The 65,972-nt window shown below is 41.9% G+C and overlaps 2 protein-coding genes across 2 annotated transcripts; one reads left to right on the top strand and one right to left on the bottom strand.

Annotated features, from left to right (window-relative positions):
- Nucleotides 1-19,116: 19,116 nt before the first annotated feature.
- igfbp5a (insulin-like growth factor binding protein 5a) lies at nt 19,117-26,564 on the top strand (the record flags this gene model as incomplete). Its single annotated transcript, XM_080525314.1, has 4 exons — nt 19,117-19,450; nt 25,724-25,938; nt 26,116-26,235; nt 26,387-26,564. 4 exons carry the CDS (start codon nt 19,117-19,119, stop codon nt 26,522-26,524), a joined length of 807 nt encoding a protein of 268 aa, XP_080381440.1. The 3' UTR covers nt 26,525-26,564.
- Nucleotides 26,565-27,849: 1,285 nt separating this feature from the next.
- igfbp2a (insulin-like growth factor binding protein 2a) lies at nt 27,850-57,941 on the bottom strand. The gene is made up of 4 exons (XM_080525310.1): nt 57,501-57,941; nt 51,274-51,452; nt 29,936-30,076; nt 27,850-29,683 (listed from the first exon to the last, which is right to left on the bottom strand). The coding sequence occupies exons 1-4, from the start codon at nt 57,886-57,888 to the stop codon at nt 29,522-29,524; spliced, it is 870 nt and encodes a 289-aa protein (XP_080381436.1). The 5' UTR covers nt 57,889-57,941; the 3' UTR covers nt 27,850-29,521.
- Nucleotides 57,942-65,972: the final 8,031 nt, after the last annotated feature.

Raw genomic sequence — 65,972 nt, 5'->3', positions numbered from 1 at the left:
GCTTAGTGACAGAACTGGCCTGCTTGCTGTCACTGATGGAGGAACTGTAAGTGTACAGTAGGCATTACATATCTGAGATCGTTGTCTAGAATAAGGAGCACTAGTGTGTTTACTTTCAGGGATTAATTTAGGAAGGCCTTAGAGAGAAGTAAGAATTCTCTTTTTTGATAGATCATGGCAATGATCAAATTGGCTAGCAAACTACTGCTACTTAGCTTGTCATCTTTGGAGACTGAGGGCAGTTATCACCAGCAAGAGCTGCAGCTGTAGCTTATTAATACAAGTCAATGATGCTTATTATTTCGCTGGCAGTGGCAAACTTGGTTTGTCTTGAGCTAAAACACAACATATTTACCACTCGTTAGCCAACATTTCTACTCATGTGGTGGCAATTGTAACTTTTGCTGACTGTCTCCAAAAATGATGAGGATTGTGACAAAACGTTCAGTAATGTTTTTCCTAAGGTAGCTGTTCTCCATTTGCTAGGCTATCACATGACTATAGAAGAGAAGGCTACAGCACATAGGACTAGGCTAGTGTCTAGTTGTCCTGGATGATTAACAGACAGTTTATTAAGCAAACTGCCTGCTCAAGTAATTGCCTGCAAGCAATTACCTTTCAATCGTTTGTTTTAAGTCGAAAGTAGGGAACTCCTCCCTGATCTGCACCAGGTGCACAATAAGCTGTCATCAAAGTCCAGGGTGGTCGGTCGGTTGACAGCTAAGTATCAAGTATCCCTGGATTTGGTGATGGCTGCATAAGAAGTCTGAAAAATGGGATAAGCACACGTACCCTTAGCCATCATATACTGTATGTCGGTCATGCAATTAACTCGATTGAAGTTTTTTATATTTTGGCAGGCCTAAATGTAAGGAATCCTTGTGCTATCATATAAGTATGTCACACTTTTGAACATACCATCAGGGAGCCAACTAGGGACCTACAGTAGGTTAGTGTACTAAACTTGAACATAAAATGCCGTTCTTCGTTCTCACTTTATATAGTAGGAAGGCTAGGCCTACTACACTTTAGGATCCAAGGTGTGTTTATAGAGTGTTTGGGTTGTTGCTAGGCTACCACTTTTTTATTCTCTAAACAAACAGTCATTCATGGAGGGGGTCCCAGAAACTGTTATCAGCTCTCCATATTCACCCACTTAAGCCCCATTCTGCCTGACCCCATCACTCACCATCTCCCTGTGAGTTCTACTTTGCTCCTTGCTTCTGCTTTCTAAAATACAGACAGACAGACCCCCCCCCCCCCCCTCTCTGTCTCAGCAGCACTCAGATCACTAGTGAAAACACAGGGTGACAGTTACTCTCAAATTCATGGCAGAAGAGGTGTGCTTTGTTATGGTGTCCTATGCACACAACACAACACAACACGTGGTGACTCAACACTAGTTGCAGAGGGCCTCTTTCTGACATCTTCTCTGATCCTTTCCTCTGTAACAGAGAGAGAGAGAGAGAGAGAGAGAGAGAGAGAGAGAGAGAGAGAGAGAGAGAGAGAGAGAGAGAGAGAGAGAGAGAGAGAGAGAGAGAGAGAGAGGGAGGGAGAGGGAGGGAGAGGGGGGGGGGAAAGCTGAATTTCCATGCTGGATCTAGATACAATCTACCTCCTGGTCTCCAAACTAGCATAATCACTGATGTAAGCATGTCTGATAAAGATCTGCAATGTCAGTGGAAATTTCTTTTCTTATCCTCCACATTTATCATCTTTGTTTGTTTGTTTTTCAGCCAACACTTTCCCACCACCAAGAAATAAAACACTTAAGGTTGCTGGCCAAGGAGGAGCTCTTGAACATTGTTTATACAGTTTGGAACTTGATCAATCTCTTCACTTTAGGGAGCTGTAGAGGTACTGTACAACTTCTATTGAGCTTCAAAACAGCCACTTTGAAGTGCTCAGTATTTAGTGTCTATCCTAATCATCAACTTGGCATAACTTCAAAGCTTCAAAGCACAATGTCAATCAATGTCACCAGTAGAGGTCACTGCAATGATGTGAGCGCAGTGTGTGTGCGTGTGTGTGTGTGTGTGTGTGTGTGTGTGTGTGTGTGTGTGTGTGTGTAAGTGTGTAAGTGTGTGTGTGTAAGTGTGTGTGTGTAAGTGTGTGTGTGTAAGTGTGTGTAAGTGTGTTAAAAAGACAGAGAGAAAAACAAAGAGGGAGAGCAGGTCTCTGAAAAAACTATGGTCTTTGCATGCACAAATCAATGGCATGAGTGTCAATGAAACGGTGAACACAGTACTGGCCCTCCATAGTAGAGGTTTTCACGTGTCTAAAAAGTTGGATCCGTTCAGTTTTCTGCACTAACCCAATAAGCATCAATTCATTTCTAAAAGTAGCCCCGCCCAGTGCTGAATGCTTAAAAGCAATCGCAAATGCAATCACAAACGCAAGACTAATCAGCTAATCATTCCACAACAAAACACGGTAAAGCAGCATTCAGTCACTCTGCTGCATGCTTCTGGAACAAACTCCCTGAAGAAATCAAACAGGCCCAAACCCTACAAATTAAAAACTAAGCTAAAAACCTTTATGTTCTGCAGAAGTTATTGTTAAACACTATATCTATGCCTTTTATCCATTAACTATTATCCTTTATTTTTTTCGTTTTATCTTTTTACTTCTTATACCTGCAGCAATTATGAGTTTTATGATCCATAATTCAAGCGCTATAAATTCGCTGCATATATAGGCTAAGGTCATGTTCTCACATGAAAGTCCGAATCATGACCCGGAGCAAGTGGATGAGATTGCAACATTGTTGCATAAATTATTTCTCTGATTTGCGTTCTCACAGCCCTTTATGTAAAAGAAGTAACACGCATGCGCTGTTGTTTTCCTATGGACAGCCACGATGCGTCGTTTCTAACCGGAGCGAAACCACCCTTTTCAAGCGGAGCATGCGTTGGTTGTTGGCTCCGGGAGCGACTTCGAATGCGCGTTCTCACAGCTCCAAACGACGCAGAGCAAAGCGAATTTTATCCTAAACTCCGATTCCAAGTGAATACAATTTTCTAGTGAGAACACACCCTAAATGTGTTTGCAAATGTGTCATTTTACACTGTGATCTCACACACCGTATTGGCCAGGATAGCGGTTGAGTACAGATGCAGTATCAAACACTGCCGTCATTACACTGCGATCTCACACATCGTATCGTGCAAGATAGCAGCTAAACACAAACGCAGTACCTGCAATCTCACATGCCATATCAGGAAGAGCAGTGCTTGAATACAGTTGCAGTAATAACACTTTTTATCTCTCTATATATATTTTTTTGCTTTTTGCTTTCTTTTCTTTTTTTCTTACTATCCTTCTTTTTCTTAATTTTCTTAATGCTATATGTAAAGCACTTTGAATTGACCCTGTTGTATGAAATGTACTACACAAATAAACTTGCCTTGCCTTGCCTTTGCAATACCCATGTATTGCCCATGTGTGTGTGGAAGTGTGGCATGGAAGTGAGGGTTCATCTCATGATGGGTAGAGGCTCTCCCAAGACCTTTGCAACAAGATTGTTGAGCAGCATAAGGCACTGGTTACCATCTGATTTCTTAACTCCTAAATGTTCCTCTAAGCACCATTGGGGCCATTATCCACAAGTGGAAGGAACATCACTCGAACATCAACCGGCCACGCACAGGAGCTCCTCTCATGATTTCAGAAATGTCTTTGAAACTTTTTGAAAAGTCTGAAAGTTAGTCAGAAAAGTAGGCCAAGAGCCATGGACCACTCAAGCAGAGCTCAAGAAAGACCTGTGGTACAGTTGTCACATTGAAAACAATAGGCGATGCACTCCACCGCCATTCTCCATTCGCGATCACTCCAGAAGACTCCAATACTGAAGAAAAGGCATGTTGAAGCTTGTTTGAAGTTTGCTACAGAACATTTGGAAAAGCCTGTAGATTACTGGGAGAATGTAGTCTGGTCAGACAAGACAAGGAGGAGAAGTGCCTCTGCATATCCTGAAAATACCATACATACAGTGAAGTTCAGAGGTGGAAGCATCATGGTATCGAGCTGTTTCTCTTCATATGGTACTGGTGGAATCCAAATGATCAAAGAGAATAATAATAATAATAATAATAATAATAACCAAGTTCGCTTTACAGAGAAACAGAAAAGAACAAAAACAGTCAGACAAACAGACAGGCAGACAAAACAACAATAGAACTAGTAGAGGCTGAAGACCTTGGAAAATTTGAGGACTGTTTTAAAGGCCCAAATTTTGTGATTTGAGGACTGTTTTAAAGGCTTCCAGGGTGGGGATGTTTCGGATCGCTGCAGGGAGAGTTCCAGAGTTCCGGGGAGGGGCATGTGGGCGGAGGAGGTCGGATAAGTACTGGGGGGCACGGGCATGGAGCGATTTGTAGGTGAGGAGGAGAATTTTGTAGGAGATGCGGGACTTAACCAGAAGCCAGTGGAGGTGGATGGGGGTGATGTGCTGCCACAGCTTTGTGTGAGTGAGAACCCTGGCAGCAGAGTTTTGGACATACTGGAGCCTGTCCAGGGTTTTGTTGGGAACTTGATGTGCGATTGGAAGGAGAGGGTGGAGTCAAGGAAGACACCCAGGTTGCAGACTTCGGGTGTATGTGTGGTGTATGTATGTCTCTCGGTCGAAGTGGGGCTAAGGTGGCTTCTGCACACTTCATGAATGTTCTTGGTGCCAAAGACAGACAGAAGGGCATGACCCTCCAATTTGCTAGAGAACCACAAAATAGTGCATTCCTTTCAAACAAATGAACCATTGCTGCTGGACTGAGCGTCCTGTGTCCCTAACTCCTGTTTGTGGTGGTGGGGGGAGATCCTTGAAATGTGGCTGGAGAGGCCTCATGGACATGACCTGGATGAAACTAGTCTTCGCTGCATTCGCTGCGTCTTGAGGAGGACCACTGTGGTGTATCCCTCAGTGTCCTTCGTCCTCTTCCTGACTCTTGAGTGAAGTTCACCCAGAGACTTCCCAAACAAAAATTTTTAACTACGCGGCATACCTACGCAGACCGTAAGAACTGTGATTGGTCCGCTTGGTAGCACATGATTCCGACATGATTCCGACTCTCTCGTAGGCCTAAATGCGGAAGCCATGACAGAAATGTCATTTACTTTTTCTGTAATTACTTATTAATAAAGATTTGAAAAATGATGATAACCATCTTATTATCTTAGTTTAATGTCATTTCAATGCATTATAGACATTTTCTTTACAACAAGCATAACAAAAACAATCGCTATTATGCCGCTATGAGTACACCGACCAACGCGACGCAGACTGACCAACGCAGAACTATAAATTGGGAGAGCCCTTGCGCAGGCTACGGCGTAGCCGCGCGTACATTCGACGCAGAAGTATAAATTGGGCTTTAGTTGCTAGTTTTTGATGAAGAACTCTTATAAGCGTTCAGCACTGTGCAGTGAGGCTGCTGTGCAGCAAACGCATCCCGGGCCTGTACCAGGCGTGATTGAATATGTTTCAGCAAATCAGGAATGTGCAAGAATGCAGTCCCTTAGTGATGGGTCGAACAATGGTTCTGAATGGCAAATCAATTTTAATTATGCATTGGCCTACTCGATAACCGTCACACACCTGACCCAGATCCGAGTCACAAATGAAAATTTTGGACCAGCTCAGGACCAGCAAGGTCAGGTTTTGGATATTCAGGTACAGGTGGATCCGTGAAGACCTCTACTACATAGTTCAATAGATTATATCAGGACATGTTGCTTCTGTACACATCAAACCCCTAATCATGTATTTAGGTTACAGGCGCATTCTTTCTAATGACACAGTCCAAATTTACTCTTACAACGTGATTTACCATCAACATAATCCAAGCTACGCAGACTAAATTAGAGGTGTTGCTTTATGAGATTTCACCACTGACATGTTTATCATTTTGATTAAAGGGTGCGATCAAGTATATGAGGTTGCCCGTTCAACAAATGTTGAATAATATGTGAGTCAATCTGTTTCAGTAAACAACTAAGTAATATGTGGGTTTATTATGAAAAGGTCAAACTTATCCTGACATACATTTTATATCATCTTTGCCTATCAAAGATGAACATACATTCTTGGTAAAATGCACAGCCCCTGGCAATACCTAGTTGAAACCACGGAGAGAGAAACAAAGATATACGACGGGAAGGGCGGGATACATGGCATGAGAAGATTACAACTCAGCATAATTCAACACACACACACACACCCACACACACACACACACACACACACACACACACACACACACACACACACACACACACACACACACACACACACACACGCATGCACGCACACACACACAGGTGGCCACACAGAATATCTGCAGGTTGAGTCTGCAGGAATAAGGGCATATCTGGCTCCAGAGCTATTTCATGGCCATTTAAACCAAGTCACCCATGTTCAACCAAGTCACTCATGCACTACCTTGAGGATTTTTATCTGCAGAAAGTTTCCATGGCTTTCTGGGAGGCAGAAATTAGGAGAGGAATGTTGTGTGGGACATTGGATTGTTGGTATCAAAAACGTTTGCTCAAAGTGTGGGGTCATGACGCTTCCTCTGCGATGTGTCTGAAATAGTGTTTGTCCTGTAAAAGGCTCAATCAGACTAGAACTGATAGTACATAGAAAAAAGCCAATGTTTGTTTGGCCTTTCCAAGATAAAACCCCAAACCACAAAGAGATATTCATTCTGGGAAAACCCTTCACACACGAGGCCATCAGTCATCGCATCATGCTCTGATGCCAATGAGAAAACAGGGGAGTCGAGGACAGCTTGACCACAAGTTCAGATGGCTCTGTAGAATGAGGGATGAATCAGCGAACCAATGAATTATCGGTTCCCTCAAGGACCACTGCTTTCCAGTATTGTCCATAATTTCTTGGGAAATGTCCATGCCCAACCACAAATTCTGAGAAAGCAGATTTTCAATTGAAAGATTATGGAAACGACTGTGCTAACTAATGTATTGAATTCCAAATCATTTCCACCTGAAGTTTTGGTAAATACTGTTCCAATTTTATATTGACTTTATTCCTTTGTTAGATATTCAGAGAATCATGGGTCAGTGAGTTGAAATGGCTAATGTCCAATTTTCAGCACACTGAAGCATTAAGGCCCAAGAAAAACAATCGATCCTCTGGAGGAACTTAACTTGTCATTTTCATGTGACAGAGGTAGATCGTTGAACCAGGCTCATGTTACACTATGAGTGACCTTGCATAGAACCTGAAGACTTGTGTTTTAGCTCTCCAAGACATATGCCCAGGTGTTAGCTCAGTGAGGCAGTGCTGTGTTGTGGCAGGCACTTGGGTTCTATATCAGTTGGTCACACATGCGACTAATTAGGCCATGTCTATTTCCACAGTGAAGGAAAATTGGGATAATTTATCAATACATTAATTCTACTTCTTAACTTTACTCTCAATTTCCTCAAATTATCTTACCTTCATCTCTCTTTTTTATCACTTTTCCCTACATTTGTGACCTGTCTTTGTCAAGATGTGTGATTGTGTGATGTATTCAGTACATTTAGTATTTCATTATGTGGCCTTGGTCATGAGGCTCTGCTGGTTTCCAATCTTCTCTCATGGTTTGGTGCCATCAGCACCACACAAACGTGCTGTCATAGTTCTAGTGAGTCAGCCATCTCACTGGAGCACCTTAATCTGTTCCATGACCAGACATGGGACATGCTGAATTCCTTTGTTCAGATCTCATTTCAGGTTCCCTGCTCTGCTGTCCAACCTTTGGCTCTCGTTGGGTTAGTGTGCAGATGGCGTTCCCCCTGCTGATTTTAAGGTTTAGAGTTACTGGACTGTAACTACCCAAAGGCTGATTCAGTAGTGTCTTCCAATGATCTGGGGGTTTGGCAAAAACTGTGTCAGGGAAAAAAAAGTGCACCGTCATCCTAATGAGTTTGAGTCAGAAAAAATCAGAAAAAAAACTCTAAAATTGTTTCCAGGCAGTGAAAAACAAATACAGTACAATACAAGACATGATCTGGTAATACTTTGTATGGAGGTTTTTATATCAATGGGTTACATATTGTTTAATCGTTTTTTAACCATACACAATAACATTATGTAAAACAGATTGCATATGCTGTAGTTTCTGCCACTCAGCAACGACCCAGATTTGATCCATATCAAGGCATGGCTTGAATATAGAAATATATTGTTATGACAGAATCACACTGACACCTACCTGACTCCAGTTAGTGGCAATCGAAATGAATGATAAATCATTATCTTAAGTTGCCTGCACTATTGAAGTTGGAACTTGGAACCCTCAAGGAACCAACTGCCGTAAAATAAAAAGCCCCTGGTTCTACCCCTGCATCATCACTTTTTAGTGGTTAGTCTAGCTTTGTCATTTACAGTAAGGGTGTGTCAGACAGGATGAGACAGTCATATCATTCCGAATGGGTAGTCATACAGCAAACCATATGGGCTTTAAACAGTATAAAGGGAATGACCAACAGAGTGCAGCACACTAACTACTGTAGCACTAACCACTGAAGTGATACAATGTGTAACATTACGCATCACAGGGCAGAAAGGTACTACACAAACATGCAAGTGCTAATGGGGTGGACAAAAAGCTAGGAAGAGTGAGAGGAGGTTACAGGCAGAGGAGAAGGAAAGGGGAGGGAGAGACAGGGAGGGGGAGAAAAAAGAAAGAAAAAGAAAAAAGAAAAAAAGAAAGGTAGAAATAAAAAAGAAAGTCAGAAAGAAAGAACAATAGATAGAAAAAGGAGAGAAGCAAAGCAAAAGGCCGAAGGAGCCAAGAGAGGGAGTGAGGGTGGTTTCAGCAGTGTGAATGGTGGAGGAGGGTGGAGAAGGGAGTAAATGTTGATTAGACACACTCTGCCCGGGGCTAAGAGAGGCCCAGAGAACCAGGCAGCGGTGGGGGCAGTTTGTCTACAAATCCTCTAACGCACACACGCACACACACACACACACACACACACACACCACACCACAAATCAGAATTGGCCAGTGGCCAGTGCTGCAGGGTGGAGAGTGTCAAAAACATCATGACATCACTCATCACTTAGCAGAATAGAACCTTCATACCCCCCTCAGTCAATGGCTAAGTTCCAATACATCTCCACACCCCCTCAGACCAAGGCTACGTTCCAATACACCTTCATAGCCCCTTCATTCCAAGGCTATGTTCCAATACACCTTCATAGACCCCTCAATCCAAGGCTATGTTCCAATGCACCTTGGTAAAGGCACCAGATACACCCAATATGGTATGAATTGCTTGTAAATAATTGTGAATCATCTATGTATATTTAGAAACTTCCATTATATGTTACAATTAATCAAAAGTGGGACAGATAGAGACATAAGCTGTTTCCATCTAATGTTGTGTGTATGGCTGGTGTTAGAAAGATTGAGAATAATGCTGTTCTCCATCCAAAGGTCTTCTCAAAGTGTTGATAAAACGGCAGAACTGCACAGCAATGAGTGATTCCTACACTACCACTTTCAAACCAAGTGCCTTGCCAAAGTCCAAATGCTTAATCAAAAGTGGTGACATTCTGGTTACAGGCATGAACATGTTGGCCATCAACATTATAGTCTCAGAGGGACTAGCCTGGTTAAATAATGGATAAATAAACCAGATAAGAAAAAACCACTCATTTTACAAAACACCCTTTGGCTGGATGTTCAGGAAACGATAAACCACACACCACTCAGTAGGAGTCCAAAGAGGCTCTAGAAAAAACAACAATATTGCAGAGATTGCAAAAATAGAAGTGATTTATTAATGTGTTTTAAAATGTGCATAGTGATACAAACATATGTGACAGGAGCGAGAACAAGTTGGCAAATGTTCAGACTTTTATTCAGAAAAATGTAAATAAATGTCAACGTTGTTGAAAATCAATGACACACTTGTTAGTCAAGCCAAAATATTGCAAGGCAATGGATTTGGTGAGTAATCCCCACTACTACCTAGTTAGTGTAGAGTAGTGGGGATTACTCACCAAATCCATTGCATTGCAATGTTTTGGCTTGACTAGCGAGTGTGTCATTGATTTTCAACAACGTTGATATTTATGTACTTTTTTCGGAATAAAAGTCTGAACATTTTGATTGGTTTCCGACTTATTCCCACTTTCACCAGCTGCTGTCACATATGCAATATACAGACGTGTTTCAGTGATGTGACCATCTTCAGTCCTTTCACATTGAGGATGGTCGCATGACTGAAACGCTATATACGTTTGTATCACTATACACCTTTGTGTTTGAGCACATTCATCAAATCACTTCTATTTTTGCAATCTTAACTAACATGGAAAATGCTCTTTGGCTGGACACATGTTTTGCAGTTTAAAAGAGGTTGAATGACCTTCTTTCTTCTCTCCCAGACTGAACGATGGAGCAGCGAAGAGAAAGGGGGGAGGACAGACATGCCAGGTGACATTGACCTTGTAAACAAGCATGTCATAGTGTGACGTGTGGGTGCAAAGGTCAGGGGCGCTGACGAACTAGGGTTCAGTATTGTGACGGGGAATCCCAATGTATTTACAGTGCTGTCGTATGGAGAGATAAAGAAAGAGACCCTCTTAGGAAACAGAATGTAGAGCATAATGTATACTTAAGCTACATACAGATCACCACATGCCAATAAGCAGGGGTCAAAATTGCTAGGGGCCGAAAGGAATAAAGATTACTATTGAAAAACCCACTGTTACATTGGCCTATTTCACAGTGATTCATTTCTACTCTTTTCTGATGAGTATATCAGGCAAGAGTGAAATACACTCACACACACGCACACGTGTACACACACCAAGGCTGGATTATGGACCGGGCCAGTGCTCCGGTGACTCGGACCCCCAGGGGTGGACAATTAGAAAAACTGGCCAAAAGCAATTTTTTTCATACACTAATACATAGAGAAGTAAATAATGCTAACGTTGACATGAAAATTGTCAACAGCTCTTATAAGGTATTTTTTTCCCCTCCCCATCGATGGGGTGTGGCCTATGTGAATAGTCTCCACTAAGTAATTTCAGTGAATTATCAGAAACCTTTGTTGGTTGTTCAGTCAAGTCATCTTTTGAATTTCAAGCAACATAATTCTCTCTGTGTCAGGCAGGTATATAAGACATTTCTTGGTACGAAAAGCCACTGCTATGATAGTTCTGAAATATAGACCACAAACTTTGGAATAGTGGTGCTTCCAAAAGTAAAGCCAAAAAAGAAAAGGAGGCAGATTTGCTTCAAAACGTTCCATTTATTGCCAACTTCTTTGAAAACCCCTCTGATAGTAATAATGATGACAACAGCACTATTGTCAGCTGTGAGGAAGGAACTAGTTTCAAGTTTATTTTGAACAGCAGACCAAGTACATTGGGATACAAATGATTTCAAAAATAAAAAATCCACATGGTTAAGCTGTCCGAAAGGGAATAGGAGGAAGCAAAGCTAATTTGTCCTCTCCCCATTCACACACTACAGTTGCAGTAGCGTAGGTTTACAACAGTTCAGCTTCCAGTAATGTTGTCACTCCCCCTGAGCCATCCTTTGAAGGTGAACCTTCAACAGCTAATGGTATACAAGAACTATCATTTCCACCTCAATAGCAGTTGGGCAGTTCACAAGAATCAAATCAGCAACCAAGGCTTTCCTGGTGCTATGAGGTCACTGACCCTGCATTATGGCAAAGCACTTCCAGTGACATTATTAAGTCAGTGCCTATTGAAAGAGAAGCAATCCTCTTCCAAAACCGCAGTGGAAAAATACCCAGCTTCAGTCCGAGATAGAGCACTTGGTGGAAAGACTAGAAGTTTCAACAGTGAACTTCTAAACTGTATATTGCCAAATGGGCAGAAGGTTTCTAGACAGTGGTTGTGTTCGGAATGGCATACTAGCATACTATTCATACTAGATATGACATAGATTTTGAGTATGCAGTGCGTTCACACTATGTGAAATTTGAGTATGCAAGAAATCTAGTATGTATACTAGATTCGCCCATATTTCTAAGTACGGATCGAGACCATATTTCCACTCAACTTCCCCAAAATGCATTGCACGTTTCTTCAGTCTCGTCAAACTGTGTCATACAAACTCGTCATACAGCTGTTGTTTACATGGTCCGAGAGCCTGGAGACCGAAAACTTGCAATAAACAAAATAATTTGTACAGATCTGAATGTGCGGATGCTGCTTTTTTGTACTCTATTTGATACTCTTCAGCTGCAGCACCTCAGCTAAGTCTGATCATGGATGAGTGGTGGTATTTTCACTATATTGGGAGTTTACATGGTGAAATGCATTCTTTGATGTCTACATCATCATGATTACAAAGATGCCACTTGAAATGCATAAAATCCCAGTTTATTCATGTCTTACACACACACACACACACACACACACACACACACACACACACACACACACACACACACACACACACACACACACATACATTCACGAATGGTCCCAGTATTGTAGCTTCAGAAGGAACAAGTTGTTTTTTATTGTGCTTGCTGTAGCAAGCCCCACTATATGTTATTGCTCATATATTTTAATCCTGTTCTTTTACCAACTGTTAAGACAACAATATAGTAAGCTAGTTACTTTAGCTAGCTAAAGATATTGGCCCCCAAATCATTTTACAACTTGTTTAGCTATTATGTTCTGACATTTCTGTCGAAGTAGTAAAGGTATCTACAGTAACTAAGGTAACGTAGCTAGTTAAGTAGTTAACTTAATAAAATGACATGTTAACACTTGTAGAGCCAAAGTTACAACAGCTTTTAGCCCATGGAGGTAAAAAGTGAAAATTTAAAATCCCCGCTGCCGGCCGGTGTGAAAGGCATTCTGGAATACTGAGGTGCAGTATACTACAGTGTGAATGGTCGGCTGGTATTGGCATACTTATTATGAATTTAGTATGCAGTATGCAGTATATACTCATTGAGTATGCTAGTATGCAGTATGCTAGTATGGCATTTCGAACACAGCCAGTGACTACTCACCCTCAACAGGTTGTGTGTACTATTTTGCATGCAAACTGTTCTCCAGCTAGATTGGTGGCTTCAGGCCTAGGCTACACGGCGCTGGATTTGGCTGAAACGGCGATGATCTGATATCATTTTCACCTCACAGCTACATGACTGCTGGGAGAGTGTTTTCGTATCGTTTTTGGAGTCGTGTGGTCGGCGATTGGTTGTCTTTTTCGATAACGATGACGCAGACACCCACACATGTATTGTGGTTTACTTAATACTGTTCAGCCCTTGAGGTTACACTCAATGCATGACTTGTGCTATATAGGCTAAATAAACGTATGAAAGCGGCAAGTAACAAGTGTGCGCATCAAAGTTCTAGGCATTAGGCAGGTAACATCCATATGCTGTATAAATAACGTTTGATTGATTGATGTATGTGCACAGTGCGTGCGACCCAACCATTCAGCGCAAGTCTTGTGCTATAAATAGCCTACACTTGATAAACCAGTGCTGTGATATTATTTATCGTCTTAGAAACATTTTAGCAAGAGGCACTTCAACAATTATCATAAAGTTTATTATGCATCAGCTCTATTTATACAACCTAAATTTACACAGATGAATAACATATACATGCCATATCTTGGATGCAGACGTAATGTAAGTGGAGAGAAGATTGATCGGAAGTTGACAATACTACGGAATGAATTAAAATGTATTAATTTCTATTTTTTTACAGTACTTCAATTATATTTGAATAATGTTCTGGGTCTACCAGTATGTGAATACGCAGTTCCATGTGGCCAGAGATTCTTTTGCACGACAATGAGAAAACGCTTGTGTGGCCAGAGATAGAAATTGCGTTTTTGTCGTTGTGTAGCCTAGGCCAATATGGGAACACGAAAAGAGTGCAGAACACAGATCATGCATACTTGTCTTGCACCAGTAGACAAAAGGCAGTGCTATAGATGCAGATCTCATGCAGAAACTTGATTGGGAACATAAATACTGGAGGGACATTTTGAAAAGAGTTATAGCAGTGATCAAGTTTTTAGGTGAAACATGACATGCACTAATGGGAGTTGATGAATGGTTTGGGTCAACCCATAACGGTAATTTCCTTGGTCCAAAAGACATGTGCCCAGGGGCCTCACAGGAACATGATCCGGCTCTGACACACACACACACACACACACACACACACACACACACACACACACAAGCACATATATAACGGTAACTTTCCAAATAAGTAACGCATTTTAGGAATCTCCCAATACCCACACTTGATGGAGCTGCAATGGATGCAAAATGTCAGCATAGTATTGCATATGGCAATATTGACCACCACATTCTTTCTGACCACATGGTCATTGCTCACACTGAGGACAGTTTAACCCGACCACATATTCTGTCATCTTGTAGAGTCTGTCTACTAAATATTGGTGTGGTGAGAATAACATCATTGACCAAATATTTATTTTACTTTAGTTTGTCAGGTTCTATCTCCTCAAAGAATTGCAGATGTTGTTTTTGAGCATGCAGATTGCATACTTTTCATGTAGACAGCAGCTTTACTGGACCATCCATAATTGGATAATAATAATATTAATAATAATAATAATAATAATTAGTTATAATTGGATAATAAGAATATTTCTGTGTTCTGTGTTCTGTGCAAAAATAAAGTCAGAACATTTTGATTGGTTGCCCACATGCGGACCAAAACACTAGACCGTGTCACATATAGCAGTGATAAAGTTCTTGGGTGAGTTTCTCTGGTTTTACTATTTATAGGTATGTGTTTGAGTACAATTTACATTTTTGTTTTATTATATAAACTACTGACAAGATTTCTCAAAAATTCCAAATAAAAATATTGTTATTTAGAGCATTTATTTTCAGACAAATAACAAAAAGAGATGCAGTGTTTTCAGACCTTGAATAATGCAAAGAAAATATTAAGTAGTTAATATTCATTTTAACAGTACAATACTAATGTTTTAACTTAGGAAGAGTTCAGACATCAATATTTGGTGGAATAACCCTGATTTTCAATCACAACTTTCATGGGTCTTGGCATGCTCTCCACCAGTCTTTCACATTGCTGTATGCCACACCTGGTCAAGTAGCTTGACTTTGTTTGATGGCTTGTGTCCATCCATCTTCAGAGCTTTTCAATAGGGTTCATGTCTGGAGATTGGGCTAGCCATGACAGGGTCTTGATCTGGTGGTCCTCCATCCACACCTTGATTGACCTGAACAAAACAATCCTCAGAGTTGGGGAACATTGTCAGAGCAAAAGGAAGCAAGTTTTCTTCCAGGACAACCTTGATTCATTCATCCTTCACAAAGACAAATCTGCCCGATTCCAGCCTTGCCGAAGCACCCCCAGATTATCACCGATCCTCCACCAAATTTCACAGTGGGTGTGAGACACTGTTGCTTGTAGGCCTCTCCAGGTCTAACCATTAGACTACCAGGTGTTGGGCAAAGCTGAAAATTGGACTCATCAGAGAAGATTACCTTAGTCCAGTCCTCTACGTTCCTTATGGTCTTTTGCAAACCTCAGCCTGGCACTTCTTTGCTTATCATTGATGGAGGGCCTTTTTCTAGCTTTGCCCAACTTCAGCCCTGCCCCTAGGAGCCTGTTTCGTCCTCGCTGTGCACTTCACCCAAGCTGTCGTTTGCCATTCTTTTTGTCGGTCACTTAGCGGGTTTTTATACGTTATACTTAACCTTGTTAAGAAAAATGTTTATATATATATATTATATATATATATATATATATATATATATATATATATATGAACACCCCCGAGATGTTCCACGAAAAACAAACAAAAATATAAATGCAATATGAAAGTCAGTATTTCTAGGAAGACTTTTATTGAGTTACATAACAAATGGGTTTATTAAGCTAGCCTCCAATATTCTTATGTACCCACTTGCTGATTTATTTAACCTCTCACTAGCTACCTGTGAGTTACCCGTTATCTGGAAAAGTGCTCGTATTACACCACTTCACAAGGGTGGAGATGTACTTGATTGCAACAATTACAGACCTATATCCATTATCTGCTCTACTGCCAAAGTTTTCGAAAAATGAATGTATAATCAGCTTGCATACTATCTTAGTAATAATAATATTTGATCACCATTTCAATCTGGCTTCAGGCCTAATCACTCCACAACTACAGCCCTACTTAAATTCACTAATGATGTCTTCTCTGCTGCAAATAACGGGGAACTCACAGGGGCTATCTTCATTGATCTAACAAAAGCTTTCGATCTTGTTGACCGCTATCTGCTCTTAGATAAACGTTATGCTATTGGCCTGTCTGAAAATGTACTCCTGTGGTTTAATTCATACTTTCATAACAGAACGCAGTGTGTGTTATTGAATGGAAATGTCTCTGATTTGCAATTCAACAAAGAGGTGTGCCTCAGGGCTCTACATTGGGACCACGTCTTTTCTCTATATATGTTAATCATTTACCATCAATTTTCAAAAACTGCTGTGCTCAACTTTATGCTGACGACACTGTCATATACACATCTAAACCGGACATACTACAAATTCAAACTTCTCTTCAGTCTGACTTCAACATCCTACAAGATTGGCTCTTACAGAACAAATTACTGCTCAATAAATCTAAATCTTACACTGATCTTTGGAACTAGACAGAAACTCAAATCTACACCCGGTTCATGTGTAATATCCTGTAATGATGGCACTACTTTACATAAAGTTGACAATATTAAATATCTTGGTGTATGGCTTGATTCCAATCTTTCATTCAAATCACACATTGATACCTTGCGTAAAGTACATATTGGAATCAATACCCTATATCGATCACGTAACTGTTTCACCCAATGTTGGTAAAAAAAACTTGTCATACTTGATTATTGTGATGTTGTCTATCAAACCGCAGCAAAAAACGGATCTTGTCCCGCTTAACACTGCCTATGAATCTGCAGATTTGTCCTTGGTTGTCCTTTTCTCACTCACCATTGTAACATGTAGGCCTATCAGGCACTCAAATGTCCATCTCCTTATGTAAGAAGACACATGCACTGGCTTCAATTTATATTTAAATGCATTAATCTAAACTATCCCCCTTATTTACAACAGTATCTTGTTCCTTTTACAGCTAACCATCGTTCTAGGCAGGGCTGGACTGGGACAAAAATTAGGCCCTGCCATGTGGCTCAGACCGGCCCAACACAATCGGTCCGACACCGCCGATCAACATGCTGGCAGTCTGTTGAATATACCATTTGTAAAAAAAAAAAAATATATATATATATAGAGCGGAGTAAGTGACATGGACAGGAAGTATACCAATGCAAGTGTGAACCAGTGTACTCACTCACTGTTGACGTAGTCCACGGTGATGAGACATGGCTGCTGTATCTGTAGTAGGCCTAGCCCCCAGCATGTGATTGGGCCAGCCCATGTGTTAGTATAAACGGGGGCCGCCGCTTGATTCAGCGCTAGTTGATGCCGTGCTATTTTGGGCCGCGCTAGTTTGGGGTCGGCCGCGCTAGTTATATATATATATATATATATATATATATATATATATATATATATATATATATATATATACGATCTACCTGCCCGCTGGCAGGTGGGCCGCGCTAGTTTTGGGCCGGTCGGGCTGCCCCCCCCAAAAAAAAAAATCAATAAAATGTTTTAATATATATATATATTAAAACATTTTATTGAATTTTTTTGGGGGGGGGGGCAGCCCGACCGGCCCAAAACTAGCGCGGCCCACCTGCCAGCGGGCAGGTAGATCGTATGGCCAGTCCAGCGGTGGTTCTAGCTCATCTCAGTTTAATTTCACCACACTGTACGTTACAAAATCAGTTGGTAAAAGAGCATTTAACTTCAGAGCCCCAGCTGATTGGAATAATTCACATTAAATCCATCACATCTTTTGTTAGTTTTAAGCATGCACTGTCTTCTTACCTTTTGACTGATTGTTCGTGTTTCCTTTGAAGTTGTCACCACTTACATGTACACCTATTAAGTTTACTGTAAAATGTAGCATGTTGTATGTAGATAGCCTTCCCTTGTTCTGTTATCCATTTTGGTCGTGTTATGGTTGTGATGTTCTCAATGTTTTCAACTGGCAATGTGTGTTGTTGTTTGTCTCCTGTTTGTCTGTGTTTTGTCATGTGTGTCTTTTATTGTTTATCCTGTTCTTATGTAATATGTAATGTTTATGTATTATGCAATATGTATTATTATATTTGTATTGTATTGTATTTTTTTTATTTTTATGATGTATTAGGCTATGCATTATGTGTTGTAACTTAGGACCCCCTCGAAAACGAGATGGCTCATCTCAAGGGGTTTTAATCCTAATAAAAGAAATGTACAACTAACAAATAACTAGAGCAATGGGCCGTGTTCCAACAAGCAGTAATAAACACGAATAATGTAGCTTAGACTCTATCGTGTGAATTAGGACGTCTTTCAAACACTGTGGTCCCACGAACGCAGAGTTCTTTTTTTATTTATTTGCCCTCAGCATCGCCTTGTATCCAGCAGAATCCTGAGGACGTGCCAGGACCCGCCCTGTAGAATAAGCAGCACCGGAGTCGACAAGTGCGCCTCCCCCATAAACGTCGTTTGACATACCCATCGTTACCGGCTTCGCCTCTGGCAGTTTTTAAAAAGGCAAGCTCAAAGCCACAGATTATACAGTCTGTTGAGAATCCGCGCGGGGAGGGTCGCCTACCGAGATTAGTTCCACAAGGAGAGAAGCGCACAGATTGGTTTCTCCTACATTTGGACACAATTGAATAGCTTGCAAAAGACACTGAAATACCCACCAGGAATAGTTTCTGGGTATTTTTTAATTGAGTCTCTGTAAAACATATTTACTTGAACTCTTTGTACAAGAAAGGCAACTCAAAGACTCTGTCGACCAGTGGGAACTAAGCAATTTGGAGCAGGAATATAGAGACTCGAGGGCAGCCAAGCACCTGTGGATGCAGACTCTTCAAGTACTTTTTGCATTTTCTCCAAAACCCTGATCATCAATTCAATCAAAGCAGCAGCTGATGATAGTGCGAATTTTCAATTTTTTCAATTTTGATTAGAAACAACATGTTGCTGAGTTATTCACTCCTGGCGACATTTCTTCTAAGTCACTCTGGTTGTTGGTGTTCATTCGTACCGTGCGAACCCTGCGACCAAAAGGCGCTTTCAATGTGTCCACCGGTGCCGGTAGGCTGTCAGCTGGTGAAAGAACCGGGCTGCGGATGCTGCCTGACGTGCGCGCTCACTGAGGGCCAGTCGTGTGGTGTCTATACCGGGACGTGCACGCACGGGCTCCGGTGCCTGCCTAGGAACGGGGAGGAGAAACCACTGCACGCGCTGCTTCACGGTAGAGGAGTGTGCACGAACGAGAAGATGTACAAACCACTGCATCCAGCAAGGGGTAAATGGCTACATAAAACAGAACTAGAGATACGTATTTATTTGTTTCAGATTTTTAAATATGTGAATGGGCGACATAACTGCATCCTTATTCCCACTACACAGTTGAATCAAATTGATTAGCCTACTTCCAAATCCAACCCATATAATGAAGTACTTTTTTTTTTGATAGATAGGACTAAGTAACATTACAGCACCATTATTCGAATGTCCTTATACTAGCAGTATGTCGCCAATACTCAACAGTCAGTAGGCCTAACTAATGGAGCCACATACTTCCAGGAAGATATCTGTCTTAGTAAGTGTCTACTGTAGGACGAGTCGACTCGACACCTGTAATCAGAACGTTCAACTCATGTGCGATCTCTGTCAACAATGCTGTAGAGTGCTGATCAACCTGTCATCTTTGTTTGAAAGCTGTTGTCAGCAGAGAAGAGAAAATCAGGGGTGTTCAAGGTATTTGTTGTGTGAGTGCATTGCACCCATTGCTCCAGGGCAACTCAAGTCTTGAAACGGCCAGAAGATTACAGGTATTGTTTCAAGAGGCTCCTGAGCTACTTTTAATGGCATTTCAGGGACAGTTACCCTGTCTGCCATGACCACTTTGTCAGGCCTTTGTCGGGTAAAACATTTTCGGAAATTCTGTGAGGTGTTTTATGTTTCCTGAAAGTTGTTCAACATAGAGGGATTCATACCCCCGAATCCACCCTCCCCTCTATCTCCTCGCCCCCCCACTCCCTAAGCTTCCCCTAAATTATCTCCATCCTTCTCTGTGTATGTCCTCTCTTCCTCCTTTTCCTCCTAGTGAGTCACTCCCTACCTCATTGCCTCTCTTAAATCCTCCATCTCATCCTCCCTCCCTCTCCTAAGTCCTCCCTATTGCCCTCCCTCTCTCACTCTCATACATCCTCTCTCCTTGCCTCCTTCTCCCTCTTTTCTTTTCCTTAGTCCTCACTCCCTCTCTCATCTTCTCCCCTAATCCTTCCCTCCCCACCTCTCTTCCTCCCACTTTCTCATCTCCCTCCCTTAAGTTTTCTCTCCCTCCATTGTTCGTTCCCTAAATCCTCCCCCTTCCTCTCTCTTTCTCTCCCTTCTTTGTCTCCTTAGTCATCCCTCTCACCACTCTTCTTCCCCATCTGCCCGTCCTTTCCTTCCTCCCTCCCTCCCTCACTCCCTCCTTCCGTCATCATGTAGAGCTGGTTTAAGCCGTGCAGTGATTCAGCAGAATGTTTGTGTGCGACTGATCCCTTGTCTGTCTCTCAGGCTGCTGGTGGATTTACTTCGGCTCTTCTCATTTCCTGCAGGGCTCACACTCACACTCAACTATAGCAGCTAAGACAGGGCTGTGTGTGTGTGTGTGTGTGTGTGTGTGTGTGTGTGTTTGTGTGTGTGTGTGTGTGTGTGTGTGTGTGTGTGTTTGTGTGTGTGTGTGTGTGTGTGTGTGTGTCGTGTCGTGTGTGTGTGTGTGTGTGCGTGCGTGCGTGCGTGCGTAAAGAGAAGTCGGGGAGAAAAGGAGAGAAAGAGCTTGCCCTTAGCGTGTACAGTAGGACAGAGGTAGAATATAAAAACATGAGTGGAGTGAGAAGGATGAGGTTGTGGGAGGAAGGAGAGAGTCTAATGCTGTGTTCCAATCCATAGGGATAATCCTGATTCCCTACACACTGCACAGGGTAAATCTGCCAAGGAACCTATGTAGTGCAATGAGTAAAAATATGTATTTGTTCGGAATGCCCTGCAGCATCATCAAACTGTGACACAAGTGATTTTGAATGAGTTTTGTCACCAACCCAACAGACAAGTAATAGACAGAATAACAAAAGATAGAGAGAGAGGGGGGGCAGGGGGGGGGGATCAAGAGTATTTTGGTTACTCAATCTAAGTGGGATTTTGAGAGCATCAAATTCCTCCAGATCAGGAAGTGCATCATCGCTCCCACTAAATCCCTCAAAAAATAGAAAGGCTGGCGAGAGAGAGAGAGGGAGATGATCAGTCAGCACTGGCAAGATTAGGGTAGTGTAGGATTAGTCAGATTGGAGTTGTATGCGGTAGGCTGGGCTATGCTCTGTGCCTTGGGAAGAAAACAGTGTCAGCAGCAGTGAACCAGACAAGGGAAATTCTCTTTTCTGAGAACTAGCCCCAGTCCGCGTGTGGAGGTGACATCATGAGAGGCTCATGGGAGATTTGCTCATCCCTGGTGACCCTGCTTTAGCAGCCTGCTGCTTAGAGAGTGTGTCATCCGTGCTCAGAAGGAACAGGAGGAAGTTAGGGAGGGGCCTGTGATTACTATGTGTGACACTTGTGACATGTGACAGCAACTGGTGAAACCAGGAACAAGTCGACAACCGACGGACCGTTCAGACTTTTATTCCACTCAGTAGGAGTCTAAAGAGGCTCTAGAAAAAACAACAATATTGCAGAGATTGCAAAAATAGAAGTGATGTGTTAGTGATACAAACATATGTGACAGCATCTGGTGAAAGCGAGTCGGCAAATGTTCAGACTTTTATTCAGAAAATGTTTAATACATTTCAACGGTTGAAAATCAATGACACACTTGCACATATAATAATAATACACTCTATACATTGTTAATGTGGAAAATGACTATTCTAGCTGCAAACATCTGGTTTTTAATGGAATATCTACATAGGTGTATAGAGGCCCATTTCCTGCAACCGTCACTCCAGTGTTCTAATGGTAGCAGTGTTTGCTAATCGCGTTAGAAAGCTAATGGATGATTAGAAAAACCTTGAAAACCCTTGTGCAATTACGTTAGCACAGCTGAAAACGGTTTTGCTGGTTAGAGAAGCTATACAAATGGCCCTCCTTTGAGCTAGTTGAGTATCTGGAGCATCACATTTGTAGAAATGAAGGCTATTCCATGTGAGAAATTGCCAAGAAACTGAACATTTCCTACAACGGTGTGTACTACTCCCTTCAGAGAACAGCACAAACAGGCTCTAACCAGAGTAGAAAGAGAAGTGGGAGGCCCCGGTGCACAACTGAGCAAGAAGACAAGTACATTAGAGTCTCTAGTTTGAGAAATAGACTCCTCACAGGTCCTGAGCTGGCAGCTTCATTAAATGGTACCCGCAAAACGCCAGTGTCAACGTCTACAGTGAAGAGGCGACTCTGGGATGCTGGCCTTCTAGGCAGAGTGGCAAAGAAAAAGCTCATCCAATAAAAGGAAAAGATGAATATGGGCAAAAGAACACAGACATTGGACAGAGGAAGATTGTAAAAAAGTGTTATGGACAGACAAATCGAAGTTTGAGGTGTTTGGATCACACAGAAGAACATTTGTGAGATGCAGAACAAGTGAAAAGATGCTGGAAGAGTGCCTGACGCCATCTGTCAAGCATGGTGGAGGTAATGTGATGGTCTGGGGTAGGGCTGGGACGACGCGTCGACGTAATCGACTACGTCAATACGTCGACTTGCGTAATGTGCGTCGGTGTGTCGCCCAACAAATAAAATAAAAAATCTAGCTGCAATTGCGGCACTGCGCCGACGTGGTGGCGGGGGCGCTGTTTCGCAAATAAGTTAGCTTTCGTTTTTGCTAGTGAAATAGCTGATAGTATGTTGACTGCTCAAGGAGAATACATATTTGAAAGTACAGAATGCCTGAGAGCCTTATATTGCATTATATTACATTATATTTTGAATGGTCATCTGGTGCCTGAATATTGTGTTTTCCTTTACATAAATAATGACATTTCCACTATAAATTGATGCAGAAAGGGCACAAATTGGTGCATATCAATTCACCAGAATGCAAGAAATTAAGTGTTTGATGTTTAAGGACCCCCAGACAGCCCTGCTTCATGGGTCCCCCACGATGTCAAACACCACTGGTACCACCTCCGCCTCATTTTGAGCCAGGAAAAACCCTGATGGCCATGTTGGCATTCAAGTTGGCTAAACATAGCAGTGAGTCTGCCCTGTGTCTGGGGCTGTTTGACAGAGGCAGTTACAGTAGTAGTAGTAGTAGTAGTAGTAGTAGTAGTAGTAGTAGTAGTAGTAGTAGTATAGTAGTAGTAGTAGTAGTAGTAGTAGTAGTAGTAGTAGTAGTAGTAGTAGTAGTAGTAGTAGTAGTAGTAGTAGTAGTAGTAGTAGTAGTAGTAGTAGTAGTAGTAGTAGTAGTAGTAGTAGTAGTAGTAGTAGTAGTAGTAGTAGTAGTAGTAGTAGTAGTAGTAGTAGTAGTAGTAGTAGTAGTAGTAGTAGTAGTAGTAGTAGTAGTAGTAGTAGTAGTAGTAGTAGTAGTAGTAGTAGTAGTAGTAGTAGTAGTAGTAGTAGTAGTAGTAGTAGTAGTAGTAGTAGTAGTAGTAGTAGTAGTAGTAGTAGTAGTAGTAGTAGTAGTAGTAGTAGTAGTAGTAGTAGTAGTAGTAGTAGTAGTAGTAGTAGTAGTAGTAGTAGTAGTAGTAGTAGTAGTAGTAGTAGTAGTAGTAGTAGTAGTAGTAGTAGTAGTAGTAGTAGTAGTAGTAGTAGTAGTAGTAGTAGTAGTAGTAGTAGTAGTAGTAGTAGTAGTAGTAGTAGTAGTAGTAGTAGTAGTAGTAGTAGTAGTAGTAGTAGTAGTAGTAGTAGTAGTAGTAGTAGTAGTAGTAGTAGTAGTAGTAGTAGTAGTAGTAGTAGTAGTAGTAGTAGTAGTAGTAGTAGTAGTAGTAGTAGTAGTAGTAGTAGTAGTAGTAGTAGTAGTAGTAGTAGTAGTAGGAGGTCGCCGAATTAAAGGTGTCTGTGTTTAATTGCGGGCCCACAGACAGCTCCCATACATCAGCTGGTCATTTAAAGGGGCGGCCGTCTGAGTAATGTGCATGTCACACGCTGCTTTGTTTTATAAGAGCAGCAGCTATTACCCAGAGTGCTTTATAAAGACACTGTTAAACAGAGAGAGACAATACAGCCATTATTTGGGGAAAAATTAAGTGATACATTAATCGAACAGTCAAAAAAATAATCGTTAGACTAATCGTTAGAAAAATAGTCGTTTGGGACAGCCCTAGTCTGGGGCTGCTTTGGTGCTGGTAACATGGGAGATTTGTACACGGTAAAAGGGATTTTGAATAAGGAAGGCTATCATTCAATTTTGCAAAGCCATGCCATACCCTGTGGACAGCGCTTGATTGGAGCCAATTTCCTCCTACAACTGGACAATGACCCAAAGCACACCTCCAAATTATGCAAGAACTGTTTAGGGAAGAAGCAGGCAGCTGGTATTCTGTCTGAAATGGAGTGGCCAGCGCAGTCACCAGATCTCAACCCCATTGAGCTGTTGTGGGAGCAGCTTGACCGTATGGTACGCAAGAAGTGCCCATCAAGCCAATCCAACTTGTGGGAGGTGCTTCAGGAAGCGTGGGGTGAAATTTCTTCAGATTACCTCAACAAATTAACAGCTAGAATGCCAAAGGTCTGCAATGCTGTAATTGCTGCAAAGGGAGCATTCTTTGACGAAAGCAAAGTTTGAAGGACAAAATTATTATTTCAAATAAAAATCATTATTTCTAACCTTGTCAATGTCTTGACTATATTTTATATTCATTTTGCAACTCATTTGATAAATAAAAGTGTGAGTTTTCATGGAAAACACGAAATTGTAGTGTATATTATGCTTACTTGAATGTCCAAGACTGTCTACATTCTGGTCGTCATTACACTCTGTTACAAGCTAGAGACTATGCATCAAGAGAAAGTGGGCCTCCGCCTTTTGTGGAAAATAGATATTTGGAGAGATAGAGGGCAGGGAGAAAAATAAGAGATAGATAAGCACATATTTTTAAGCATGAATTCATACAAAATCAATGTGCCTCTTCATGTTGGCCTCCCAAGTTTTGGGTTAATTTTTTTGCGTAAGAACATTTGAACTCTAGTTATCCTCGTAGGCATCAACAAACTGCAAGCCTAGAGGCAGACTCTCATTGGGCTCTTCCATCTGACTGGTAGATATTCAGTCAGAGTGAAACTCCTCTGCAGAAGACTGGTTTGGCTGTTAGACTTGAGTCCACACATGTCTGCCATTGGCAGAGGAATGAAACTACCCCTTGTGAGTTTCTTGCCTATATCTACTTCCTGTCTTACTTCTATATTCCTATATTCCTATATCTAATTCTTGTCTAAATAAAATAAAAAATCTTATCTGCAGTGCGATCTTTAGCTCTGTTTGAGAGCATTATGATTTCTGTCTCCGTCAGATGAGGAGACCATACGCCATCATCATCATCATCATCACAAACTTTGTCAATATCCTCATCATCTCTCTCTCTCTCTTTGTCTGTCTCAGACAGTGAATCCCCTGAGGAGGCCCTGCTAGCAGAGCTTCCAGAGTCTCTGCTTCCCCAGACCAAGGTGCCCCTCTACGGGAGAGACCATATCAGCAGCCGCAAGGCCCAGGCCATGAGACAGGCTAAAGACCGCAAGAGACAGCAGGCCAAGCTCCGCTCAGTCAGCGGCCTGGACTACTCACCCCTCACCCTGGACAAACTGCAGCCAGAGTTTGTGAGTCATACACACTGTTCATGTTATATTGTCATGGATCCCAGAAATTTGTTGATGACAGTATCCTTGATAAATAACTTTGTGTGTGTGTGTGTGTGTGTGTGTGTGTGTGTGTGTGTGTGGGCGGGCGTGTGTGTGCGTGTGTGTGTGGGCGTGTGTGTGCATGCATGTGTGCAGGGACCCTGTAGGAGAAAGTTGGACGGGATCATCCAGAGGATGAAGGACACCTCTCGGGTCATGGCCCTCTCTCTCTACCTCCCCAACTGTGACAAGAAAGGCTTCTTCAAGCGCAAGCAGGTACACATAAGCTCACACACACTCCCAACCCCCCACACACACACACACACACACACACGCACACACACACACACACACACACACACACGTTGAATCTGTTCCATTTAAATCAACACCATCATTTCATTTGATTCCATTGTATTGCCCCCAGTGTAAGCCATCGCGTGGCCGGAAGCGGGGTATCTGTTGGTGTGTGGACCGCTTTGGCGTGCAGCTCCCTGGCACCGACTACAGTGGGGGTGACATCCAGTGCAAAGACCTGGAGAGCAATAGCAACAACAACGAATGAGAGAGGGCCAATACAGTCATTTCACCTGACCTGAGCCAGGCTCCACCCCATTTGCACCTCATGCTGCCATTCAAGCTCACAAATTTGCAAAAGCCTATCAAATCAAGAATATAGGGTACAGATGCGTATGGTGTTGTGTACTGCACGGGTTTCTGACAATGTAACCACATATATTGAGTTGACCTGTCCCTTCTGTTTAATTCCTATGACAATGTCATCTGATTAAGAAATGTGGGTGTGTGACGATATATTGATGACACATTCTATATCTGGAGTCCAGGCTTCAAGCTATATTCGTTGAACTGAGTTATAAGGAGGCATGTGGCTTAAAATCAGTTCGATGCTCTTCTTTTCAATTATCTTATTATTGTGATGTTGATAGGAACTCTTGATAAGGAGTTGGGGAGGAGGTGGGCAAAATGATTATTTAAGTGTGACTCAGTTCTCTTTGTCCAAATGTTAGTCCCTTCAGAGCACTTAGCCACAAGAGAACTTCAGTGACTTAAAGCTATGTACTGTATGATGTTGGGCGTTGTCCTTATATGTCTTTTTGAGTGCAATTCTTCTATCCTGCCATACTGCCACATTGTCCCACCGAGTGTTCAGGGTTGTACAAAGTCTGCCCTATCTCCCCCTGTTGTTTTTTGTAGGGCAGCAACATAGAAATAGCTACAGTAGCTACTCTGATATGCCAACTAACTGATCCTTCAGACATGTGCTTGAGTCTGTAGTTTCACAAAGGGGACTGAATCTGTGTGTGTGTGTGTGTGTGTGTGTGTGTGTGTGTGTGTGTGTGTGTGCGCGCGTGTGTGCGTGCGCGCATGTGTTTGGGCATACAAGTATGTGTTTCTGCTGAGCTTTCTCCTTTGATATTCTTTGTGGTTTCTCATACAGTGCGCCTATCCTTCAGTGAAGTCCAAACCATCCTGTTGTGTCTATACGGGCTCCTCAGAGAAAAACAGAAGCATAGGTGCATTGCCTCAAAAACAGAAGAATGATTGCCATCCATATTTTTATTTTAAACTCCAGCCAAGAAAGTTCTGGTGCTTTGAATCTTTTCCTTCATAGTTCAGACTCAAATTGTATGCAAATGACGAGCGTTGCTTTTCTTGTGCTTCTCGTAAACTGAGGTTCTCCTAGGTGACCAGACCATAACACGCGACTCCTCCCCTGCCGCTCACTGATCTCTCAGCTTCACTCCCTGGAAAGGGATTAGGACAGGTCTTTGAGTTCCTATGTAAATCTCTGTGCCTTCTCTCACTCGATTTTGAATTCTGATTTACATACAGAATCCCACCTTGTCGTTCAACGCCGTTTTAGCAGGTGTGGATTTGGATGCTAGACCAAGACCTTCTGAGTGTGAGAAAAAAACTGATCTCTGGTATAACATTGCGCAGTGTTGGAGTCTGAATGTCAATTCAGTCATTGCACAAGGTGAATTGGAACTAAATTGGAAGTTGCCTATTGTTGAACTGACCATACTGTACCTCTGAGATTGTGATAAAACTTCTAGCTCAATGCTTTTGTTCATGGCCCATTGTGTGAGTATGATGCAGCTGTATAACGATTTCAGTGAAACTCACAACATTGTCTGTCCCATTGAGCTCCATTAATTTAGACACTTGTTTTCGCTATGTAAGGACAATATTGACAGGGGCTGTGAAGCCTATGCCTCTGCCTACTACATATAGTATCATTTGAAAGGTTTCTCAACCTGCTTTTATGAAAGTCAAAAGAATTAGGAAAAACTGTCCAAACTCTTGTTCAAATGAAAAGCATAGGAAATAATCTATGTGAATATCAGTGTAATATTTATTCAGTGTGTAATTTATGTACTCTGTAACAATGTTTTTTTTATGTAATGACAAAGCATTTATTTAAATAAAGTTATGTATTCAATTATGTAAAAATATGTTATGCGTTTCATCAGTTCTATGGTATGCTATAATACATACTCTACTCATCCATACCTCATCCATACTCTATACACCTGCTGGCCGACAATGTGCCCATTGCCATATGCATCCACTTAAACAAATGAGAAATCATTTCCTTACATACAAAGCAATGTCCGGCCACCAACCCTCAACCAACCTTAAATCATATGCAAACATACAATATACAATCTGTTTTACATGTTGTTGCTTTTGGAGTTGATGTAAGAAGCATAGAGAACCAGGACATACAGGATCAAAATGCACAAGGGATTTCCCAAATCTTTTTTCTAACAAATACCATAGTAGACATTTACGGCAGACTGCACCTTTCAATCAATCAAATAAGAAAGCATGCACAAATGAACACACAAGCAACTTAAGATGAAGAAATCATCCATTTAATTATGTACTGCATCTTATAACAATGTTTACCTTTTCTCAAAATACATTCTAAACTCATATTCTTGTTCTTAATAACAATGAACTTAAATGTTTATTTGTGTTTCTAACCAGAATAAATGATCTATAACTGCTTATCCTACAGTGAACTTAAGACATACGGGTATTCCAAAGGCTATGTAGTACAGTACCATCTGAAAGCATACAGCATGACATGGTTATAAAAACAGTAGGATAGGTAAAGTACACCATCAAACATCGCAATGTATTTACTTCCCTAAAAAGTAAGACAGTGAAAGCATGGCACTCTGCCTTTTTGTTTTGTTTTTTGCTCAACATAATCTCCTTTCATACTTGTAAAATCAGATTTTTGGTTTGAACACAGAAGTAAACCTATAAAAAAAAAAACTAACAAACCCTAACAAAAACTATCTGTTGAGGTTTATTGTCTGTTTAATCCTGTTGGTTTGGCTTTCAAGCCAACACAAAGTGGTGTTTAAACCTTATGATACTGCTGAGAATGGGCAGTCTTAACACCAAATAAAACTATACACACACACAAACACACGCACATACAGAAGTAGCTTACTTAAGTGTTTAGAATACTGTTTCCTCTGGCTCTTTAAAGACTTGGGCCGATTGAGGGTGAATCAGGGCCGTACTATATTTGGGGTGAGGCAGGGGGTTCCATTTCTGGTCCTCCAGAAGGGTACTGGCTGCAGTTGGGGTCACCCCTTACGGTGGGGGCTGATGGAATAAGACGACCAGTGTAGGGGTTGACACACCAGCACTCACCCCTCTGACCGTGCAGAGACATCTTACACTGAATGAAAGAACATCTGTTTGTTAGTGTGTGTGTGTGTGTGTGTGTGTGTGTGTGTGTGTGTGTGTGTGTGTGTGTGTGTGTGTGTGTGTGTGTGTGTGCGTGCGTGACTAAATGTGTTTGTTAAAAAATATAATTACAATGATCATATAACAGTACACCAGTAACTACATCAATATTACACATGCAATTACTGCACCACTGAATTTAAAATGCGATTCAATGCAACGCAATGTCACTTAGAGCTCTGACCTGTTTGAGGTTATACTGCCCCCTCTTGTCACAGTTGGGGATGTGCAAGGCGTACAGATCCTCCAGTGGGCCTCGGTTGTCTCTGAAGGGCATCTTGGATATCCGCTCCAGCACCTGGTCCAGCTCCTGCTGACACTGACTCTGCACAGACACAACAGTGTTACCAGGACAACAGTGTTACCAGGACTTGTGTTCAGATGCTTTTAGAGCTGAGGTTTCACGTTAGCATTTATTTTGTATTTGACCCAAAGTCAACAAACATGTTCTTGCAAGCAAATCATGCAGCAAAAAGGTAAAACCTTTGTACTGTATCTATCCACCAGGTCACTACCGCGCAAGCCTATTTGAGCGTTTCACCTATTCAAGTGCACACCTTTTTTAGAAACCACTGAGTGCAGTGCAGGGTCATCAGAGCAGTTTTCAACCCATTTGAAACCCCATATGACAAAGAATGAAAAGCCAATTACTCACCTACATTTCTAGCCTATTTCTTTTGTTGTTGTTTGATTTGACCATCAACACATTTTACATAGGCATAATTACACAGATATATTGATCTGTGCATGCTACTGTACTGTACATTCACACAGGACAACATATTGAAGGTAAAATCCTGATTGTTACCCTCAAGGCTAGGAAGTAATCACTCCCGAAATGAATAGAAGTAGAGCATTAAACTCTGAATAATGAAAGAAGATTTGTCCATCTGGGAATCTGCATAGAAAAAGATAGATAGATTTATAATTCAAATGGTTTAACGCTATAAAGCTTAACATCCAAGACACTCTTAAATATGCAATATAGCTGACACTTTTATCCAAAGCATGAGTGCATACATTTTTCAGTATGGTCCCAGCGGTAACTCATGTGGAAAAGCGTTAACAGCCTTTAATTAACGGTTAAATTAATGAATGTACAATTCTGCCAACAACGCATAGCTGCAAGGTTATCCTTGGCCAGGGTGCCCGACATGGATTTATATTTGGGGCTTTTATCTTTCAGACTATCAATTTTAACTAATCTTGTCTATATGTGACAGGGTCTGGTGAAAAAGGCATTTATCACAGATTATGAAAGGGCAGACTATAAGCTTTCAAATGATGTGTCATACATTGAAATCAGAAAACAAGTTGAAGAAGTTATGCGTATTTGAATGTTGGTACAAGTCAAATCAACTAAGAGAGAAAATGCTTCAAAAGTTTCACACTTTCCACAGGCAGGTAATGGGTACAATAGCTGGTTAACTTCACCCCCAAGCACTCCCCCAGAGAAAGAGAGAAAAGAAGAGAAAACAAAATGGCAATATTTATAAAAGGAAACAATAAGGAAAGATACAATTGAGCAATACAATAATAGAATAGTAAAAAATAATAATGCTGTGTCCGTGTCTATGCATTTATCATTATAGTCCATAATGCATCTAATGGGACTTTGGTGGAGGGCATGTGATGTTTCGTGCCTCATCAGAACAGAATTCTCTGATCTTATCAAAAAGATAACTCTGCCTGGACTATAATGACATAGTTTTGTTTTCATCATTCTCTCTATCTTTCACTCACACACACACACACACACACACACACACACACACACACACACACACACACACACACACACACACACACACACACTCCCCTTTGCTTCTCCACACAGACTGGACACGGAGGAATAGATCCACTGAGCATTCTTTATACAGTATATGAAAAGCGGTGATTTAGCTAATATTATTATTATTATTAATAATAATTAGTTTGAAGAGAGAGAGAATCATGTTTTGCACTTTTGATCTTTTGCCAGGTGCACCAAATACAATTATTATTGAGTTTGTCGATGGGACTACTGTATAGTCGTTGCAAGGCGAGAGGGCTATGTAGATTTGAGTGTCAGCCACATAGTTGTGGTAGACAATTTTGTTCTTTTTTAAGATGATTAAGATGATTAAGAAGCCCTGTTAAGCCTCATTATGTAATAACTGCACATTATGTAATAAAATCCCAAAATGTGTTATTTCTTGATAAAAAGTCACTTTTAATATGTAATAACACCGCATTATGTAATAACCTGCACATTATGTAATAAATCGCCTGAACGCAAAATGTAATAACCTTAGCCTCATTATGTAATAAATGTATTACATATTGTGCAGGTTATTACAAAATGCGGCGGTTGCACTTTTTTGTAACACAATTGAAAAAATTGAAATGTAATAAATATATTTGACCATGAAAAGACCATGAAAAGCATTGAAAAGCACATTTCCAGAATTGCATGTTGTGTTGAAACTAAATAGTATTTCTATCGACCACTTATATGCTGATTTGGTTGCTTTCTACTCAAATTATGAAGCCCCCAATGGCAATTTGCTTGTTTAGGAGACATTCTGAAGACCCGATAACTCATTCCTTCAGGGGATCATATTATTGTTATAAAAATGCCTTGTCTGGCAATTAACATTATGCAACTTTTCAAAGCATTTAAACGTACTGAGTGCGCTGCGGTGCTTGTTACTTCTTTTAAAAAAAAAAAAAAAAAAATCATAGCCAGGGCTGAAAGTGGATTGAAATTCTTGCAGGTAGCCTAACTATACTACAATACAAAGAAGTAGAGTCCGCACACTGCTAGTAGACTGCTCCCAGTAGATTCATTTTGATGTTTAAGTCATACAAGACCTCCAGAAAAGGTATATAGCCTACTATACTATACTATATACTATATTATATATACTATACTATATACTATACTATACTACCCCAACCTTCATTGCTTCATACTGTTCTCCTCCCGCCCCCATGCCAGCTTCATGCATCCTGAACACACATATCCATTTTGAATGCCTGCATGGTGTAGAAATTAGAAACACTTGACAATGTGTATAGAACATTATTTATTGAAATACTGTAACTTAACAAAACTTAACAAGTGTCCTTTATGGCCAAAACATTTACCAATACTGAACAATGAAATGGTTTCTCTCCTGTGTGAACTTTCAGGTGTCTTTTCAAGTCTCCTTTATTAGTCCAGTCAATCTAACTCAAAAAAAGGCCCAACCCAGGAGAAATTGCAATAGTAATGTTTCATAGTTTTTATTGTTCCTAATACCCTCCTGCATCATATATTAAAAGTCTTACTTGATTAATGTATTGGATCATACTTTTTTCAAGGTCAAAAGAGGTTAAACAATGTTTTAGAGTGACGCCATCTGGGTAAAATGGTGTTAATATTGGAGGGCCTATGTATACCTATCCAACATTTTTGGTGTCTTTTCCTATGTTTTGGGGGTCAATCTTTCCAATAAAACACTTTTTCAGAGGATATTCTTAAGTCTTATACCTGTATTAGGGGTACAACTACCCCAACACCCACTTATTTGCCAAATGTGACGCCAGACAATGTTTTCATCAATCAGTTGCCTACATAAACTCTCAGTGTTTTACATATTCTGAAACTACAGATTGTAAGCTTTCAAATGACGTGTCATACATTGAAATTGGACAGAAATTGAAGATGACACAAGTATTTGAATGTTGGTACACCTCAAACACAGAATGGGAGAAAAGTCACAACAAACGCTGCTAACAGCTAGCGGCTAAGAATGGCACATAGCTACGAACATCTAACTGCATTTTTATAACATCACAACATGCTGAGAGAACATCAACATGCTAAAAACACATAACTACACATAATTAGATGATCACACATAGTGATGCTCCGATCTGATCGGCGCCGATCGGTATCGGCCGATATGGCCTTGATCGGTTTTGATCGGAGTTCTCAAAACGGCCGATCAAACACGACCGATCAGTTTACAAAATGGCGTCGCCAGTCTGGAAATATTACACAGTGTCGGAAAGAGACAACAAATATGCCGTTTGTAATGTCTGCTCAAAAGAAATACCTCGCGGAGGGACGCACGCAAGGTCTTTCAATACCACGAATATCATACGGCATTTGCTGCGTTCGTCGATTCGCTCAGAGAGCGCCGAAGCGCACACTGGGCTCGACGTCATAAAGGGACCGAGTGCTTTGATTGGACGAGAGGCGTTCCACGAGTGCTGGTCAGAGTTCCAGCGCGACTTCACGAGCGTAGTGTAGGTAGTGGTTCGTCGATTCGCTCAGAGAGCGCCGAAGCGCACACTGGGCTCGACGTCATAAAGGGACCGAGTGCTTTGATTGGACGAGAGGCGTTCCACGAGTGCTGGTCAGAGTTCCAGCGCGACTTCACGAGCGTAGTGTAGGTAGTGTTCAGCGACGTCATGTGACCCCGCGAGCAGGAAGTCACTTGGCCCATAGCAACAACTATTAGCGCGTGAGTTTTAGGTCTTCCTCTGTGCACAAGTGTAGATAGCGAGCGACTTTTCAGCAGCAGGACATATTTTAGATGATAAGAGGAACAGGCTGAGTGCCAAAAACGCTGAGATGCTTGTATTTCTCAAGGCTAATCTGCCAGTGATGCTGGTTAATCAGAAGTAAGGTTTGAGTCTGAAATCTCCTTAGGTGCAATGTTTTGTTTTTTTGTTTTATTGATTATTGCTGACTTGCTGTCTTATCTCCTCCTAAATATGACTTGAAACTGACTGACTTGAAACAGTATTTTATATTTGGCTATAGCCTGTTTATGTTGCAGTTTAGTTTGGGTATGTTTATTGTTCCTCAGGAAAGCTACAGTAAAAGCAAGTTCTCTAAGAGCCCCTAGTTCCTCTCATTCGAGTGGAATGTTGCACATTTGATGTGACAGTGTACATTTTATTTATTATGATTTTTATTTTCACATTTTATTTGTTTTTCCTGAAGTAAGCTACAGGTGGTTGTGAATTCAATAAAACAGATGGTCGTCAATTCATGATACTTTCTCATTTCCTAATTTCATTTGAATACTTAATATACAATGTCAATGGTGTTAAGAATAATTAAAAACATAAATAATGCTACACAATAAATAGAATGCTTCAATTGCCATTTTCGACGCTGTGATCGGTGATCGGTGATATCGGATCGGCAGATCACTGATTCCAGTGATCGGTGATCGGCACCAAAAACCCTGATCGGAGCATCTCTAATCACACAGTCCTTGCTTTTGAACACGAACAAAAAAGAGAGTATAGGCCAATGCACACGGCGTGCGATTTTGTCGCACGACAACATTTGATTCTCAATTCACACCACCGAAGTGTGTGGGTGTGAATGGAGAATCGAATGTTGTCGTGCGACAAAATCGCATCGCACGCCGTGTGCATTGTCTCATTCAAAACAATGGAATTGAATTTGGCGGTGCGACAAAATTGCCGCCGTGTGCATTGGCCTTATGTTGACAAGTCAAGTCTCCCTTACCAGTAGCCTAAGGCAGAGGAGAACAGTGAATTCAATCCACACGTTATAAGTATTTAGTGATCGTTAAACTTTATTAGGCCTATATTGAGTGGGTACTTTAAAACTTAAAGTTGAGTGTTATGAGAAAAAAAAATAAATATATATATATATTGTTGACACAATAAGTTTCACTTTAATTTTCTGTGACTAGTTTATCCCTAGACTGGCTTGCGTCACAAATGTTCCTTATCATGTGTCACGCCCCACCCCCATCCTGTGAAAGATATTATTGGTCCCCCACAATATATCACTGTAAACACAACAATCTAGTTGACAGTCTGTATCACCTTGGGTTTGGCTGAAGTGCTGCAGTAGCTGAGAAACTTGAGGTACATGGATTCACACCTGGGCACTTCATGCAATATGTTGCTGATAATGCTGACCATAATATCTGAACAATTGATGGCCATGGAACGTTCTATGGCATGGGAATTATTGTATGCATCACCCGCAGAATTGAACAAGCTTCCATCATTCCACGTATCAAGTTGACAGCAAAGGACCTAACAGATGTCGGACGCATTAACATTGTTCCATATGTACAGAAGTCTGGGGGCCTAGTGTACACACCAAATACGGTGCCCAAAATGCTCGAGGGAAAAGCAGTTGCCAGGGCCATACAAGGTCATTTCCTGGTTGATGGAGCACTGAACACCCTACTGGCAGCGAAAACTTTTCATGTCAAACTGCCTGTCCCAAACAAAGCAAACTATCCTGTGGACTCAGAGGATGTGTCAGAGTTGACTCAAGATGGTACCGTTGCTGATGACAGCGAGGACACAGTTTCTGATCAGCCAGATGGAGAATCCACAGACCATGCCAAAGTACCAGAGGAACTAGCAGAAGCCTCAGATCTGTATGACAGTGTTATGGCTGCCACCGCAACCGGGACAAATGCAAGTGCACTACTCCAGATCATAGCTCAGCATTTGGGGGCAGAGAAGACAACCATGGTAAATGACCGGCAGCAGCATTGTGGCTACAGTACATGGAGATGATCGACCTAGTCTGTGCATTCATTGGATCGGAGAGAACTGGAAATTGGGATCAGCACCTTGATACCCTGACAGTCAGACATGATGCCATTCAAGGCTGCCTCCGGACATAACTTGTATGTAAAATCATTGACCATATACCTCCAGAAAATGCACCAACTAGAAGACACACATCCCCAAGTTTACAAACGATTTCAGGAAGATGGTCTGCAAGTTGTTCGTAGATCAAATGAATACTGGGCCGGACTATTCCCCGACCTTGTAATAGAACAAGCCCGCATGCGAAGTATGAAAACAACCGGAGGACTGACACAGGGAAGGAGTATGTCTGAAACACAACGTTTGGTCTGGGTTCTTTCCAACCCTGCAACATCTGAAATCAACAATGCAATGAAAGAAGTGACAGGGGTAAACTATGAAACTAGTGAACAGCACAAGGACCTTTCTGCATCAAGACAGGCACGAGACAACGCTGACACTATCAAAATACTTCAATTGTTGGAGTCACAAAATCCGTTTGCCGGGTATGAACACCTTCAGTACCTAATCACTGGTGTGACAGCCCATAATGCGGTGAATGTGGACCATTCAAAAGAAGTTGGTAGAAGGGTCTTAAAAGACATGGTAGGGAAAAAGGTGACAGAATATACCTTCAAGAGGAAAGCACATGCAGTCACCATGGATTCCAAATCCACAGTCAAACTGAACAAAGAAGAAGTTGTCCATATTGATCATCAAGTTACAGGTTGTTTGCAACAACATCTTATTCGCGCATGCCATGCTTGGCTGTGATACAACATCCAGACTCTTTGGGGTTGGGAAAGGGGTATCTCTGTGTCTGGTTAGCGAAAACGACTCATTCAGAGTACAGGCCAGCATTTTTCAAAAACAATCTGCTACCAAGGAAGAAATTGCTGCTGCAGGGGAAAGGGCAATGCACTAATATACCAATATACTAATATTAATCTACAAAGGTGCCGAAATGGATTCTCTCAATGACCTGTGAGAGAAAATTATTATATGTAATAAGCTACATTTAAGAATCAAACATCATCTTGGGTTGAATGTCTGCAGCAGGCTGTAGAAGATGATTTCCTGTTGTCACACAATAGAACCAGTTTCTCTACTTGAAGCTTGACATGGGCTAAGACAATAGACACATTTACATGATTACAAAGACCTGATTGCCCTACCATCTAGAGCAGTTTCGGACCTTTGTGTTGCCCCAGACCCAGTACTCTAAGACCAGACTGAACCAGTTGTGGCCATTGTGTTCCGTTTTCACCTTTGTTTCCCCTGGGAGAAAGTGGGGGCCGCTTCCCCCCTAGCCTTCATCATAATCATCTTCATCAAATGTACAAGTCCACACCCATTGCTCATGATTGGTCTAAACCTCACCTGAGGGCGGACCCCTTACCTGAAGATACCTGTTTGTATAAATACTGAGATGAAATGAATGATCTTTACTTTGACGAGGAACTTTCACTGTCAAGACTTGTCTGACGTGCTTGTAAACTTCCTCCTTCTGCAGAAGAATATTAAATATCTTTTCTTATACATCTTGAAACTAAACAGGCTGCCATTATTGAATAATTTACTCTAACAAGTCTGTAATGTCTTATCACAAACAGGGTGCCAGGCCCGACAGAGAACCACCAAACGACCATCGACGACAGTGTTCCAGTTTCAACAGCCCGGACCACCGAGCCTTCAAATCAGAGCATGGCCGTTTCAAGGAGGAAAGACACATAGTATCATGAGAGATTTTGCTTCGAGGATGAATTACTCTGATTGTTGGATCTGTCAACAGATACCTGTGAGTCCAGCCAGGGTCCAAAGTGTGGACACCTGTACTAGTGAAGATGCTGGTGAAATGCCTGCATCATGTATTCGATAGTGCTAAAGACCACTCCCCAGACCATGTCCAACATGGAAGGAGACAGACGACTGCCTGAACCTCAATGACACTGACAGACAACGACCGATTAGGAAGAGATTGAAGATGCAAGAATCAAGAAGGCGTCGGTCGTTTGGATTTTTTTTTTTTTTTTTTTTTTTGTCTTATGTATGATGTACTGTGCTTAATTTTAAGCTTGGTTGTTAATTTTAGGATTTTTGGGTTGTGATGAATTTTTATTATTCTTTCTCCAAAAATGTTTTGAACCATATTTTTCAAATTGTTCTTGTTTTAAGAGTTTACATCTTAAAAAAGTGTGGAATGTGAGAGAAAATTATTATATGTAATAAGCTACATTTAAGAATCAAACATCATCTTGGGTTGAATGTCTGCAGCAGGCTGTAGAAGATGATTTCCTGTTGTCACACAATAGAACCAGTTTCTCTACTTGAAGCTTGACATGGGCTAAGACAATAGACACATTTACATGATTACAAAGTAGGGATGGACGGTTTTTCGGTTAAACCGAAAACCGGGGTTTCTAAAATTAGAAACGTTTTTTTATCAAAACCGTCTGAAACCGTTTTTTTTTTTTTAGAAGAATAAAATAGAAGAAGAATAAAACTGGAACATGTTTGTCGTGTGTGAAAATAAAAATGATACAGTCTGAATCTGCCGCACAATGAGTGAGAGGTTTGGTCAGTTGTGAAGAATAACTGAGGATTAATATCTAATTGGGATTATATTTAAGGGTAACGAATCACTCTATGGGAAAGATAGTTGCCTTCAGTTATTGGTAGATAGGAAAGTTTTTTTACAATTACTCGCTTACATTTAATAAGATCATTTTCGCTGCTCTCTGTAAAGCGCATTGGGTCACTTTTGTGAGAAATGCGCTATAGAAATAAAATGTGATTTGATTTGATATCAATCAATCAATCAAACTTTATTTATGTTCTATAGCACAAATCATGCATTGAATGTAACTCCAAGTGCAGTATTTACTAAACCACAATATAATAAAACAAGAGCTATACGGATCAAGAGTGTTTGTGCACAGCGCCACTGTGTGTGAAGGCGCTACTGAAAGTGATGACAGAACGCATGTCTCAGAAGATACGCGGTCACTTAGTGACGCAAAGGTAGTTCTGTATTTATCTCTATCTGTATTAGTACATTTATTTTGAAAGCTCTATTTTGACAGCTCTACCATGGGCACTTTTATTTTGATGGGGCATTCTTTGTTGATTGACTTACGACAGTTCAGGACGAGTCAGTCTCGCGGCATGTGGTTTTTATGAAAATCTTTAAGTATGTTCACTGCATAATTCTAAGTCTAATATTTCAGTGATTATTGAGCAGTATTCAAATATTTAAATACATTGAGCAGCAGCTGAAACTTTGTCTAAGAACCAAGATATTGAGAAAGCAGTTCATTCAATGAAGACGCTGTTCCAAGAGATGATCTTCCGTGCAGGCGTGCACCCTGGATCAGCGGAGCTGGTGTGTTAAGTGTTCATGTGTTTTCATGTATGGTGTAGCTTACAAAAGTCTGCCTTTCCACTTATATTTGTGAAACTAAGTAGCCTAAATGTGTTGCGACTGTGCTTACGGTGTTTTAATGGTGTTCGACATGAGTGTATTGTAGCAGTAGGGCTCAATTATTTGAAATTGGCGCCCTTTTTTAAAAAAAAATTATTTATTTTTTACCTTTTCGGTTAACCGGAAAACCGCGGTTTTAGTCTTTGACGGTTTTTCGGTTTCAATAATTGGAAACCGTCCATCCCTATTACAAAGACCTGATTGAAATCATTGACCATATACCTCCAGAAAATGCACCAACTAGAAGACACACATCCCCAAGTTTACAAACGATTTCAGGAAGATGGTCTGCAAGTTGTTCGTAGATCAAATGAATACTGGGCCGGACTATTCCCCGACCTTGTAATAGAACAAGCCCGCATGCGAAGTATGAAAACAACCGGAGGACTGACACAGGGAAGGAGTATGTCTGAAACACAACGTTTGGTCTGGGTTCTTTCCAACCCTGCAACATCTGAAATCAACAATGCAATGAAAGAAGTGACAGGGGTAAACTATGAAACTAGTGAACAGCACAAGGACCTTTCTGCATCAAGACAGGCACGAGACAATGCTGACACTATCAAAATACTTCAATTGTTGGAGTCACAAAATCCGTTTGCCGGGTATGAACACCTTCAGTACCTAATCACTGGTGTGACAGCCCATAATGCGGTGAATGTGGACCATTCAAAAGAAGTTGGTAGAAGGGTCTTAAAAGACATGGTAGGGAAAAAGGTGACAGAATATACCTTCAAGAGGAAAGCACATGCAGTCACCATGGATTCCAAATCCACAGTCAAACTGAACAAAGAAGAAGTTGTCCATATTGATCATCAAGTTACAGGTTGTTTGCAACAACATCTTATTCGCGCATGCCATGCTTGGCTGTGATACAACATCCAGACTCTTTGGGGTTGGGAAAGGGGTATCTCTGTGTCTGGTTAGCGAAAACGACTCATTCAGAGTACAGGCCAGCATTTTTCAAAAACAATCTGCTACCAAGGAAGAAATTGCTGCTGCAGGGGAAAGGGCAATGCACTAATATACCAATATACTAATATTAATCTACAAAGGTGCCGAAATGGATTCTCTCAATGACCTGTGAGAGAAAATTATTATATGTAATAAGCTACATTTAAGAATCAAACATCATCTTGGGTTGAATGTCTGCAGCAGGCTGTAGAAGATGATTTCCTGTTGTCACACAATAGAACCAGTTTCTCTACTTGAAGCTTGACATGGGCTAAGACAATAGACACATTTACATGATTACAAAGACCTGATTGCCCTACCATCTAGAGCAGTTTCGGACCTTTGTGTTGCCCCAGACCCAGTACTCTAAGACCAGACTGAACCAGTTGTGGCCATTGTGTTCCGTTTTCACCTTTGTTTCCCCTGGGAGAAAGTGGGGGCCGCTTCCCCCCTAGCCTTCATCATAATCATCTTCATCAAATGTACAAGTCCACACCCATTGCTCATGATTGGTCTAAACCTCACCTGAGGGCGGACCCCTTACCTGAAGATACCTGTTTGTATAAATACTGAGATGAAATGAATGATCTTTACTTTGACGAGGAACTTTCACTGTCAAGACTTGTCTGACGTGCTTGTAAACTTCCTCCTTCTGCAGAAGAATATTAAATATCTTTTCTTATACATCTTGAAACGAAACAGGCTGCCATTATTGAATAATTTACTCTAACAGACCTCAGGCTGAAAAGTTTCTATACTAAAGTGACTGACAGCAAAACGTCTATCCACCCTTGCAACTTGCCACCAACATGGTCGTCTGCCATGCTTCACAGCTTCAGAGTGTACCATCAGGTTCAGGAATGGATGGGAAACTCGCTACCACCAGAGGAATGGGGCTGGAGGATCCAAGACTCATGCCTCATTCCCATCCATTCCGACCAGGACCCTGCTCCTCAATACTTGTTGGAGCTTGTGCGCTGTAATTGCAAGTCAGGTTGTGGCACTATGCGCTGCAAATGCCGTTGTCAAGGACTTGATTGCTCTGTAGCCTGTTCAGAATGCAGAGGTGTATGCGCGAATATGTCGGCACAACATTTGGATGAGGACATGGAGTGAAGGTTACATGTAGGCCTACAGTAAAGGCATATTTCAAGCTTGGTCTAAAAACTGTTTTTAATAGGTTTATAGGTTTATATGGTTTATTTCTCATTTAAGGGTTTAATCTGTATATGATATGCAACATGGTTTTCATGGAAAAACATTAACATTTCTGTATGTTCAGAAATGTCAATGATAATAAATGTGTTATAAACTAATTTGATTGACTTTGTTTGAATAAAATAAAATAAAACTATAAAATAAAATAAAATAAAACTATATAATTTTGGGTTAAGGGTACCCCCAAGGGGGTAATGGCCGTTTTCTCAAAAATAGTTTTTTCTCATACTCTGAGCCAGAAATCTCCACTTCAGTAGCACTTACATACACCAAACTTTCCAGTTATTCCTATCTACATTCCGAGGGGTTTGTTAATATATCATTCATAGCCTGATTTATGTAACATTTACTCCTAAAAACATGGCAAAATGTTATAGAGGACCTTGACTCTAATATGACAACAAGATGAAACAAGAATTTTTAACCTGGCTTTATCCAATGTTCAGATTTCTGATTTTGAATGTTATGCAAATTAGCACATATTTCATTAGATAATGCCTAATTTGCATATTTAAACATAATATTTCAGAAAACTTGTAATACAAAAAATGTTAGTCTTAATGTAAGTGATTAACTGGTGAAGTTTCATGGTGATATCTATTAGTATTTTTTTTTATCCTATTAACTGGCTGTGTTGCGCCTGGCACAAAAACCCACATTTTCGACCCCTGAATTTACCGTGATCCAATAAATATTAAGACTAAGACTTTTAATATGTTATTTGGTTGTCCCTAGGGATCACAAAAAAACGTGAATGATTACTATTGCAATTTCCCCTGGGTTAAACCACATATTGACTGGACTATATGGCCAAAACATTTACCACAGAACAATTTACCACTGAACAATGACATGGTTTCTCTCCTGTGTGAACTTTCGGGTATCTTTTCAAGTCTCCTTTATGGACAAAACATTTACCACAGAACAATTTACCACTGAACAATTAAATGGTTTCTCCCCTGTTAGGGCTTTCACACCGGCAGTTCCGAACGCCGGTTCACGTTCGCGTTCGGAAACCTCCGAACGTTGGCGCTGTCTGGCGAACGATACACTGGTATGAACGCGGGCTCGTTCGCCAGACAGCGCCAACGTTCGGAGGTTTCCAAACGCGAACCGGCGTTCGGAACTGCCGGTGTGAAAGCCCTATGAGTGAACTTTCAGGTGTCTTTTCAAGTCTCCTTTATAATGGCCATTTACCAGTACCACAGAACAATTTACCACTGAACAATTAAATGGTTTCTCCGCTGTGTGAACTTTCCCCCCCCCCCCAATTGTACTTCGCCATTTCCCACTGCCAAAGTTGTCACAGTCATTGCTGCTCTGTTGATCTGGGGAGAGTTGTGGACTAGCACAATGCTCTGTTGGTCTGGGGAGAGTTGTGGACTAGCACAATGCTCTGTTGATCTGGGGAGAGTTGTGGACTAGCACAATGCTCTGTTGATCTGGGGAGAGTTGTGGACTAGCACAATGCTCTGTTGATCTGGGGAGAGTTGTGGACTAGCACAATGCTCTGTTGATCTGGGGAGAGTTGTGGACTAGCACAATGCTCTGTTGATCTGGGGAGAGTTGTGGACTAGCACAATGCTCTGTTGATCTGGGGAGAGTTGTGGACTAGCACAATGCTCTGTTGATCTGGGGAGAGTTGTGGACTAGCACAATGCTCTGTTGATCTGGGGAGAGTTGTGGACTAGCACAATGCTCTGTTGATCTGGGGAGAGTTGTGGACTAGCACAATGCTCTGTTGATCTGGGGAGAGTTGTGGACTAGCACAATGCTCTGTTGATCTGGGGAGAGTTGTGGACTAGCACAATGCTCTGTTGATCTGGGGAGAGTTGTGGACTAGCACAATGCTCTGTTGATCTGGGGAGAGTTGTGGACTAGCACAATGCTCTGTTGATCTGGGGAGAGTTGTGGACTAGCACAATGCTCTGTTGATCTGGGGAGAGTTGTGGACTAGCACAATGCTCTGTTGATCTGGGGAGAGTTGTGGACTAGCACAATGCTCTGTTGATCTGGGGAGAGGTGTGGACTAGCACAATGCTCTGTTGATCTGGGGAGAGTTGTGGACTAGCACAATGCTTCCTCAGATACACGTGAAGTTGCCAGCCACTTATTTTCACCTGGCAGTGAGGTGTCTCACCAGGTGTACTTAGCACGTGTGGAGGAACATGCTATTCCCCCCCAGTTCCCCTCTGACCAGAGGAGACACTGGTGTAGCAACCAGGACACATGCCCTTAATCCATCTTAATTGTCCCTGTATGGACGGAGGTAACACAAGATGTGAACCTGCAACCCTCGTATAGGCAATCTACCACTGCACTATTTCTCCCAAAATATGTCCTTGATTTGAAATTTACCATAGCCCACATATGTAAGGATGAGCCAGGCCGTCCACCACTTTGTATTTTGGCTGAATAGCTCCCTCAGTCTCATTGCAAGACCACTACCACGTCCAGCAGCATTGTAGAGCCTCCTCATACTAATGGCACTGTCATTGTCAATATCCAAGTCAAGGCGTTCAACTAAAGATTCCCTGATGTAAATTTGAGGATGGAACTCTGACGCATATTCTTTAAAAAGTTGAGACACTCTGTTGAACACCCCAAGCATCGACAAGTCTGCAGCAAGAGTCAACTGCACGATAACTGATAGCAATTCTGCTGGCAGGAAGGGCATGTCACGGTTTCCATCTGGTATGGTTTTGTCCAGTGTTGGTTCATCTTGTTCATACTGGTTTGACTCACTCTCATATCTTTCTCCCTCAGTTTCCTGGATTTCAACCTGTTCATATTGGTTTGAGTCACTCTCATATCTTTCTCCCTCAGTTTCCTGGATATTTTCAGTGAAATAAGAGACTAACTCAGCTGACTCCTCCAGACTTAAGTAATGTTCTCCGTGTCCCTCAGCAATGTGTCCAAGGACCAAAGACGGCAAACTCTCATTGTATGTAATAGCCGGAGATATACTAGTGGAGGCATCAGGTCCCAGTGTGGAGACAATGAGAAATTGAACATTGAAAATCTCAGTAGCCCTTTGTAGTGTAATGTGATCACCATAGGTCCCACATCGTGACATACTATCCAAGTATATATCCCAGGCATTGTCATCAACATAGTGTGCTAAAGGTGTTCCATGTCTAGTAAATGGATTAGACCTGAGATCTTGAACAATTTCATCCCTTAAAGATGCTGGTGATCTGAATATGTTGAGTGTGGCCAGCTGATCAGCCATGGCAGTGAACTGGCAATTTCCATCTGGTGGTGGGTCAAGACGTACATGCAGCTCCAAAGATTCATAGTCCTCCAGTCTGTCTGCATGTGTGTACTCAAGCAAAAGTGGATGCGGTTGCACAGACCTTGAAGATTTGGAGCGTATTTTCTCTTGCTGTCGTGTTGTACTTGTCACATCAGACACAAAGAACCATTTTTCTTGCATCTTGGGGTCTCCAGGAAATGTAAACTGAACTTTGTATTTTGAAAGATTTACATTCCGTTTCACAACTCTACCAGGCAATACCCGATACCTTTTTGAAACTCGATGGGCAACATCTTTCACCCTGACCAAGACAGCATCATTAACATGATACACAGATGGTGGATTTTGTTTAGATGCACGCCGGATCATCTGCTTACTACAGTGCTCAGTGGCTTTCTGCGCCCTTTTCCTCAGTCTGTGTCGTTTCTTTTCAAACTCACATCGCTCTTTCTGGGACGGTAAAATAGTTTGTGGCTTGTTCACAGATTTGTTACGGACATTGGATGGAAAACCTACCAAGGGATGTATTACCCTATTACTTTTTCTCCCATAGTATACTTCAAATGGAGTCATCCAGTTTAAAACTTCCTTGGGGTCCTCATTTAGCACACTGGAATAAGCTGGCAATTGCTTAACCCAGTTAACTCCGCTCGGCTGACAATTCACAAGATCAAACATCATCTTTTTCCTTAGGACTCTGTGGGACCTCTCTACCTTTCCTTGGCTTTGGGGATGGTATGGTGAACTCTGAATTATTCTGACTTGCATTGATTCCATCAGCTTGCGAACTGCACCTTTTAATTCTCTTCCTTGATCATGTTGCAAAACTTGAGGTGGGCCATGTACAGAATAGATATCACCAAGATGTTTTGCAATCTCTGAGCTGTCTTTACCCTTTAATGGACTCAGCCAGGTGTATCGACTGAAGACATCAACAACAGTGAGTATGTATCGATATGTGAAAGGGCCAGCAATTTTCCATTTCCCCATTTCAAGGAGGTCAATCTGATGCCGGCCCTGTACTTCTTTGGCCATAATGGACTTCGGAATCGGTTTATTTCCAAATCTAGCCTTGTGGAGTTGGTACCGTTCTGAGCTGTCCAGGGTTCTTTGAATCTTTTTTTCACTCATTCCAGAGTACTGCTCATTTAGCCGCTTATTCAGCTTCCTTGCACCTGATCCCTTGGTAGCATCCAGGCCTTCTTCTACCATGGCATCAACTCTAGACATCAAAATGACTGGTTTCCCGGCACACAATAATGTCTGTCCATCCTGGCTTAGAGAATACAGATCTCTATTCCGCCACAGCCTCATGAGAGCATTTTGTTGCATTCTTGTACGTTTGGCGACAGGAACATTGAACTCTCCCTTTAGTTTCTTAACTATGACCTTGTAGACATCCTCACACATTGATTGGTGTTGTCCAACTCCCATACATAAGACCCAAAGGCACCAGGTCACAATAATGGTTACTTGCAGACCTTGAGAGAAAAATAAAATAATTGAATAGTTGAAAAGTGAATAGGCCTGGTATATTTGATCTAAAATGGTTAAAAAACGTACCGTATTCTCCGGACTATAAGTCACGCTTTTTTTCATAGTTTTACATTGCCGTCTACAGCCGCCAGAGGGCGCTCTGGGCTTGTCACAACTATATGCTGCTCCTGTACCACTGAACAATTAACTGAAACATTAACGGGAGCTTGGTGAACTTGTTTACTGGTAACTTGCTTGTTGGACTAGCTGGTTTGTTATGTTAATTTAGCCTATTCAGCCTCCCAGGTATGTTCTTTATGCTATTGTGTAGCTGAATAACTGTTAATGTGGCTTGTTATGTTAATTTAGCCTATTCAGCCTGTTGTTCTGTGTGCTATTGTGTAGTTGAATAACTTGCTTTTCCAGATTAAATGTCTGTTCTTGGTCTTGGATTTTGTGAAATACATTTCTAAATAAATGCAACTTATAGTCCAGTGCGATTTATATGTGTTTTTTTCTTCATGATGCATTTCTTAGTGGTGCGATTTATACTCCGGTGCGACTTATAGTCCGGAAAATATGGTAGTTTGCTCATAACTAAACAAACAAACAAACAAAGATGGAAATGTGCGAAATCTGTCAACTATTCTTAGACATGGTTGTTGCATACAGTAATGGTTTGAGCATTTATTTTAAAAGTAATGTTAGTTACTTGGCTTATAGAAAACTCTAAATGATAGCATTTGAAAATATTTCACATATATTTCAAACATTATTCACATACCTTTCATGTTGCCTTTTATCAAGTGAATTGCAATTGAATTTGCTCATGAATGCAGAACAAGTAGAATTCCGAAACAAGAGAAGTTTTTCAGATAACAGTGCGTCTTGTCACAGCAGTGTTCGTCACCTGACCTGAATACCGCGTGCTGATTCGCTGAACGAACTTATCGGGTTCTGTTCAAAAACAGCACTGTTTTTAACTTCTGCAAAACGTGAACTTGCAATGCCTTTACAATGGACATAACGTTTTTTGTGACAAAACATATTTAGGGTTCATAATGTGCTATGTCTTAAGAATAACGCACAACAGTTTTTTTTTAAAGAATGCCTCGGTCTGGCCGGGATATTCCAAGCCAAGGTATGATGGTATTATGAAGGTATGACATGTTTAATATTGCCCATTACTGGGATTTTTTTATTGCAATTTTCAGCACTTTACCTACTTGTTTTAAGTTAAAGAATGTTAAATATTGCACTTAAAAGAAACTTATATCCATTACATGGCTTTGTTTAACCCCCAAAAAAGCACACATTTTCAATAAAGTTTAATTTTGTAAGATACCTGTATTTTGTTGAGTTATTACTCCATCAAAACAACCCAACTGCAGTTTGATTGATATTACCTGGAATGCACAATAATTTAAAAAAACATGATTTATGAAAATTAACAAATGAACTCTTCAGATTGCAGAATGCAGAAAAACGTGTTTTGTTTTGTTTTGTTTTCAGTCTATTTCTGCAATAACTGCACTTTATGGATGTTTAAACTCGACGAAAGTTGACATTACTCCCCGTGAGAGTAACAAGCACCGCAGCGCACTCAGTACATTTAAATGCTTTGAAAAGTTGCATAATGTTAAATGCCAGACAAGGCATTTTTATAACAATAATATGATCCCCTGAAGGAATGAGTTATCGGGTCTTCAGAATGTCTCCTAAACAAGCAAATTGCCATTGGGGGCTTCATAACTTGAGTAGAAAGCAACCAAATCAGCATATAAGTGGTCGATAGAAATACTATTTAGTTTCAACACAACATGCAATTCTGGAAATTTGCTTTTCAATGCTTTTCATGGTCTTTTCATGGTCAAATATATTTATTACATTTCCATTTTTTCAATTGTGTTACAAAAAAGTGAAACCGCCGCATTTTGTAATAACCTGCACAATATGTAATACATTTATTACATAATGAGGCTAAGGTTATTACATTTTGCGTTCAGGCGATTTATTACATAATGTGCAGGTTATTACATAATGCGGTGTTATTACATATTAAAAGTGACTTTTTATTACATTTTGGGATTTTATTACATAATGTGCAGTTATTACATAATGAGGCTTAACAAGCCCTAATGGAAGCATGTAGAGATTGAAAATAAGGGGGCTAAGGATTGATCCTTGGGGAACTCATTTTAATTTGGTTGGATACAAGTTGTCAATGGAGACATAGTAGTTTCTGTCCCGTAAGTAGGATCTAAACCAGTTTAGGACAGTGCCTTAAAGTCCTACCCACGTTTTTAGTCTGTCTATTAGAATGTCGTGGCCTACAATGTCAAAGGCAGCGCTAGTACCAAAACTGAGATTTTTCCGGAATCTATATTTACATTATGTCATTAACCTGTTAAAGATCCTGTATAATTAGCCTAATACACCTATCCAAGGTATATACAAAGCAAATAGTTACAGTGAAACTATATATATATGGGAGGTTTTTGATGGAAAAAAGTTGCTTGGCCTAAATATTTCACTGGATTGGATCGTCTCAGACCTTTGGCAATGTAAACAAACCATTGTTGTCGGAATGTTATCGATCGGTGGTCAACTATGAGGCTTCTCTATGAGTTTTATCAAATTTGTCAACGTAGTTTGTTTGTTGGTGGTCTGACAGCGACGTCGATTGTGTCTGCTGTTGTGATTGTATCTTGAGATGGATTATTTGGCTCGAAGTGCAAGAATCATAGCTTTGAGATGATGTAACGCATGACTACCTACTGTACGTAAACATGGGAAGCGTGTACAGGGCAAGACAATTTGCATGAGTGCAATAGCGCTAGGGCCAGCCGGGAGGCCGTCGGATCCTTATCAGGCTACGGACCTTATAAGGGCCTTAATGAAAGTCTGCACATTTATGGTGATAGCACTTATTTTTCCAGTTTTGGAGACAGTGAGAGCACACACACACACACACACACACACTCTCTCTCTTTACCTCGGATCAAGTATAGTTGCAAAGATGTAGAGTGTGGGGGGGGGGGGGCGTGAATGCGAACTTTGTTTGTTTGTTGTTTTTTCATACAATATAGTGTTTATTTCAGATATTCTAGTGGAAGATATCCTCATTTCCAGTGAAGTGAAGTAGCCGCCATCTTGTTGTGACATTTTTGCTTATCCCTCACTTTGATTGGCTTCTTGGTCCAAAGAACAACTACCATACAAACCAAAAAACGGAAAACACACATTTTGCTCATTTGCAAGGTCCCAATTCACCAGAGTTGCGGCCCAATTCACCAGACCATGTCACATATAGAAAAGCATACATCTTTCTGTCTTACACATGAGGTTAATGGATCATCATTTGACCTTACCTAACATCTTAGCTTGGGAGCAGACTAACAACTTTGCTTATCTGAAGTGAAACACACAAAAAAAATGTGGGTGCTCGGGCTACTTGCATCTAGCCAGGCATGCTAATTTGCCGTTATCGGTGTAGTTGATAATGGTTTCATCAATAGCTCATACTTAAAATAAGACAGATTACAGTTTGGTAGAGACAAGCTCTCCTAATCTATCCTAATGGGGTTTGATGTGGGGCCAATTTTATATGCTGGGCAAATGGTTCTATTTTAAAACTTGGCATCCTTGAAACGCCAAGATAATTATCTACTCAGAAAATCTCAAGGAGATTTTTTAGGGGCCATTCAACTATTGGGGCATGTCCAGTGCAACAGTGAAACACTACCATCAAACCATACTAGGGTTTCAGAGGGGTATTTAACTGTCACGATGTGCACTCATTGCAGTACAGCATACACACAGTCTCTGAACTGGGGCAAATGTCGTCCAATCAAACAGAAGAGTTGCTACCTAATCTAATTGAAGTGCTTGTTTTTATTTTCCACTTTAAAATGCTGTTTGTGTCTGTGCCTGGTGAACCCTACCTACATTCTCTTTACAAAACAGTGAAAACAGGCTTATGAGTCTGTACCAAAGGGGCACCAGAGGGGGGCAGCACTTCTCTGAAATCTGCTCTCACTGGCTTCCTCCTCTCTTGGAGCAATTGAATTGCTTCCCAAACTTTACTGTAATTGGAATCAAGTACTACACACTAAATACTTGCATACTGCATGATGAGGATGTACTTTGAAGTCCCAGATATACTTTTTACATGAAAGTACGACATCCTAGTATTTAAAGCATACTAGGCAGCCTTTCATACTCATTATGCCTACTAACTAATGGAAATACAGTATGCGATTTCAAACAAGTGCAAGTTTGAGATGTACGCCTTTTGGATAATCACAGCCCCATCTCTAGCCATCACGCATGAGGAACAGACCCACCATTTGGCAAAACACCAGCTTGGCCTACAGACAGGGTGCAACTCCAGTCCTGGAGGGTTTCAGTGTTTACAGGTTTGTGTTCCTGCTCAGTGGAATTGGGAGTGTTGGTGTCACAAAGACAGAACACTTTATCTATGGTTGAAGCTGGGAGTGTCAGTGCTGGGAGTGTGTGCTTCAGACTCACACTTGCAGCCATCGACAACCAGCATTGCCCACCAACCCACCTGCTTGACGCGGGGCGTTTTGGTCTCCTCCACCTTGTTGGTCTTCATCTTGGTTTTCCTCTCCTGGTGGTGCTGGCGGAGAGCGCTGTCCTTTTGCCCCAGCCAGGGACTGTCCTTGGTGGGCTTCCTGATAGCCGGGATCTCCGTCAGACCCTGGTCCAGAGGATCCATCAACTCACCTGTGGGACAGTCAAACCACCCTAAATTAGTGCGCTGTCTGCACTGTATGAATAAATACATTATGTCCAACAGACATGCATTGATGACAAATGCTGTCATTACATTTGTTCTACTTTTTCTCCCACTCCATAACAGTCTATCCGTGGGAAAGTAGAGAGGGAAACGTAGAAGAGGGAGGATAGAGCAGACTGGCCAGTGAACCCAGGTCCTTTGGTGTATGTATGGTAATGGTCAAGGGTGGGTTACCACTAAGCCATGACACCAACACACGCATGTTTAAAAGTAGTGTCCAAGGGAAGGGTATTGAGTACTACAATATTTGCCAGAGACTGATTATTGAAGTTCATTTTTATTTCATTCACATGGCAGAGGTTATTTGACCTCTGAATAGCATGATGAATACATAGATTAAAAAGCTAAAACAGCAACAACAACAACAACAACAACAACATATATATATATATATATAGTACAATGCACACGGATTAGGAGTTGGCATTCAAGAGTTTTGTCATGTAGGGCATAGCAGATCTTTCGTGACGCTCAGTTCTTGTTCTTACAGGCCTACGTTTGTTTGAGTGGTTACACTCTAAAGTTGACTCTCAGGTCTGAGTAAGTGGGTTACTCTTAGAAAACATGTGGCAACGTCAGAAGCAGCCTCTACCGCTACCACCAACTGACACCTCACTGACACGTACTGACTTCATCAATGACCTCACAGCGTATTATGAAAGGGTAACTTTCTCCCTAGCTGACGTCCTTGACTTCCTGGATCCCTTGATCCCATTGTCGCTTGTTTGTGTTTGTTCACGTTGCATAGAGACTCAGGAGGAAGAAGCCTCTAATCTGCAGTTTGACCAGATAAACCCGGTTAAACATCAACTTTTCTGAAAGCCTTCTCTCCAAACAGATGGAGCAAACAATGCGGGAGGCTTGTGAGTCCAACTAGTCATGTTATTTCTAACAGAGGATGCCGAGGGCCCTTGTGTTGCTCTCCCAGGGCTTACTTTTTCCATACCAAAGTGAAAAAGAAGCATAACAAAGACAGTAGGGGAGGAGGAATTGTTGGCCGGCACGAGGTTATTTCACAGTTACGTAAGAACGGAGCTTCGGTTAGAGGCTAGGCAAGGAGATCTATTGGCACAAGGATCTATTGGCACATTTCAGAAACATATCATCCCAAGAGAGTTATGTCTTTGATTACAAACTCTTAGCTGTAAGGCTGTGGAGTCCTACAACAGAGTAGTGGAAATAACGGTGGGATGGTCATTCAATGGCATGTATTGTGTACTAGGAAAGGGGCGAGAGAGATCAATTTGACATTTGACATAGAATCTGATGACAAAAAGGCTTAAAGAAGAAGGGGAGAGAGGAAATCCCAAAGGAAGCAAAAATAAGGTGCTGGCGCCTTTTGCCATCAGATAGTGATGTTTAGCTTTAGCTCTCCTCATGATGTTCACTACACTCTGGTTTCCCTTTGAAGACAGAGGTTTTTGAACAAAGAGCAGAAGTCAACTGGAATCAGGTGTGTGTGGAACACACACATAAACACACACACACACACACACACACACACACACACACACACACACACACACACACACAAAGACATGTACTCATACAAACACACACAGAGGCACACATACACACTAGCGGCAGGGGAGTCTTTTGTTTTCTTGTATTACATAATCTCCACCGTCTTCAAGTGTAATACTCATTCCTGCTCCATGGCAGAAACCTGAGACGGTCTGAGTCTATGAACGTGCGCGCACGCACACACACACACACACACACACACACACACACACGCATAAAAACACATGCATGCACGCACACACACACAGGGTCAGGACCTCACTCTGAGAAGGTACCGTGCCTGCAGCACACTCTGTGCTGTTCCACAGAGGTGGGCTAGGGCTTTAGCAATGTCCACAGAGCAGCTGCCTATTGTCCGGTCCACTGCTTGAGTTAAGACACAGACAAAGGGACGAGTGGCTTCCTTGCTTTAAATAGCTGATGCTTGTAAAATTCCCAGAATAGCACATAGCGGAGAAGTGTCATGTCTGACAGTCTAGACACTAGTCACTAAGGGGTGCAGAAGAGAAAGGTAAAACAACCAACACAGGCTCACAGTTCAATTTGTTGTTGCTCACGCACAATTACTTTGCAAATACGGTCTGCTTTATGCATCTGACACTTTCAGATCTACAGTGCCTACGGGATAGGGACTAGGGTTCAATTTGGATTTCATCATAGCAGTCGTCATACTCTCCCTCTAAAAGAAAGCAGATTTTTCAAAAGTTCACTCTCTCACACTGATATTGGGAACTGCTTTAAATAACCATGCACTTCCATCAAAGAACATACCTCTTTTCATGTCACTGATGCAGTCATGCACAAGCAATTTACCGGTTCATGTCACCGCTCAGTGTTTCGTCTCCTCCCTTTAGCACTGAGTGCCAAAACGGCTAGTTTTAAGCAAATGGCGAAAAAACTATATTTGTTGTCAAAATGCGCCATTCATTGGAGTTCAAATTAAGGAGGGACTAAGGGATCTCTTTCTCAAGTTATATTATATCTCAATGATTACAAATTACATACTATGTGCTGATCTAGATCAAGGAAGCCATAATGGCACTTCATCTGAACCATTGACTATGAAGTATAAGTACAGATGAAACACACTCTGGGTGTGCATATCGGACGTGGATGGGGTGAGTAACCCCCTGACGATGTTCTGTAATGCAAAGCACTCTGGATGCTACAGTGAAAATGTGCTCTACACAACTGTGGTCCATTATCCTTTACAAGGCCTTTTGGGACTCCTTTTCCTAGAAACACAGACTCAGCAGAGTGCGAAGTGTGTTTAACTCCCAGGATATCTGGCCTGAGAAAGTCTCTAAGTGTGCCGGGCAGGTCTTGACACGTTTACACTGACTGCACCCAGGCATCCGCCATCTATCTCCACCACTACTGCAGTCTGCAGCCTAGGCCTCGATAGGACAAGGGAAGATAAAGAGGCAAGCCAGAGCCTATCAAACACATATGGGGGAGAGAGAGAGAGAGAGAGAGAGAGAGAGAGAGAGATAGAGAGAGAGAGAGAGAGAGAGAGAGAGAGAGAGAGAGAAAGTGAAAGGTAGAGAGATAGAGAGAGAGAGAAAGTGAAAGGTAGAGAGATAGAGAGAGAGAGAGAGAGAGAGAGAGAGATAGATAGATAGATAGATAGATAGATAGATAGATAGATAGATAGATAGATAGATAGATAGATAGATAGATAGATAGATAGATAATAGACAAAGACAGACAGATAGACAGACAGAAGACTCCTCTGGTACCTCTGACCTATACTCACATCTCCTTCAACTTTTTTATCCCCATGCAGTCCCAAAATGCAGTGCTGTTTTTGACAAAGTCTCCATGCATGTACTCTCCAGCCCAACTCTCTCAGCTCATAGCATTGTTTGTGTTGAACAGGCCTGGGACAAATAAATAATGTCAGACACTTGCAAATATTTCAAGTGCACTTGATTTAGCTTGGTGCTTGCAATATATTTCCTTGGTGCTTGCAATATATTTCCATTCCAACAATGGAATATTATTCCATTGTTCCAGGCAAACTAGATGAAGGTGTTGCACAATGTTATTCCCTATTATCAAAGTCATAGACCCAATGTAACAGGGCAATTACGTACTCTGCTATTTATGAACAACACACAAAACCCCCCACACATTATTCCCTCTGTGTAGAATAATCAAACCAGGTCCCAAAAACTGCCATATCCCCTGCACAGCCCTCTCACACAGCTCTTCCAACCTCACTCAGCTCAATAACATTTCAGACAATGTTTGTGTTATCTCCAAGTACCCTAGCCCTGGGTGAGAGAGAGGGAGGGATGGAGTCAGCTAGAGAGAGAGAGAGAGAGAGAGAGAGAAAGTTTATTCTGGAACGCGACAGAGGCACGCGGAGATTCTTGGGTGAGGTGGTAGCCCTGGGGGGAGATGGCAGAGATGCCCGTGTTTCAAAGGAACTGGGGGGATTAGTTGGGGCTATTTCAGTCCTGCGGGCACAGTCTGGGCACCCCTACAGGTACATATGAGTGCCCCTCATTAGGGAGCTATGTTATTTCAGCACCCAGGTGGCCAGATGGGGAAGGTTTTTTTTTCCCAAGGCTTCAGTGGTTTTTTTCCAGGTCACCCTTTGTATATTTGTAATGATGTGCTGTAGATGTTATGTCATCTAATCTGTTTTCTCCCGCTTGAGGTGAATGAATGAAAGTTCGCTTTACTGTTAACTTTACAACTAATGTACTAATTGTAACTATTTGTGTTTTATGATGTTGCAATTTTGTATGATGTATAATTGTAAAGTATGTGTATGCAGGGCTCCCTTGTAAAAGAGACCTTGGTCTCAATGTGACTCCATGTTTAAATAAAGGTAAAAAAATAAATTTTTAAAAACATTGATGTGAAATCTGAAATGCTGGTTAATGTGCACTGTCCCTAACAACTACATTGCATAAATAATAATTCAAACATCAAACATCTCTGTCCTATTGGCTCTCATAGGGGAAGCCTCTTCTACCTTGCTTCTTTATCACATGCACGTTTCTATCTATCTATGGTTGGTTAGGAGCAACCTCCACCTACTTACTTCCTTATCATATAATGTAGTTATCAACTTATATGTAAGGGTTAAATTACTGTTAGTGCAGATGCAGAGAAACCATCCCACAACAAGCAGTTCTTCTTGGGAAAGGTACACAATAGGAAATTGAAATAAAGCACCAAGTTATTCATGATACCCAATTGCGATTTTCGGTCAGAACTGAGATGGGGAAAATATATTTCTCCCACAATGTGTCTTCATCTTGGAACACACTCCAAAAGACTCTAAGGTTGGAGGAATTAGTGTCTTAGCCTGTATCTAAGACTCTGTTCAAGAACAATGTTTTTGATACTGGAGCTCCAGTTGTTTTTAATATCCATCTAGTCTCAGCAAAAAGCTGCCTCTCCTGGGTCCGAGATTAATCTTGTTTGAAACACTTTGTCTCTGTGTGTGTCTTTGCAATGTATTTTATGTACCTGCTGTTATTTTACTACCTTGTTGCCTTTAGCCAGGTCGCCCTCGCAAAAGAGGTTTCCAACTTCAAGGGTCTTAACCTGGTTAAAAAAAGGTTAAATAAAAATTACATTAAAAAGTATGTAGGGATACTACGATTTGCATGTACCTAACATCTCCCAAATTAACTCTAGCTTTAAAACCTCATATGCAAACTTTAGAATCTAGAATAATCTAAAGTTTATAGTTGATAGTTTAATTCCCTGGCTTCACCAACGTTACTCTTCAGGAATTGCAGGTGATACACGTGAAACCTTCGACAGGACATTGACATAGGGTTTTGCAGAAAACAAGCTCCAACGCAATGACCCCCAGTGAGATCGTTTACAGTGACATAGGGGTCAAAGCCTAAAGTCCATTTGGCCAATCAATGCTGCATTCCTTTACTTCTCTCTTCTACTCAATATGTGTAACCACATGTCAATGTGTCTATTCCATCTCCTCAACTAAAGAGGAATACATTAATTCAGCACATAATGCAATAACAATGTCAGAGGAATATCATAAAGTTAGTAAGAGAGAGAGAGAGTTGTTTCCCCTCAGTTTTAGAGGGTGTACAACAAGTAAACAAACGGACAGAGATGTTGTTTCAAGATGGTTAATGAGTTTGATGAAAGTAAATGCAGTGCATTTTGTGATTTGGACTGAAATTTGGAATGGTTATTATTTTTTCCTTTAAAAAAAAAAAAAAGCACAACAGAGCTCTCTACTTCATAAATCTGTGTTATGTAATACTAATACATGTTGTAAAATACTATGTTCTGAGCAGACGTTAGTTAATTGGAATGCTTCATGTATAAATCGTGGAAACAGTAGAACAGAATAGGCTGTAAGGGTAAATTGTGTACGTGCGTTTATCATCCTCCAATAACAGTTTATTTAGGCCTAAATGTTCCTCTAGAAAGAAATAAAGGGCCTATAGACTGACCGCTAAGTTGTTCCCTGGGCTCCAGGCTCGCAGTGGGTTCAGTGTCCACTTTGTGTCCGCACAGACCCAGCCCCTGGACCAGCTGCTCCAGAGGGAGCTCGGAGTCCGGCTTAGGGTAGCACCGCAGACCGCTGGAGCATCTCGGGGTGTACACGCCGCACAGCTCGCCCTCTTGCCGGGCGCACACGGGGCAGCAACCGCATCCCGGTTCGCGCACTATCTCCGCACAGGTCTCGGTGAGTTTAGGGCACGCTGCCTGACGCTCGGCGGTGCAACTCGGGCAACGGAACACCATCTCCGCGAGAGAGGCACCGGCGAAAGCCACTGACAAGAGCAGCAAGACGCAGCCCGGAGACGAGATCATTTTCGGCATGGAACTCCTGGTCATTTCGTGGGGCGATGGAAGGCAACTCCAGGTAAAAGGAAAGAAGTGTGCATGCGAACAGGTGAAGCCAGCGGAGAGTGTTCTGCAGGGTCCTATCAACGGTCAGATTACACAGATTACACAGCTCTAGTCAGACAGAGGTGCATGTGTGGCACTTGCAGTGGTTCCCAGACTATTTTGTGCTGTAATGACCCAGTGAGGTTAAGTCTCAAGTTCCCATGGGCAATTGAGTACAAAACCGAACACTTAAAGGGACAATCTGGAATCTGGGAATGGGAATATGGTCACTTCAATGAATGATAATGCATCGTTTCTTGAAGAATAACTAATGAATGCCTCATGAGTTTTAGTTCAACTGTCTCAACTGTATTTTGCCTATAAAATATACGCTTTTACTACTAAACCTTTACTATTCTACACAAGAACATAAACACACAAGCTACACAATCTGTTTGAAGCTATCAAGTGGACATCGAGGGCTGTCAACCCGACAGTCAGTCCATAGGCTACATTTAGACCTCATATTGTGGTTTTCTTGGCTTACTTTCTTAATTGAGATCTATTCTACCGTACCGGTCTTTTGGTGAATGATGATAACCATGTTGGGTGACAGTATTTGCTCATTCACTTTTCAATACTGTTCATGTTTGCAAGCTTGCATCTGTTCTCTCCAAAGTCATGCAGATATTCTAATCAATTCAGTCCAACTTTAGACAAAGATCCAACTACAGTACTGCTGTGCCCCACCAAAAAACATGAATACTATTTGGGGGGGAATCCCGTCTCTGGCTCTAACCACCATGTTGGAGACACTGCTGTAGGCTATTGCTCGTAGACCATAACAATTTGAAATAACCCTCAGTCACAGGTAAGACAGGATAGTAATACCGGATCTGCTACCTAATCAGCTTTGTGTTCGCTACAGTATGCCTCAGTATGTACAATGATTCCTGTAAGAATATTTACTACAAGGAACAAGGATAACACAGTGATGTCATGACATTATTTCCATTGTGGTCCTCTTAAAGCAAGAATGGCACAGTGAAAATGGCAATAGAATGAAAGGCAATGACTTTTGGCAATGGCAAGGACGTTTCAAAAGTTTCACAAATATACAAAATTCATTGCAAGATCTTGTCCTTTCAAGACATGTGTACCAAACTGTAGTAGTACCATACATACTGTATGGGAAAGAGTAAAAATTGTGACATACAGACAGTTGCTGTTATTACAGATATACAAATGAATTATAGTACATGGTGCAATGCAAATACAATTAAATTAATACATACAGATATGGATGCTATGATGTAGTGTGTGTGCCTCTTAATGTGCTGATATTTTTTCAATACACCCTCATTGAATTAATAAACCATGCACTATTCATTGACTAGAATAGAGGGCAATGGTGAAACATAATGTTACACGACAGTATCATGAAGCTCTAAGGGGAAACTGAGGTAGTGTACAGTAGCGACTGTGAGAGGCAACATTACATACTAGCATGTTTGTTTTTATCAGCAACACCCCCCCCCCCCACCAAGAATAAATAAATAAACAAACAAGAATATTATGTGCAGAGCATTCCTTTCATGAAATGCCCCCTCCATTCCTGACATGTCCATTGACACCCAATGAAAAGCCTGGGGCTGCAGCCAGATCTGGTCAGAGGGTAGGTGGGGGGTACTGTGTATGTTGCCTATTGATCAGGCAGGCCAGGCGTTGAGGTGTCGTGCTTACCTACCAAACAAGCTCCCATTAACCCTGGCCAGTGCGGCGGTTACCCCGGAGACTAATCACTGTTTATTTAAGGGCCCAGAAATAGACACAGCATGTGTAACCCTACTCTGCAGAGGGACCGGAGTAACAAATATAAATGCAGATTATTTTGTTTTGTGGGTGCCCCCTGATTTGATGGTATTTGGCCCCTATTTAGGTCAGCATCCCGGCTCACCTTGGGGGCGGTGGAAGGAGAATGAGCACTTTTGAAGGAGCAAGTATCTTGGGGTGGGGGTCTAGGTGATGCCTGGGGGGTGTTTGCGTAGAACCTCATGTGTCATTTTATAAAAAGTAACTGGAAGGGGGGGGGGGGGGGGGGGGGCAATGAAAAAGGCCTGGTATTTTATAAATAAAGCCTGGGGCTAGAGTTTGCTCAGTGTCTGGGGATGGCCACGGGGTGATGGTGCTAACAGGCCACAGTATCTGGTGGTTGTGCAATGCAATCCCATCAAGGTCAGTTCCCTAAAATCTCCCCCCATCCCACCGCACCCACCCTCTGGAATTATTAAGTAAATATATACACTAGATAAACTACACATTGATAGTGAGGGTATGTGATCACTGATGTAGTGAATGCATATACTGTATGTTCCTCTGCAGTATAGAGAGAGTTTTGTTACTGGTTGTTCATCCCTTTTTTACATTGAAGCCTTAAAAGTGAACTGAATGCAGCATTTATGATATTATTTTTTTCCTGTAAGAATTTGTTCCATCATTGACTTATATGAATATGTAATTAAACAATTAAAAGAGCCTGTTGGAAGTCTGTGACCTCTGGCCACCATGGCAACATTCAGTTAGAAGTTCCAAACAACAATATCCTCCCTAATAATGATATAACCCCCAAAATGGACTTGCAGTGTCGCACATTAGCTGTTGTGTTTTTGCATGCGAGCACAATTCGAAGAGGCAACCAACAGAGGCAGAAAGGCGAAAATTGGTCCACTCCCCTAGAACACCCCTGGCCAATAACAACATGTTTGTATTCAAACCGAGTGTCATGTAGTTTGTGAATGAAATATTTATTTCATTCATTCCCTGATTGCTACTGATTAAACATAGTCATTACAACCATTAGGAAACGTTTAGAAAGTTTGAATGTTACATTGCACCTTGAAAATTGAGAAAAAGATGTGTTGCTATTACAAACCGCCCCAAAAAACAGTTTTACCTTTCCTTTGATTTTGGAAAATGCACAAAATCATTGAAATATTTCTGGGAAAGTAATGATATATGTAACTGTCAAAAGAGAATCAGGTGGTCACCATTGATTTTTCTCTAAGAATTATATTATTTTAAAACTGTAAATCTATCAAAGGTATTACTGTAGGGGATATATGTACAGTATATGGAAATGAATGTTTTCTGTATGAGAAAAGTAGAAATCTTGACTTTGTGTCTGTAATTTCACAATTTCTACACAGAGCTGATATTCTTGTTGTTAGGAAACAGTATTTGAGATACCAGTTGAATCATGTGTTTACATACAGTATTTTAGTCATATTTGTCAGGGTTGGGGTTAGGGTTAGTCTCAGGTTTAGTTCCCCTAATCTAAACCTGAGACAGGCCCAGTATTTGAATTGGGATTGGGATGTGATCCTGAGAATTTTACTGACGTTACCTTTTAGTGAAGTTTTGCTCTCTCTTTTCTCTCTCCCCCCATCTCTGTGTCAGGCCCCCCCCCCCCCACACACACACACACAAACACACACACACACACACACACACACACACACACACACACACACACACACACCTCCCCACCCCCCCTCTCTCTCTATCATAGAGTATGCTACCACAGAAACAAGGTTTAATCTGACTTGCCAAGTCCCTCAAACAGGCCTGCTTTGTTCAAGGCTCAAAGTAAACAGTGCTGGATCACCTGCAACAATGAAAACAAACCCATGGAAGGCAATGGAGACAAAGGGACAGATATAGACTGGTGTTCAACCTTCTTTTGACCTCACTCTTTTCATTTACACATAGCAAATCCTCCCAGTTCACTGACAAAATACACATCTGTCAAAAATGCCACAAAAAGGTTCCATATGTAATATCGGTTGATAAAATATTATTATACAACATGGTAGTTGTATTCCCATTGTTAGAGCCCATGATATATTAGGCAACATACTGTATATTCAACAGTTAGTGAGTATATGGTTTAGTTTGTCTTGATTAGGCTTAATTGAGTTTCCTTTGACTAGGCCACTGATTGGCTACAATGGAGTGGTAGGGTGAATGGAAAACAATAAACTTTCAGATTTATAGGCGCATATAAAGCTACTACAGAAATCTCTCATGCCATGGCATCTAAACAACCTTAGCATTGCGTTTATTGTAACCATATGTGGCCATCAGGCCATCAGGCCACTAAGCAAAGCAGTGTTCTTAGCTCAAATTGTCATTTTTCTTTTGATGCCGTAAAATCTCATATTTCATATCTTCCCCCCAACCAAGTTTACTATAACAGAAAATAATTCATTTGAACTTTTCTACCCGACAGAACATGAATGCTCATGTATGCTCATGTAATGCCGTTCATCCCTGCCAAAAGTGGACCTGTTCAAACTCATGTCATAATATTACAATGTACTACTGACCCCGAAAAGCTAGAGCAGTTAAAGTCTCAGGAAGGCAATGTTACCTAACGATAAAAACTTTGCCATTCGCTCTGTGCAGCAGCAAGAGAGTCCTTTCTGCCAGAGCAATGCTTGCATCTCAGTGAATGGAAATGTTTACCAAATTACTGTGCATAAATCCTTACATGGAAACATCCCCAGCCCTGAACGGAAAAAGATTGTTGTGTGTGCATGTGTGCATGTGTGCGTGTGTGTGTGTGTGTGTGTGTGTGTGTGTGTGTGTGTGTGTGTGTGTGTGTGTGTGTGTGTGGTTGTGTGTTTATCCGTTACTCAGCAACACAAGATTAATGTTTACCAGCTTAATTAGGAAACTACTTGGTTTGGGTCATGTATAAAAGGTGGAAAATTAAAGTATCCTTGATTTAAAAAAGTATAGGGATATCTGTTTTCAAACCACAGCTTCATATGCCTGTGTTAACTTCATTAAAAAATCCCTTTTCACACTGCAGATTAAAATAGTCTTCAGTGACCCTGACATAGGCCCACATAACTATGCATGTTTAACTGACCCTCCTAGTGCAATACAGATGTGTTGTACACAGATAGCATGATAAGCATTAACCTGAGGAAAACAAATGTGAAATGAGAGATTAAGGTACTACCACCTCTGTAAACGTAGTACTGCGTGGAAACTAAATGTTATTTTTGTTCCTTGAGATAGGAAGACACCTAGTGGTTATATGGAATATACCGGTACATTTGATAACGGAGAAGAGTAACACTTTAAGGGCTGGGTTCCCAGCCACCAATTAAGCCTAGCCCTGCATTTCCCCCTACCATTTTCAATAGCAAATATCCATTGAAGATGTATTTTAGTCTAGGATCAGACTTACTTACTCCTGGAAACCAGCCCTAAGGGCTGGAACATGAATGTGAAACTTTAGCTTTTATTGTAGATATTTTTTCTCCCATCTCTGATGTGGATTTAACGCATGGTCTATATAATGTAAGATATTTTGGCCTTGCTGCTGTTATTTTCTCTGTTCATTTCCCCCCTGGTTTCCTGGGGATCCCCTGAACGCTCTCTGTGGCTCGCCTGTGTTCCTAGCGCTTAAAGGGGCAATCTGGTATTCAAATCCCCCCAAAAATCCAAGTGTTAACATGGAAACATTCCAAGTGTTAACATGTCATTTTATTAAGTTTGAATATGTTTTCTGGTGAGAAAGTAACAATGTACATATTCCCAAAACGTGGCCAGTTTAATAAAAATAACCGGTTTATGAAGGGTATACCGCCGTCCACTAGGTGGCAGTATTTCGCTTGTTATGCTGTCCGGCTCAGTTAGGAGCCGGCCATATTATTGTTGATTAGTTTCAGATGTTCATGTTACGGTGGTTGTCTATTAAGCTGTCCACCTAATTCCTGTAAGTCTGTTATTCGAATGTTTATGGTTAAGTTACATATTATACATTTACCCTGCTTATACTTTATACATTATATATATATTGTTATATTATCATTAGTGTATTATATTCAGATGTGAGAGTTAGCATACTGTCTCAGTTCATGCTTCTATTGTTTGTATCACTGCAGGGCTTCTTCATCTTTGTCATTAAATACTTGATTGACATTGAGGAGCGTATTTCTTCATGAAGAAGCCAGGCAGCAATGGTCGTCGTTGTATGCTCTGTCCCTGGCTGCGCTTTCGGAACTGAAGACGTGTCTGAAGCACTCGCCGTTGCCCTGTTGACTAATCATGGATTTGCCCATCAAAGCACATCGCCTGTCACAGCCGCGCCGGCCCCCCGAGGCCCGAAACTGGATCGGCCTAAAGTCGACGTAGGCGTATCAATTGAGGAATGGAACGTGTTCATCCGTCGTTGGGACGTCTTCTGCACTGGCTCAGGCATGGGAGCCGCCGAGGCCCCTTTCCAGTTGTTTCAGTGCGCTGGGCCTGAACTTGGTGACAGCCTGTTGAAAGTCAACCCCAACGCCGCTTCCGAACCTTTGCCACACCTAATTGCCGCCTTGCGTTCACTAGCAGTCATTCCAGTCGCCTGCGCACCGAGCTGCTCCAGTTACGCCAGGAGCGTGATGAGACATTCCGCGCCTTCACTGCCAGAGTGCGGGGGAAAGCGGAGACATGCGCCTATGTTACAGTATGTGGGTGTGGCGAGGATGTGGACTATACCGACCACATCATCCGCGACATTCTAGTCAATGGTATCTCTGATTCGGACATTCGCCGAGAGATACTAGGGACGCCAGACATCCTTAAAATGCCAGTGAATGACGTGGTTGCACTCGTCGAAAATAAAGAGATGGCCCGCAATGCTCTCCCGTCATCCGCCCTTTCGGCCATGTCGTCATTCCAGCGCTTAAAAAAGAGTCCACAGGTGAGCCCCACCCCGAGCCCAGGCCCAGCGGACGTGGCGAAACGAGCCCTGTGCCCAGAGTGTAAGAGAACCTTTAATGTCTTCACAGAGGGATCTCGCGGATGGAATACCAAGCCCCACCAGCTTTGTATCGACTGTTATAGGGCCCGCCGACGCAAGGGGCGACCGCAGCCATCTGCCTGCAGTCAACAGGCCGCCGTGGAGTCAGAACCGATCTCCCAGATTTCGTCGGTTCAGTCTGATGCCCGCCCTGGCCGACGTCGTGGGAGTCACCACCAACGCCACGCCCCCACGCCCATCAGACTTGAGCACCACATTTTCTCCAAGGGCGAATGGAGAAGGGCCAGGCTGAGAGACCATCCCCGAGCGCTGATCACTATCTCGGTTGACATGCCTGTCGGACCGAGTGCAGGCACTGGCGACCGTGGCTCGGTCAACGGGGCAAGGGTATCCGCCATCGCGGACACTGGTGCACAGTCGGACCTTTGGTCCCTAGAGGAGTTCATTGCTTGCGGATTCTCACGTGACGACCTGCGTCCCGTCCATCTCAGCATGTCGGCCGCCAACCACTCCCCCATAGCTGTCGAAGGCGCATTCTTCGCTAGACTCTCGACAGCCTCCAGCAGCGGTGGAGTGGCGTCCTGCCGCTCCATGGTGTACGTGAGCAGCTCTGTCCGGGCCATGTACCTATCCTACGAGTCGCTGCTCAACCTCGGCCTCTTGTCTATGGACTTCCCATCAGGTGACATCGTAGGGGGGCCCAACGACAAGCGTGGGTGTTACACACCAAACCAGCCCCTGTCCGTCAATGCTACGAGGTCCACCAACGTCGGCTGCGGCGACCCGAGTGACCCCCACAGCGCCCAGTGCTCATGTCCCCAGCGTACGGTCCCTCCGGAACGCCCTGCGGCGCTACCTTTCCCTGTCACACCAGAGAACAACAGCCGGATGAAGGATTGGCTACTCGGGAGATACGCCTCATCCACATTCAACACTTGCCCTCATCGGGCGCTGCCGTGCATGGAAGGGCCACCCATTGAAATGCATGTGGACCCCGCAGCCACGCCAAGAGCATGCCACACCGCGGCCGTTGTGCCTCTACACTGGCAACAGAGAGTCCACGATGACCTTCTCCGGGATGAGGCCCTTGGTGTCATTGAGCGTGTGCCATACGGCGAACCAGTGACATGGTGCCATCGTATGGTGGTCACTCGGAAGCACAATGGCTCCCCCCGCAGGACCGTGGACCTCTCACCTCTCAACAAGTTCTGCCTACTTGAGACTTTCGCCACCGAGTCCCCATTCCACCTCGCACGTCGTATCCCAAAGG

Source organism: Nansenia antarctica, assembly GCF_963989245.1.
Source record: "Nansenia antarctica genome assembly, chromosome: 3".
NCBI classification, from domain to species: Eukaryota; Metazoa; Chordata; class Actinopteri; order Argentiniformes; family Microstomatidae; genus Nansenia; species Nansenia antarctica.
Note: the sequence above shows the minus strand (reverse complement) of the source record. Positions and strands in the feature narration are given on the sequence as shown.

Excerpts from the sequence above, each read along its gene's own strand:
- igfbp2a (XM_080525310.1), bottom strand. The coding sequence starts at position 57,888 with ATGACCAGGAGTTCCATGCCGAAAATGATCTCGTCTCCGGGCTGCGTC. Across the intron at positions 30,077-51,273 it reads AAACGCCCCGCGTCAAGCAG|AGTCAGTGTCAGCAGGAGCT; the intron begins GTGGGTTGGTGG and ends GTGTCTGTGCAG. Across the intron at positions 29,684-29,935 it reads GGCAGTATAACCTCAAACAG|TGTAAGATGTCTCTGCACGG; the intron begins GTCAGAGCTCTA and ends TCTTTCATTCAG.